This window comes from Lycium ferocissimum, chromosome 10 (genome assembly GCF_029784015.1).
Source record: "Lycium ferocissimum isolate CSIRO_LF1 chromosome 10, AGI_CSIRO_Lferr_CH_V1, whole genome shotgun sequence".
NCBI lineage: Eukaryota > Viridiplantae > Streptophyta > Magnoliopsida > Solanales > Solanaceae > Lycium > Lycium ferocissimum.
In genome coordinates, this window is record NC_081351.1 from 27,998,362 (window position 1) to 28,068,426 (window position 70,065).

The 70,065-nt window shown below is 33.1% G+C and overlaps 3 protein-coding genes across 3 annotated transcripts; all 3 read right to left on the reverse strand.

The window, feature by feature from the left end:
• Nucleotides 1-18,649: 18,649 nt before the first annotated feature.
• Nucleotides 18,650-20,349, reverse strand: LOC132033163 (B-box zinc finger protein 21). The gene is made up of 3 exons (XM_059423050.1): nucleotides 19,885-20,349; nucleotides 19,323-19,721; nucleotides 18,650-19,214 (listed from the first exon to the last, which is right to left on the reverse strand). The coding sequence occupies exons 1-3, from the start codon at nucleotides 20,068-20,070 to the stop codon at nucleotides 18,909-18,911; spliced, it is 891 nt and encodes a 296-aa protein (XP_059279033.1). The 5' UTR covers nucleotides 20,071-20,349; the 3' UTR covers nucleotides 18,650-18,908.
• A 26,290-nt stretch (nucleotides 20,350-46,639) lies between these two features.
• On the reverse strand, nucleotides 46,640-50,634 carry LOC132034770 (uncharacterized). Its single transcript, XM_059425131.1, has 5 exons — nucleotides 50,566-50,634; nucleotides 48,102-49,365; nucleotides 47,300-47,478; nucleotides 46,974-47,051; nucleotides 46,640-46,774 (listed from the first exon to the last, which is right to left on the reverse strand). The coding sequence occupies exons 1-5, from the start codon at nucleotides 50,632-50,634 to the stop codon at nucleotides 46,640-46,642; spliced, it is 1,725 nt and encodes a 574-aa protein (XP_059281114.1).
• A 4,590-nt stretch (nucleotides 50,635-55,224) lies between these two features.
• LOC132033164 (floral homeotic protein PMADS 1) lies at nucleotides 55,225-59,156 on the reverse strand. Its single transcript, XM_059423051.1, has 7 exons — nucleotides 58,688-59,156; nucleotides 58,527-58,593; nucleotides 58,041-58,102; nucleotides 57,801-57,900; nucleotides 56,770-56,811; nucleotides 56,571-56,615; nucleotides 55,225-55,689 (listed from the first exon to the last, which is right to left on the reverse strand). Exons 1-7 carry the CDS (start codon nucleotides 58,873-58,875, stop codon nucleotides 55,507-55,509), a joined length of 687 nt encoding a protein of 228 aa, XP_059279034.1. The 5' UTR covers nucleotides 58,876-59,156; the 3' UTR covers nucleotides 55,225-55,506.
• Between the last annotated feature and the right edge of the window lie 10,909 nt (nucleotides 59,157-70,065).

The window sequence follows — 70,065 nt, forward strand, 5'->3', positions numbered from 1 at the left end:
CGAAGTAGAGCATCCAATAAAAGTGAATAGGTTTGGAAACCCAACTGCAGCTTGTTGTGGTAATGTTCAGGGGTGTGACTAAAGGGGGGGCAATTCGAATTGCCCTTCTTTTGGGGTGTTCATTAAATTTTGCCCTCATATTTGAAATCTTTAAATTTTGCCCTTCGGCTAAAATCCATGAGTTCCAGGTTCGAACCCCCACACATCAAAATTTTAAAAAAAATTCATAAAGGCGAGTTTAAATTTTGCTATGCCTCACCTAAAGATACACTTGTGAAGGAATTACCAAAGTTATGCGGACTACGTATACTTATGCCTTATCGGCAGAGATTGGCATAAGTATGCAAAGAATTTCCGCGTGATAAAAGTTTGCCTATTAAAAGTATGCCCCCAACGCATAAACTTGTGAAGGAATTACCAAAGATTACTTATGCGAAGTCTCCACCCATGATGCATGAGTATGCGGTTGTCCGGTGATACACGTGACCCAAACCTTGCCTTGCATTTTTTTTTAATTTATGCTCGAGCGGGGGTTCGAACTCGAACCTCATGATTTACGCGTGAACGCTCGAGTTCGGAATGCGAAGGGTAAAAAATTAAAGACCAACAATATGAGAGAAAGATAATTTAAAGATCGCTAATATGAGGGGAAATGAAAATTTAAAAGACCAGTAATCTGATAAGAAGGGCAATCGCGCAAAAAAATGACTAAAGGGAGAGGCAAGTGAAGTCTTTGTTTTAGGCTCCGAACAATTTGAGGCCCCAATTTTTTTTAATTAATTATCAATCTTTTTATTTAATTTTCGCTTAAACAATATTGTAAAATAAAAACACTAGTCATTTCCCATAGCTTATGTTAATGTAATTTTAGTGCTTGAGTTGAATGTACTTTTTTCACCACCAACCCAACCCCTTGAGAGCAGCTTGGCCCAAATTTGGGAAAAATGGGGCTCATTCTTAAGGCGTCAGGTTGTGGCATACTGGCATGTAAACATTATTCTTCAACATCTAAAGATTGATTCTATAAAGTTGTATGGTTTAGTTTTTCTTTTGTGATTGTCGATGAATCCGACTTGCCTTCCGTTCCAATGCAGTAGCATATTTTGATTGCAATTTTTATACCACAAGTAACATTCCGTATCTGCTTGTAAAAATAATAGAATTAGCATATTAAGTTGTGCATATTTTTTTTACCATTGTTATTTTAAGTTGTTAAAAATATTATTTTAGGTGAACTCTTTCTTTCTTTTGGCAAATGAATCTTTATGTTATACTATGACGTTTTAGTTAAATATTAGTATCTAAATTGAGAGTATCTAAGTAGGAGCTGCACTTATATAATTTATTTGTCGTCTCTTGAGACAGTAATGAGATTCTTATGTCGTCAAGATGAGCATTCTTTCATGCCTTTATATATTATGAGAAGTGACTTTTGCTGTTTTGCCGTTTCTTCTTGTTTCAGCATCCTGTTCAACAAGATTACTCGTGAACCAAAAAAAAAGTGTGACGGTGATATGTTTAAATAGTATTGGAAAATTGAAGAATCCACAAGATGTTGAGGCTGCAGTCTGCACAACCTTTAGAAGCAGTAGAAGGTATTGGGCGTCTACAAGCAGTAGAATGTGTTGGGCCTCAACAAGCAGAAGAAGGTATAAGGCCTCTACAAACAGAAGAAGTTGTTGGGCCTCCAAAAGCGGTAGAAACTGTTGGACAACCATCAACTTTATTAACTGACTATATATGCCGATGCGATGCGCATTAACCTACGAAATGTTTATTCACTTTAATTAACCGTCTTTTAAGGTTTGTATTTTTAATAATTTTTAAAAAAATTTCATAGTCATGACAATGAAAGTTGTTCATCAATGTGAAAAAAAAAATTAGTAAGAAGGTGAGGGAAAATTAATATTTTGATTTTAAATTTTTTCTTTTAAATTGTTTAATATCTTATATGTATACCGACAAGTTGATATCCATCTCAATCAATTAACTATTCAAATCCAAACATAAGAACCATTGCTGTATATATTGGATTTTTTAAAAGCAAAACTAATAAAATGTTTTTATTAAATTAATTAAAATATGAGGAAATAAATGTGTCGGATAATTAAAATTGAAGTGCATACGTCTATGGAATGAATATTAAGTATTATGACATATTAGAAATGTGATATGTTGTATTGTAAATCACCAAATTTTAATTCCGAAATGAAAATATAAAGTAATACATTTTATAAATGTAAAGAAACAATAATCGAGATTGCAAAGGAGAATAAGATAAGTAAAGTATTGACAAAGAAGGAAAACGGGGTTTCCCTCTTTCTTAATACTTTAAACGTGAAAAGGGGACGAATAAAAGCAATGCAAATTTGTACCAAAAAGTTATATAAATTGCACACTTTAACCAACTATTTTTTTATCCCACTTAGACATTTGTCATAGTCTCTCCCCAATAGACTATTTCGAAGAATATTTATTAGAAAGGGTTAATTTTATTGGTTTTATAAATGAACAAGTAATTTGGACACACACATATTATATTTTTCAAGAACGCGAAAAGTCAAGAGTGAACAAGTAAAAGTGCACGAAGGAAATAAATGTGTCGGAGAATTAAAATTGAAGTGCATACATCTATGGAATAAATATTAAGTACTATGACATATTAGAAATGTCCACGTGGGATTAAAAAATAGTTGGGTAAAGTGTACAATTTATATAGCTTATGGTACAAGCATTCATTGCGTGTACAATTTGTTAAGCTTTTGGTACAAGTTTGGGCAGCTGTGTTCGTACCCCTAAGCCACTTATATATATTAGATTAGAAATATGGGAAGAAAATAAATATTCAGCAAAAACGTGAAAAGTCAAAAGTGAACAAGTAAAAGTGCACGGAAGAAATAAATGTGTCGGAGAATTAAAATAAAAGTGCACACGTGTATACATGAGAAGAGAATAAATATTAAGTACTATGACATATATCCATGTGGAATTTATTAATTCTTAAAGAATGTGAAAAGTCAAAAGTGAACATATTAAAGTGCACGGACGAAATAAATTTGTGTAGGAGAATTAAAATTTGAAGTGCATACGTCTATACATGAGAAGTGAATAAATATTAAGTACTATGACATATGTCTACGTGGGATATAAAAATAGTTGGATAAAGTGTACAAGTTATATCGCTCATGATACAAACATTCATTGCGTGTACAAATTGTGAAGCTCATGGGAAGAAAATAAATATTCAGCAAAAGCGTAAAAAGTCAAAAGTGAACAAGTAAAAGTGCACGGAGGAAATAAATATTTCGGAGAATTAAAATAGAAGTGCACACGTGTACACATGAGAAGAGAATAAATATTCAGTACTATAACATCTATCCACGTGGGATTTATTAATTCTTAAAGAATGTGAAAAGTCAAAAGTGTACAATTTGTGAAGCTTTTGGTACAAGTTTGAGCAGTTGTGTTCGTACCCCCAAGTCACTTATGTATATTACAAACATGGGAAGAAAATAAATATTCTGCAAAAACGTGAAAAGTCAAAAGTAAACAAGTAAAAGTGCACGGACGAAATAAATATGTGTCGGAGAATTAAAATAGAAGTGCACACGTGTAAACATAAGAAAGAGAATAAATATTCGATTACGCATATATCCACATGGGATTTATTAATTTTTAAAGAATGTGAAAAGTCAAAAGTGAACATATTAAAGTGCACGGACGAAATAAATTTGTGTAGGAGAATTAAAACTTGAAGTGCATAAGTCTATATATGAGAAGGGAATAAATATTAAGTACTATGACATATGTCTACGTGGGATATAAAAATAGTTGGATAAAGTGTACAAGTTATATAGCTCATGGTACAAGCATTCATTGCGTGTACAATTTGTGAAGCTCATGGGAAGAAAATAAATATTCAAAGAAAAACGTGAAAAGTCAAAAGTGAACAAGTAAAAGTGCATGAGGAAATAAATATGTGTGGAGAATTAAAATAGAAGTGCACACGTGTATATATGAGAAGAGAATAAATATTCAAAATATGACATATATCCACGTGGGATTTATTAATTCTTAAAGAATGTGAAAAGTCAAAAGTAAACATATTAAATTGCACGGATTTAAATAAATTTGTGTAGGAGAATTAAAATTGATTTGCATATGTCTATACATGAGAAGAGAATAAATATTCAACTAGAATACGAAAAGTCAAAAGTGAACACGTAAAAGTGCACGGAGAAAATAAATGTGTCGAATAAATTAAATTTGAAATGCATACGTCTATACATGGGAAAGGAATAAAAATATTAAGTACTATGATATATGTCTACGTGGGATATAAAAAAGGGCCAAATTTACCCTTGAACTTTGAAAAATAGTTCATTCATACCCTTCGTTATACTTTAGGGCCAATTATACCCTTACGGTTATACTATGGGGTCAATTATACCCTCGTCTTGTTGCCACGTGGCATCATCCTAGCCTTCAAAATTATTTTACCCTCAAATAATTTTTTACTCACTAAAATAACTCAATCTGGCATTCGAATTTTTTTTTTTCGGCAAAAATAATACGGATAATTTTTCAAAAAAAAAATATAAAAATAATTCCGTATTATTTTTATTTAAAAAAAAAAATTCGGGTCGGATTGAGTTATTTTAGTGAGTAAAAAATTATTTGAGGGTAAAATAATTTGAAGGGCTAGATGATGCCACGTGGCAACTTTGATTAGATGTAAGGTATAATTGACCCCATAGTATAATTGTAAGGGTATAATTGGCCCTAAAGTATAACGAAGGGTATGGATGAACTATTTTTCAAAGTTCAGGGGTAATTTTGGTCCTTTTCCGTAAAAATAGTTGGATAAAGTGTACAAGTTATATAGCTCATGGTACAAGCATTCATTGCGTGTACAATTTGTGAAGCTTATTGTACAAGTGAGGACAGCTGTGTTCGTACCCCACCGCACTTATATATAATGAAATATGTATTCAAATCTCAATCCTGATCTGACAGATGTTAAATATTTGAATTTAAGTTTATTGCCTTTTGTATCCTTTTATAATTTATTAATATTTTATTTATAGGGTTATAACACTAAGGTTTTGATGTATGGAGTAAAGTCTTGAGAACCAAAAGTGAATGTTACATTTAATATGTGAGAAATGAGATAAATTCCAAATGTTCTACTGAATGTAGGATGCCCGTCGTTGATTTCGTTCTTCTTTACTTCTCATTAAATAGTCAAGATAACTTTGACAGTGTCATGCCCATAGTAAATTTTTCTATTTTTTTTTTTTTTTGTACATTTCTCATATTATGATTTCGGTTATTCTGCTTGAAAAAATTATATATTTAGCATATTAAATCGTGATTTTTATTGCCACTGCTTTTTTATGTTGTTAAACAATATTGTTCTCGATGAACTCTTTCTTTCTTTTTGACAAAGGGATTTTCATGTTATATTATGACATTTTAATTATATGTTAGCATCTAAATTCAGAGTATGTCTATTTGACCGCGTTATGTCAACTACAAAACTTTTTAGGTTACAATATGAAATGATTAAAATTGAGGAAGCCAACACTTTGACTAGACCTTTGCATAGAGACTTACAAATTAGTCATTTTTGTAATTTGTACCAAAAGTAAAAACAGAGAGATAATCATCGCAATCCACAAAGGCAAGACAGAAAAACAAAACTAATAAAATAAAACTCATTGTATAACTAGATTAGAATATTTTCTTTTCTTAAATAAATTATTGATATGAAAATTGTTTTTGGACTACAGCCATTCATTTCATATTATTTTAATATTTTAACCTAGTAGTCATGCGTTTCTATCTCGGTTTAGTTTTGTTTTAAAATCTTCTCAATATATTTCATTTTTATTATTTAATAGAGTTTCAAAACTTAAATGTGAGTGTTCTTTTCTTGACAATTACATTAAACGTGGTTCCAGCCAAAGTGGAAGTAAAATTATTTAAATTGGATGTTGTTTGCTCACCTCACGTGAAACCTAAGAACGCCTCGAACGGGTTCAAATAGGGCCAACAATGGCACTAGTAGTCGAATCTTTACAAATTAAAACAATAAATGGTGAGTGATCCATTCATATTTCACCACTTAATAGGTATAAAACAATAGTCACAAACTTTACTTTAACTCAAAATAGATGTGTTAGTTAAATACTTCTACAAAATTAAGACTATAAAGCAAATAACAAACACTTGGCATGCAAGAAATTAAATTAGAAGTTTATTAATAAAAGTAAAGCCTAGGTAAGTTGTCCCCGCCTAGGTGTAAAATCATCGGGTAATATCTATTTATGATGCAGATTGAGGTGGGAGAGAAGAAAGAAGAAGAAATCAATGTTTCAGTAATTGTACCTCAGGCTAGCGAGGTTGGACGTGGCGGTTAAGTTAGATTTTCCTCTGTTTTGTATTTGCTTCATTCAGTCTGCATCAATTTAGCATGCTTGATCGATTGGATTTATTATGATAATCACAACAAATTACTCGCTAATATTTCTTTTATAATGAATAGACTAACCCTAATTACTTTCTCAAGTTAATTTGGGTTGCATTAAGATTATGTTATCTAATTGTATGACTTTTAAGTTCAAGATAATAATAATAATTAAAAAAAGGACCTAGCTATCTATTTATAGAGCCTACAGATTTCAGACAAAATTCCCCCGCGGGGTGCACTCATGGAGCCGAACTACCTTCGTCTCCACGAATGATGACCAAAGTTTCTTGTCGAACGTTTTAGCTTCAGGTTGGAATCATGTTGACTTCGGTTCCCCGAAAGTAGTTCCTGGCCTTAGGCATGGAGTGAACAAAATGCATAAAACTTCAGGACACCTCGACCTCGTGGAGACGATCAAAGTTGGTCTCCACATTTTACTGCAAAGCTTGGGAGATCGTGAGTCTGAGTCGTGGAGCCGAATATGCTTCATGAGTGCAGACTGCAGACATAAGTTAACTCTCTTAGGCATTTCTCCACGTCTTTTCTTGCCCTTCTTGCTCAATACTTAGGCACTTTTAATATCATTTTCTCCCTGTAAATGGCTCTACGAGAGGTCTTCGTTTAGCCAAATTTCCTGTCTTCTTCACATGAGTCTCCTTCTACTTTTATGCTTCCAACTTCATTTTCTTCCATCTAATTTCCTAGCTTTCTTCATTGAATACTTCAAGTTCATTTACTTAAAAATAATCAGATTAAGTTAGTTTTTGACTATTAAATCATCATTAAGCAAGCGTAAAATACAAAAAATTATGCAAATAATTAAATTGGTGATTTACCAACCCATTAGTGAGCCACAAGGGCCCAGTAAGATCACCGACCAACGCCCTTATTATACCTTTTGTTGCAAGTTTCTAAAGTAATGCATATGTTACAGATACAATAAATATATCTCAATAGCAAAGACGTATAAATGAGTCAGTAGCAAATATACATGTCACTCTCCGTTATGTTTAACCAAGTGATGCCATCTATGCATTTCAATAGATGACCAACCACAGGTATAGGGTACAACATACTTTCCTCGATGGACGATGCGTTAGGATAAACCGTCCATTGTTATAAATACTCACCTTAATGATAGCCAAACCAGTTGTATGTGAAGCCAAACTGTCCACTGTCAACATGATGCTAGCATCACCTCATATCATCATTCATAAGCACAGAGATAGTAGTACATATCAATAATATAATACTTCCTCCGTCTCAATTTATGTGATATATTTTGACTAGACATAAAGTTTAAGAAAGAACATAAGACTTTTGAAACTTGTGGTCTAAAATAAGCCATGGATATTTGTGTGACTGTAGATCATTTTCTTAAGGGTAAAAAGGGAAGTTTCTAGTTAAATTATTTCTAAATATATAAATGTATCATTCTTCTTGAGACAGATTAAAAAAAAAAGTGTATCACCTAAATTGGGAGAAAAGAAGTAACTGACAATGCATATAAACTGTCAATACATTTTATAAGTTATTTAGATAATCGACATATATAACATATCAAGCATCCTACAAATTTAATCTAGCTAGTATGCCATGGTAGATTTAGCAATTCAGGCATAAATAATGTCACGAATCTCAAGGTCTCACATTACGCTCATAAAGAAAGATAACATGATCACGTGAATGTTCCATGCATATAAGCGAAAATTCGCACGCATATCTTAAACTACATCTCGCGTCACAAAATACTGCAATATTTGGCTTTTTCTTTCTAGTCAAACACCTAAAGTCTCAATGAAATGTGTCTTTTTATTTGAGAAGATATGCTTTTGAATTTTTAAAAGTTTGGCCAATTCACTAATGGCGATCATTTCATTAATTCATAAATAGAGAACTCTACGCTACAGAAAATAAATAATCCATGTTAAAAGTTGATATATATGTAAGGAGAGGGTGACCAATCGAACATTACATGCCCAAAATGTTTGTTGCATAGTGAAATAACAGATTGGCAAAACCATATAAATTGGAATCAAGCAAGGCCAATGCGTAACTATTCGAGTTGTAAAGACACAATATGATACATACTTCTATAGGACTTTGACAAAAAATCTCTAGATATTTTTACTAATTAAAAGGTGATGAATCAAGAAAAGATGAAAGACGACAAAAATAGAGATTGATCCCACTATTTTACGATAGTGTAAAATAATGTTAAGTAAAAACAAAAAATATATTTTAGATCGCACGAGGGGGGGAAAATAAATAAAAAATGAGACTCAAGATCTGAGACTACTAAGATTGAGTATCCAATAAGAGAATTTAAAATCATACAAGAGGAAATATATAATACTTTGTAGCTTTCTATCGAAGATCGTTGTCCTTTTAGCTTATTAGTTACTACTCGAGATGCTAGAACTAACTTAATTTCGATAGGAGTAATATAATAGGTTTCGGAGTTGGAACTTTAGGTGTTAATTATGTTGCTGGCTTGTAGTCATTTTCATCATCCCAAACTCAAGCCGAAAATTTTAATATTTTAATATATTTTAATTTAGTATATAAAATATATTATACATAAATAAATTTATTCGGTTCGGTATTTTTTCGGTTTAATTTATACAATTAAAAACCTACCTAATTATTTAGTATGGTCATAAATTTATATAAAAACCGTTGGTTTTATTAAAAGAAACCTAAAAATCGGTTCGATACGGTACGGTTCGGTCGGTTAACTCGATTTTTTGAAAACCATTGACACCCCTTTTAAATTTCATCCACGGAAGCAAATAATATCTAGTGGAAACAAAGTAGATGCATAGTAATTGATTATCAAAAGCTTCGATTGACACTTATTCCTTTTTTCCCCCAAATAATATACTAGTAATATTTCTCACTAACAAAACTGCAACCGTAAGCAACTGAAAGAAGGAAACTAATACTAAAAGTTTAACTTTGTAAATTAATCGTCAAAGGGATTTTAACCTCATGGCTCATACAGTACAGAAAACAGATCAATTTTGAATTACTTGCATCGGGTGTCTACACCAAATCAATAGATGTATTACATGTATTTTTACATACACTACTACTAAACTATAATTAAATTAGTTGATTTATTTGATATAAACACCTCTTGCGGGTAAGTATTTACCCGATCAAAATGGGATAATTTTTCCTTCCATTTCAATATTGGCCTAAAGATGCCCGTACCTATAAATTCTAATCACAAGTAGCTCAAAAAATGCTCTTTCTAGCTCTGATGGAAAATGAGCAATTTTTTCCCTAAACTATTTGAAATTGGAGAACTTTTGCCGTTGACCCCTATGAGTCTCAGACCTAAAGGTAATTTTAAACCACAACTAAAAGTAGATATGAAATTTTTTAGACTTTCTCGAAGTATTTTGACACGTGAAGTTCACATATTTCACGTAAGAGCTCTATAATAAAAAGGCTAATACGAGACAATTTATCGATAAAGGATGAACTGACTCAAAATGTAATTGAAGATAGAATTTAGCAATTACGGATGTCACGGGGAATTTATTGGACCTTTTTCAAAAACGAAATTGGCTTTCTCTTAGATCTTCTCTTGGATCGTAGTAATTAATAAAACGAGAGCGATGGCATACTCGACAAATAAGAAGGATACAGACGTGGTAATGATAATTGGGAATGAAATTGCAAGTTGAAATGGTCCAAGCACTAGTACAATATAATTGACATTGCTCTATAGACTCATGTTGTAGTATTTCGTTCAGAGCTGGCTTTACTAGTGGCCTTAAATGTTCCTGTTTACACCAAAAAGTTTTGCCATGTTGGCTGAACATTTGATGCACTTTTGCTGGCTTTTGGTCCCTCTCTGTTCAATAATACAACTATATATACGTATATGTAATATGTCCTTATTTTGCCAATTGTGATTTGGGCTCCACCTTCTCCCTACTTCAAATGTCTGGTCGGAGTCCTCAGGGTGGTTGTTACTATTCATTTTGGTCCATTACTTCACCAAGTCTTTTAGTTCTTGAAAATTGATTGGGAGAGTAACTTTTTGGCCCCATCTTGACATGTCCACTTTTCAACATTGTAACTGTTCTTTGCTCCTGTTGAGATAATTTAGTTAAGAACGGAGTAAGAAAATATTAACGATAATCGTGGTATAGAAGTCATCAGATTTCGTGTCGCGATACTACAATTTGAATTGTTATGTGTTAACACAATTATCTTCTTGACGACATATAATATGTAACTCTTCTAGTTCCACATTGCAACGTTGAAGACCTACTCATAGTATTGTGTTACACCTCGGAAATTTCTGTTTTTGTTGCCTTGTGAGTAGGCTAACATGAGTTTAAGGTGATTATGAAACCCTTACGAGATTAAGGAAGGTATTAGATAGCTTAAGGTGCGTACCATAAGATTTTGAAGTTGTACGAATATATGAGCTTTAGTTTGTTGAAGAAAGTGAAATATAAGTCGTGTTCGGAAAGGTTTTCGCTATAATTGAGCTAATATTTATTTGGTAATGTCTTGAGGGGCCGGCTATAGGGCCTATTGTATGGTTAATGAAGTATTATGTAAGTGCCAAGAAGGTTCCGAAATTGAACGGGAGTTATACGAAAAAGTTTCGTATAACTTTATACGGTCCGTATAAGGGGGTCCGTATAACTTGACATTTACAGAAAGGGTCTTTTTCTTGGAGGTGTTATACGGTCCACTTATACGGACCGTATAATATTATACGGACCGTATAAGTGGTCTGTATAAGTCCATCGGGCTGATTTTTATATTTTTGTATAAATAGATGGCTCTTGTTCTTTTATTTCATTTTTCATTTTCCACAAGTCTTGAGAGCTCCAAACCCTTCTCCAAGCATATTCCACTCAAACTCAAGAGAAAACAAATATCAAGAGGCAAGAATCAAGGTACCCATGTGTTAGAAGTCTTGCTAGGGTTAGTAGACTATAAGAGATTCTTGAGTATTGAAGCTAGGGTTTTCACATAAGTTGATAGCTGCTCCAAAGCTCATTCCCTTGAGATAAAATGTTAGTTTTCATGCTTATTTTATGTTATCATGAATGTTTGGTTGTGGAACAACTTGGGTAGAAGAGGAAAGTAGAAAACGAGGTTTAAATGTAGCTTTTATGATGTTTTTGAGTAGTAAGCTAACTTGAGTCATGATTCTTAGTATGATATGGGTATGATCTTATTATGGGAAGGTAGTAATAGTGACGAGGAAGCATTGTATGAAAATGTGCTAAGGATGGGAGTGAAGTTGTTAGTATAAGTTGAGCATGAGAATGAATTTTGAAGGCTTAATGGAATGTGATTACTTGATTATGATATTGTGGATGTTATTGTGGTTGTTGGGAGTTGTTTTGTAATATGATGGAAGTTGACGAAATAGGGGAAATATTGCCCAATTTTCATTAGATCATTCTAAATGTAGTTGTTGTGGATGTTATTGTGGTTGTTGGGAGTTGTTTTCTAAATGTAGATTCTCCAAGCTTCGACGAGGAACGTTAAGTAGTTAAGAAGACCAAGAGGTATGTAAGGCTAACCGCTTCTTTCATTAAGGCATGATTCCATTCTATATACCTTCTCGCGAGTTCCATAATGTGTCCCAAATGACTCCATCCCTAGAATTACTAAAGCTCATGATTCTCGATATTTTCACGATGCTATTATCTCCTTTATATGATAGTTGATTCTCTAAGGATAGATGTAACGAAAGCGATGATGGTAATGATGTTGATGATACTCATGGACTCTTATGTATACGTGTCTAAGTATGTATGACTATTATGTAGCACCGAGCTTATATGGCCGGGTATGATACTTATCGCGCGCGCGCCTCGATTGGGTACGGATAACCCCGAGCCTTGGTATTGTGTATGTATAACACCAAGCCTTGTCAGCGTACGTGAAGCACATCGAACCTTCATGGTCAGGTATGATACTATATATATATATATATATATATATATATATACGTACGAGTAAGCATTAGAAATGGAAGGTCCCTATGAGAGACAAGTTATGATGATGGCCACTAGAGGTACAAATGGTTCTATTACCTCCCGATTCTTCTATCTTATGCTATTTCTTATGCTCCTACTATGATGTTGCTTATGCTTTACATTCTCAGTACATCATTCATACTGACATCCTTTTGTTTGTGGACGCTGCGTCATGCCCGCAGGTGGACAGGGAGACAAACTTGATCCATAGATTTCTTGTTCGGGGGCTTTGCAGAGGAGCTCCGTTTCATCGAGCTATAGTTGTTGGTATTATTCTTTTGTGTACATACATATGGGCATGGCGGGGTCCTGTCCCGTCTATATGATGTTACATACTCTTATTAGAGGCTCGTAGACAGTTGTGTATGGTTAGATGTCTTGTAGCCTTGTCGGCTCATATTTTGTATATTATTTTGTTAGCCTCGTCGGCTTGTGTACATGGACATAGGCATTGTTATTGATGATGATAGAAATGTGTCGTTGCCAGATGTGATTAGTATTGTTGATGTATGGAAAATCATGAGTAGGCCGTGGCTACTTTAGATGTGAATATGAATGTACGATAGGGAAGTTCCCGGTGGGGTAGCAGAGTGGCCGTCATGGCCCTCCGGTTGGGTTGTGATAAAAGTGGTATCGGAAACGATTCTGTCTGCGCGTGTGTCTACGAGTCGTGTCCGGTAGAGTCTTGTTTATGGGTGTGTTGCGCGCGCGCTTATAAACGGGAGGCTGCGCGGGCATTTAGGAATGGATGACCTTCTTTCTTCGTAAGATCGTGCGATAGAGCCATGATATAAGGATTTCTCTTTCCTTAGTGTATTATGTATTTCGAAATATCTATAAAGAGAAAGATACGGCGACCTAAAAGAGCGAAGGCAGTGGCGGGTGAAAGAATCGCCGATGGATATAGAGAGGTGAGTCCCGAATGCGGCTCGATCTCGGTCCTCTCTCGGTGCCTATTTTTTGAGGAGCGTGAGGGAGCCTCGGCCCCCGGTTCGGCGCCCCCGGCTCCTCTTCACCGGATGCCTGGCCAAGATGTGAAAGAGGCCATTCATTTACTTACTCGGTTGGTTGCGCTCGGACCCGGCGGCAAGGTACGAGTCAAAGTGATAGGGCCGTTAGTGCAAGAGCCTGTGATTTTATTAGCTTGAACCTTCTGGAATTCTCCGGGTCAAAGTCAAATGAGGACCCTCAAAACTTTATTGATGGGATGTTGAGGACACTTCGGTTGGTGCATGCTTCAGACGTTGAATTGGTAGAGTTAGCGTCCTATAGATTGCGGGAAGTTGTGGTTCATTGGTACACGGTTTGGACGGCTTCACTGGGAGTCAATGCACCTCCTCCGGTATGGCAAGAATTTGTGGATGCCTTCCTTCGACATTACTTACCTCCAGAGGTTCGGCGGGCTAGAGCCGACAAGTTCCTGAATCTTAGGCACGGCAAGAATTTGAGATGCCTTTCCGAGTATAGTTCCTCTTTAATTCTTTGGCTAGGTATGTTCGAATCTTAGGCAAGGAAGTATGAGTGCTTTAGAGTATAGTCGCACCAATTCTTTGGCTGATGAGGCCTAGCGGATATGGGTTTGATGAATAGGCTAGGGCCGTACTTGATGGATAGGTGCTTCGCGTCCCTTCAGACAACATGGATATTTCACGCATTCAAGCCCATGCCCGAATTTAGGAAATCCAAAAACAAAGCAAAGAAGTGAGCGTGAGCATGATATAGGGTATAGCAAGGCTAGATCTTCGGTCCGACAAGTGAGTTTAGAAGAGGGTAAAGACAACAGTTTCTAGGCATTCGGGCCGTTTCTATGACTAGTGCGCCTCCATGGTTTACGAGCCGCAGATTTGATGATGTATATGCTTTGATAGATCCGGCCGTGTCACATTGTCATATGTTACTCCATATAACGTCGGTTTGGGATCAAACCGGAGTCGATCAAACCTTTTGAGGTATCTACACCCGTGCCACGATGTTCCCGCCGTGTATATAGGAATTGTGTAGTTGTGATTTGTGACCATCATCGTACTATGGTTGATTTACATGAGTTAAAGATGGTGGACTTTGATGTTATCATGGGCATGGACTGGTTGGATTCTTGCTATGGCAATATTGATTGTAGAATGAAAATGGTTCGCTTTCAGTTCCCGGGAGAACCAGTTTTGGAATGGAAAGGAAATATTGCGTCCCTGAAAGGTAGGTTTATCTCCTATCTCAAGGCAAGAAAAATGATTGCTATGGGTTGTATTTACCATCTAGTTCGAGTTCAAGATGTAGAAGCGGAATCGCCAACCCTTCAGTCTGTCCCCGTGGTGAATGAGTTTCCTGATGTATTCCCGGAAGAGCTTCCAGGCTTCCCTCCAGAGCGGGAGATTGATTTCGCTATAGATGTGCTACCGGATACCAAGCCCATATCTATTCCTCCCTATCGGATGGCTCCCGCAGAGTTGAAAGAGCAATTGAAGGACTTGCTTGAAAAAGGTTTTATTAGGCCTAGTTCTTCCTCGTGGAGAGCACCCGTGTTGTTTGTGCGAAAGAAAGATGGCTCCTTACGAATGTGCATTGATTACAGACAACTGAATAAAGTGACGATCAAGAATAAATATCCGCTCCCAAGGATTGACGACTTATTTGATCAATTACAAGGCGCCAAATGATTTTCAAAGATAGATTTGAGATCCGGGTATCATCAACTGAGAGTTAAGGAGAAAGATATTCCTAAAATAACATTCAGAACCAGATACAGCCAATTTGAGTTTCAGGTAATTTCGTTCGGGTTAACTAATGCACCGACAATATTCATGGATCTGATGAACAATGTGTTCAGGCCTTTCCTAGATTTGTTTGCGATCGTGTTTATTGACGATATCCTGGTATATTCTCGATCCGAAGCAGAACATGCGGATCATTTGCGTACTGTCCTTAAGGTTCTCCAGACTCGAGAGTTATTTGCCAAATTTTCTAAGTGTGAATTTTGGTTGAACTCAGTGACCTTTTTGGGGCATATTATTTCAGCTGATGGCATTTAGGTAGATACCCAGAAGATTGAGGCCGTGAAGACTTGGCCAAGGCCCACAAAACCTATGGAGGTTCGTAGTTTCCTGGGCTTAGCAGGTTATTACAGGAGATTTGTAGAAGGCTTCTCTTCTATTTCTGCACCATTCATGAAACTGACCCAGAAATCAGCTAAATTTCAGTGGATAGATGCTGTGAACTTAGTTTCCAAGAGCTAAAGGATAGATTAACGGGTCCACGACACTTCCCGGAGGATCGGAAGGTTATGTTTTCTATTGTGATGCTTCGGGCGTTGGATTAGCCGTGTGTTAATGCAACATGGTAAGGTGATTGCGTATGCTTCAAGACGATTGCGGAACCATGAAAAAAATTATCCGACCCATGATCTTGAATTGTAACGCAGTGATTCATGCATTGAAGATGTGGAGACATTATTTGTATGGCGTCCACGTTGATATTTATACGGATCATAAGAGCCTTCGATATATCTTGACGAAAAGAAGCTGAATTTGCGGCAAAGGCAATGGTTGGAGCTATTGAAAGATTATGATATTAATATCCTATATCATCCCGGAAAAGCAAATGTTGTGGCTGATGCTCTTAGCCGTAGATCCATGGGAAGTTTATGTAATGTTCAGCCAGAGAAAAGAGGGATAGCTCGTGAGCTCCAGCAGTTAGCTAGCCTAGGAGTTCGAGTAGTGGACTCAGGTAGTATGGGAGCTATCATTCAAAATTCAGCGGTCTCATCGCTAGTAGTGGAAGTGAAAGAGCGCCAATACGAAGATCCCATGCTAGTTCATTACAGAAATACACTTCCTCAGAAGAAAAAGTCATCCTTTGATATTTCTGGAGATGGAGCTCTCCGATGTCGAGGCAGGTTATGTGTTCTTGATGTTACAGGATTACGCCACCAAATATTGAAAGAAGCCTATTGTTCCCGCTATTCCGTTCACCCCGGAGCAACGAAGATGTATCATGATCTTAAATCCATATATTGGTGGAATGGAATGAAGAAGGACATAGCGGAATTCGTGGCCCAATGTCCTAATTGCCGACTCCATTTTGAAAATCGAGCACCAAAAGCCCGACGGATTGTTACAAGCTATAGAAATTCCGACTTGGAAATGGGAAGTGATTAATATGGACTTCATTGCAGGCTTGCCTCGTTCTATAGATTTATGTAGATTCTCCAAGCTTCGACGGGGAACGTTAAGTAGTTAAGAAGACCAAGAGGTATGTAAGGCTAACCCTTCTTTCATTAAGGCATGATTCCATTGCTATATACCTTCTCATGAGTTCCATAATGTCTCCCAAATGACTCCATCCCTAGAATTACTAAAGCTCATGATTCTCGATATTTTCACGATGCTATTACCTCATTTATATGATAGTTGATTTTCTAAGGATAGATGTAACGAAAGCGATGATGGAAATGATGTTGATGATATTCATGGACTCTTATGTATACGTGTCTAAGTATGTATGACTATTATGTAGCACCGAGCTTATATGGACGGGTATGATACTTATCGCGCGCGAATTCTCTGATTGGGTACGATAACTGAGCCTTGGTAGGGCTAGGTATGTATAACACCAAGCCTTGTCATGGCCGGGTACGTGAAGCACCGAACCTTCATGGTCGGGTATGATACTAATATATATATGTATATGTACATGAGTAAGCATTAGAAATGGAAGGTCCCTATGAGAGACAAGTAAGTAAATACGATGATGGCCGAATAAAAGGTATATACAAATGGTTCTATTACCTCCCATTCTTCTATCTTATCTAGTGCTTGTAGATGCTCTCTATTGATGTTGCTTATGCTTTACATTCTCGATGTGAATCATTCATCGACATCCTTTTGTTTGTGGATTGATGGCGTCGTCTTGCGCTAAAGTGGATGGGGAGACAAACTTGATCCATAGATTTCTTGTTCGGGGATGCTAAATAGTAGATAGCTCCGACATTCATATTTCCACTATAGTACGAGTTGTTATTATTCTTTTGTGTACATACATATGGGCATGGCGGGGTCTGTCCCGTCTATATAATGTTACATACTCTTATTAGAGAGGCTCGTAAACGATTGTGTATGGTTAGATGTCTTGTAGCCTTGTCGGCTCATATTTTGTATATTATTTTGTTAAAAAAAATCCGTCTTGTGTACATGGACATGGGCATTGTTATTGATGATGATAGAAATGTGTCGTTGCCGATGTGATTAGTATTGTTGATGTATGGAAAATCATGAGTAAAAATGTGGATCACACAGATGTGAATATGAATGTACGATAGGAGGTGGGTGGGAGGTAAGTCTTTGGGGGTGCCCGTCATGGCCTCCAGTGATTTGACATAAAGGTCGTGACATCTTGAGATCACCCTCGTTTCTAATTTTTAATTTCCAAGTTGAATTGTATTTGTCTAGATTACTTACCTTAAATTGTGTAGATTTTGCTCGAGTTTACTACTCCTAATTAGAATTTAGACAATACTTGAATTTGTGACCTCTCTATAAAATTTTGACATGCAAGTTGTAGGTAAAACTGATTAAGATTTAGCAGTAGTATAAACAGATTTTATTTACAAAATTTTAACATTTGGCAGTTGCATTTTCAACTTTTTGAACTTGCTCTAAATGCTCCACACAGAGACACACACACACCCCTAATTAAGATGCAGCCAGTAACCGGACTAACAATGAAGTCCAATATTGAGAATGGATTTGGGTCCAAAGTCGAAAAAGGGATCTAAATATTGGGACCAAAGTTACTAATTTTACTGAATTCCAATATTATTAGTCCCTACATGACTGCTACATCCATCCGAATTTGCCAGTCTGGCCTTCTTATCTGATAACAATCATTTTGCAGTACACTATCACCCTCTTGTTGGTCTTATTCCCAGACCAAAAGGGATAACTAAAAGTTCTTTAAGTGCCTTTCTTAACTGTCACTTCTTTGACTCATTCATATAAACATATTAGACTTTCATGATTGTCCTGGTGGAGATCAGTTAGTCCATTGTAAAAGGCTTTTCAAACGAGATCGATAAAATATTAACACAAGATTGCGATTTTTGTAGCTTATAACTAATCATAGGAAGATCATTGAAATACGACATGACATGTGATTGTGTCTGTAGGTCCAATCCAACGTTGATACATATTTTATGGTTCCACTTCATGGGATTCAACAAAACATAAAAGATATTTACAACGCAAAAGAGGCCCTTTGCACTAGCACAATAATTCAAGAACACAACAAACCAAGTTGTATTGAGAACAAAAGAGAAGTGGTGTTCAATTTTTTTTCTTTTCATTTTTTTTTTTTTTTTGCTCAAACTAAATCAACAAAAGGCAAAAATACCCAAAATTAAAGAAAAAGATAATTAGATCTAACTACCAAAGAGTTCTTGATCTTTTGAAGGAAGTGGAAGATGATGGGCTGATCTGTGGAACAGCAAAAGAGTTGTCAAGATCTCTCCACTTTCTACTAGACTTGTTACTTGTAACATCCTTTGAATTCTTGAATTCAATTTGCCCCCCAAAGTTTATATTTTGAGGAAAAATTTGTGTCTGATTTTGCTGAGGAGTAGGAGCTGGAGGGGCTTGAGGGACCCAAATACCTATACTTTCTGGTGAGAATGAACTTAGATTGCTCTCAATTTCAGTATCCCAAATTGGAAACACATCATTATCACCAATCTACAAAACAAAAAACAAAAAACAAAAAACAAAAAATAGATCAGACAATTGGACTACAAAGTTTCACACAATTGAGCAATAGAAATGAAAGATGAATAAAATGCAAACCTTACAAAAACCATTAGTAGGAATATTAGAGGAATTAAGAAATTCTTCAACATGCCATCCAGGTAACATCTCTAAATACTCTGATATACTACTTGTTAAACTATCTTCCCCAATATTAGCTGCCACTGCCATTTCTTGATGAACAGTACTAGAGGAAACAGAACCAGAAATAGGCAAAGGCTTAGGCTTTTTTGTTGAATCTTGATTTTTTGTAGTCAAAGAATTGGTAGATGGAGTTTCTGATGAAGAGTAAAGTGCAGAATTTGCTGATATCTTGACACCAGTTAGAAGAAATCTGTTATGCTTCTGTGTATGTTCATTAGCTTTGTGTATTGAAACATCACACTCTCTGCATAAAATTGCCCTATCTTGTTGACAAAATAAAAAAGCCCTCCTTTCCTGTAAATAAACACCAAAATAATAATAATTAATCTCCAGACCAAAGCTGTAAATTGAGTTGAACTTATTTTTGACACGGAACATAGATATAAAGATTCAAAAAAATAAAAATAAAATAGAATTAACTTTAAATTCTGAATCCGGCTCTGATTATATACTATACCTGACAGATATCGCAGACTGGGACTTGTTTAGGTGAAGGTTGAAGAAGAGAGAAACGTTGGTGTTTGCTAGCAAGTTTATTGGCATGATGAACACGATGGTCACAAGTATCACAAAGGGCTGCTTCATCAGCAACACAAAAAAAAGAGGCTTCATTTTTGTTACACACATCACACTGGATCTTCATTAGATATGATATATTCTTTGTTATGGATCAAGAATGAAAAATTGTATAAGTTTTAAGAAGAAAGAAGAATAGAGAAAAGGTCCAGAAATGGAGGAGTTTTAATAAAGGAAAGATTGGGGGTTTGTGACGAAGGGGTGCGTTGAAAATTGGTAATAAAGAGATTGAGAAGAATGGTGGTGGGATTATTTTATTATATGGTACTATTATAATTAGAAATGATAAATCTCGAAATCTTGACTGTGAAATTATATACTGTAGAAAAAAGGGCTCAGGTGCGTCAAGAATAGAAAGGTTGATTTTGTTTTATGAAGTGTGAACTCTTATATATTCTGTCTCGGTATCTTTTGTTTAATTTTTGTATCGAACATATAAATGCTTACAAAACAAAAAACAAAAATAAATCAGACAAAAGCATCAAATTGAGCAATAGAAAAGAATAAAATCAAATCGAGAAAAAAAATTCATTAGTGGTTTGATTGGACTTAATTTAGTCTTCGGAAAAAAAACCCATCCATAATTATTTTGGTTTGGTTTTAGCTAAAAAACTATCTTCCCCAATAGACATTACATGTATTCAATTTTTAAAATATTTTATACATAAACATATTTATTTGTAACGTAATTTATAAATATTTCTTAAATTTTTTAGTAACTTTTTATCTATTATCATATTCGAAATCTTGACACCAGTCTTAGAATTTTGAATGTCGATAAGTTTTATATTGTGATATTACATACACTCTCTAAATATAAAACAAAATAAACCCAACACTAATACTAAAAAGAAATTAATTTACCACTAGGAATGTCAATAATGTTGGATATCAATTTTTTAGTTTTGCATAATTGGTTTAGAAGTGAAAATACATAACTTAAGTTTTTTTCTTGTCATGTAATTAATACTTATTAGCCGTACTTATTTTGAAGGTATGACTTAGTATTTTTAGATTATAGTCATTTTCTTTATGACTTATTAATTAGCAATATTTATTTTAACCGATTTTGCTTTCTTTTGTTGAATATTTTAATACAATATCATTACTCTTCTCACATTTTGTGTTATTTTCTTATGAAACACCTTAATTATATAGTTGTATCTTAGTAGGACTAAAGAATATTTGAAGTAAAAGTTATATGTTGTGTATTAAAACTATTGGTAAAAAACCGATGGAGAAAAGCTGGTGGGTTGAAAAACTTATAATTTTATTGGTTTGATTTGGTGTATAAATTTAAAAAGCCGTGCGTCAAGAATTGGTTTGATTTGGTGTCTAAAAAATCCGATACTCGGTAGCTTTTGTTTCATATACACCTAGCTTACATAATGATTTACCAAACCACTCGCAATCAAGAAAAATAAGAAATTAACAAAGCTTGTATATCTTCTTTTTTTTTTATGTGATATTTTTTCTTGTTGATTTCGTTTAAAAAAGACATATGATGACATGTCAAATACTATAACTTTCAAAAATATTTCTCATTTTTTATGCTCTGTATTCAGTCAATAATCGCCACTTAAATTGAGATAAAAAGAGTATTAAATTGCATTTTAATTTTATTTTTTGTCAGCTTAAGATAAGATGGTAATATTCCGTTGATGCATGTTGAAGCTGTAATGTAAAAAAGATATTTTCTTAAAATAATATTAGTGGGAGCCTCCACTATGTTTAAACAAATCAAAATCTTCTTAAGATTTGTAGCCAAATAGTAGTTACCAATAATTATGTCAACTAGCGTCGTCCTCCTAGTAAAAGTGTAACAGTAATTACTTAAATTAGCTAGATTCCTTGGCTAAACGTTGCTTAATATTGCCAAGAGGCCACTGAGCTAATGGTTTCTGTTGCAACACAGTTACAGGCATAAACTATAATTAATTAATTAATTTCCATTACGAGGCGTCCTAGAAAAGTAAATGTCGGAGTGTTCTATACAATTGAACACCCTTTTTCAGATGCACTTGCCACCACTTTTCGTACTTTTTAGTTTAGCATTATTATGATGAAAAAGCAAAAATAAGTACTGCAAAAGTATTTTCTTTGATTTTTGTTATAGTATACATTATGTGTAACACATATTATGTTATTTAGCACAGTTAAGTGATGAAACATAGATATAAATGATATTATGTCTTATGTATTTATTTATTTATTTAATCCATACATCAAATGTAAATAAATATTTTCACAACTAGATGAGAATATACAGACTCACTCTTGCTTTGTGTATTATAAAATTTTACAACTCCAACATTAATTTGCGTGCCTTGATCTTTTTTCACTTTTAGTCCACACACAACACTTGCAATCAACTAGCGAGACTTTATCAATACGCCTTCTCAATAATAAATATTCCTTTTAATTTAATTTCAATTGCCCCCACCCACGCCAACATAATACTTCTAGCATTTGAATATTTCATTTCCTGGTGTAAGGTTTTCTGGATATATGCATTTTCAGTTTTTCACCACTGGCTAGAAAATAACAGTTTGACTGGGCTTTTGAAAATCGAAGTGCCATTTATTATAGTGAAACTTACATAAATAGCTACTTTTTATTGGCTTCTAACTAGATATAACTATAAAATGCAAGATTACCAAGCATAGCTACTTTTCTTTAAAAATGCGTGTATTTTGTTTTTTTGAAATATAGAAATACAATGAATAAGAACACGCTCCAGTGAAATCAGAAGCTATTTATGGAACAGATTTTTTGAAATACAATGAAATACACGGAAATACAAAATCGGGTTGAGTAAAAATAGGCTATATTTTTGAAATAGATTCTTCTTTTTCTTTTTAAATGGTAAGTTAAATTAAATCAACCATATTTCACGCATTCCATAACAGCTCAGGAATCTCTCTCGACTTTTATCACAATCAAAACTTTTTGAATTCAAAAATCACTAAAGATCTGAAAACTTCCAAATATAGAAAAATATACGCTGGAATATAGTAAAATATGGTTGATTGTTTAAGAAATATAAAGTTGTAGTATGCGTATATACAATGGAATACAATGAAATATATCAGAAACTATTTCATAAATTACAAATACAAAATGCAAAAATATATTAAAATACAGCGAAATACAAAAATCGTGAAAACAAAGTGGAGTAAAAATAGGCTCTACACCAAAAAAATAAAAGATAAATACATTTAAATACAGTGAAATAATATCTTGAAATATCTTGAAAAATTAGATATCTATTTGTTGATATACGAAATACTGCTTGAAATATTAAAACATTTTATCAAACACTTGGTAAGGCATGAAGCTCCACAACTCTCATCAATTGTGCTTCTACAACAACAACATATTCTCTTGCTCCTAGATGATGCTACGGTATCATATTGCTATAATCAATACTATTCTTCATCACTCATAAGATAAACAACACCACATGATTAGCAAACATAAGAAGAATTTTTCTCTTATTTCGGCCTATCCATGGAGATTTAGCAATTGAATTGTTATGGCTGAGCTTCGGCCATTGGCTGGAGATCCTCCACTGCTTTTCTTGTTGCCACTGGTGTATTTTTGCTTAGAGTATCAATATCCACCATTAAAATGGAGAGTTAGAGCTTGTTGAAGATACTCTAACAATGACTGAAAATATATAAAAAAAAAATTGAATGAAAAGTGAAGGTAAGACGATGAAATTTATGAACAATTGAAGAGAAATACAACAAATAACATAACGGAAATTAGTTACCTGTAGAGATTGGATAACTGGTAAGGAAGAAGAAGAAATCGTGCTAATTATGGTGAAGAATAATGGGAGTAAAATACGGTTGTGAATTGAAGATGTGAGAGAAAAATGAAAAAAAAAAGAAAGAGAGATTGTGGGTAAGAGGGAGAGAGGTACCTTATTTTTAGGAAAATACACTGCAGTTACAAAAACAAGTTATAGATGGTAATTTAATAAATAATTAAGCTATCAAAAATAATTAAAAGAAAAAGTAACTATTACTAATAAATAAGTTTTAGAGGTAGTTATGGACAGCAAATTTTCCTATATTATACAGTACTCGTTTGTCCGATATTATAGACTATAGAGTAATAGTTTATTTGATAGGCGACAACACCGAATTCAAAGACAAAATATCTCGTACTACATGGTAACCGAGAATATGAAATTTTTTGATCTAACTTGCATACAATTACAAATGTAATTTTTTTTTATATATATATTAATTCATATGGCGTATTTTTATCAGTTAGATCAGATTTGTGAGGCTCATGATGGTGGGAGGGCAGGCGAGCGTTGGTTACAAAGAAGGACCGACAAACTTCTATGCTGCCAAACTTGTAAAGAAGGAGAGCATATAATACGTACCTTGGACAAATAGTACCAAATCGGAATGCATAAGGAAAGTGAAGAGTTTTATTACACATGCTTAACACAAGTTCAAATGATATGCTTGTTGGGCTTAAACGATCCAAAGATACTCTTAACATGATGTGATGTTGTCCACTTTGGATCTGCCCTCAAAAGGCCTCACATTTTTAAGAGTATCAACTCTTATAAGTAGGCTCATTTTTTCTTTTCGACTACTAACGGTACTTTGTTCGCACACCTAACAATCTTCCCCTCTAACTAAGTTCCATTCAACGTGTCAATGTGCCACCCACATCGTCAGAGTATTTATGGTCACCGTAGCCCAAATGTTGTGTATGCGTCTTCAAAGCTAGGGGTAATGGTTTACAACCGCCTAGGCAGACGGGCAAAGGCGGGCCGCGGCTCCACGCCACACTCCGCCATCACATACTCGTCCGCCAAACCATTGGCTTGATACCGATTGTTGGGCTAAAACGGCCCAAAGATACTTTAGATGATGTGATATTGTCCATTTGGGCCAAACATACCAGTTTTCCCCAAAAAGGCCTCACACCATTAAGAGTATCCAACTCCTTATAAGTAGCTCCTTTTTCTTTTCAGCTACCAATGTGGTACTTTGTTCGCACACCCAATAATGCGCGCTTTCGGGCTCGATAATGGTGTAGCCCAAGGGACAAATTCTACGGGTCTACTGACGATAATACGTGTCATAGACTTAGATTGGGACAATATTATTTACTACGGTATTTTAGGTTACTAAAATTGGATTTCTATAGACCTGTTATAATACTCAACTTTATTTAAAACAAAATTATACACAATCGGGTGCACAAATATTGAACTTACTGTATTCTCGTTTAACGCATCTGACTACCGATGGGAAGCATGGAATGCTGTAAAAAGCAAGCACTATGTGTAAGAATAAAACATATTTTGAAAAATAGCAAATACAATAGATGATTCTAAAAGGGCTTGTGGGGTGTGGGGTGGGTGGGGGGGGGGGAGTGTCAGGGCATGGGCAACCAATAACTCAGGTAATAAATTAGTATGGAAGAAGAAAAAGTTTTAAGTCATATAAATGTGGAAAAAAAGAAATTTACAAAATTAATGCAATTTAACTCGAATAGTAGGTTTTTATTTTTGGTATATAACTACTCTAATAGTAGGTTATTATCCTATTTTTCAAGTTATCATATTAGGTTTTCTACCTAAACTTACTTATTATAAAGATCAACTTAATATGATAAATATAAAAAATCTATACAAATGTAGGTCACGCACTTAAAACTCATAAGAAAAAGATGTAGATATACTCGGTTCTGATTAAGCCAATGGACATGTAATCCTAGTAGTCGAATGAGAATGCGTGGATTCTGTTTGTACTAAATTATTATTTGATGATTTTAACAGGATCAGGGAGAGTGTTTTAGTTGATTCTTTGTCGAGTTTCAGATTTAAAAAAGAAGAATTAATCTCACATATAAGATTTGTTTATTTGGTATATTGAAAAAAAACTAACGAGGTTTACAATCTTTCAAAAGCAACCCGTTTAAGTCTGCAAGGAGAAGAAACTTCATATCCTTGAACGCATTTTTTCAGATTATAAAATCTCCATCATGCTTTGTGTCCTTCATACCCAGAAAATCGGCACATTGGTTGCCTCTCTCTAGGTCTGTTTAATAGTGGCCTGATGATATTCAACAAGTATCTACAATCTTCAATGATAGCCTTGATATGATGATGTTAAATGTTCTCATCCTTAATAAGCTTGACACCAAGAAGACAGTCAGTTTCTACCTCTACTTCTTGGCAGCCCATTATCGTAGCTACGTTTAGCCCTTTCTTTATGCTCCACAATTTTGTAGTAAGGTTGGACGTAGGTATCACCTTACCTGAGTATCCCAACAGCCATTTCCCTTGATCATCTCTAAAGATTTCTCCAAAAATAGCATCTTCAGGACGTGTCTTGACACTACCATCAATATTCAACTTTATCTTTCCTGCACAAGGAAAAACCAAGCGATTAGTTTGGCTTCTTCTAGAAGTAGGAGCATATGAGTTAATAGATTTAGATTGAAAGCCAAACCAAAAAAAAGATTTAGATTGAGATGAAATCTCTGAAAACTTTATTTAATTTCATCTTCCCCGCCTTGCTATATATTCCTCAAATAATATTACCTTATAATTATATGCATCACCATGTGGATCCTTGCTCGTTGCTTCCTAGCTACTAGTTTGTTATGTTCTTGATTTCTTCGTACAATATATAATGGGGTAAAATAATATTTTCTATAATGAGGTGATTATGTCATGCATGACATATTCAACGACAAATATTAGTAGGATCCTTTCGTTTTACATCTTTCAATTATTTATAATGTTATTTCACAAGTACTGAGTAGAATATTATTGTTATTATTATTTTATTTGGCTTTTGGTTTTAGTTACAATAATGTTCCTCTCCTTCAGTACACAAAGTTCAGAAGCTCCCTTAACCTTTTAAGACAGGATTATTGGCACCTAAGACATTTTTTTTATGTCACTCTCTAAACTTTGTCTATGTTAACTTAGTGGGCTAAATATTGCCTTTAGAATGATGTCTTCTTGTACATTAGATAAATTTAACCCACTGAACTAATATAAACATATAATTTCGATCCTATAGTAGCTCTTTCTTCATTGATTTGTTGCGGGTATTATGATCGTCTTTTAGAATTAAATCAGGTAATATTAATTTATTTTTAAGGAAAATTTAGATATTTCAAATTATAGGATAATACTATAAGTGTCATTAATTAGCTCACATCAAAATGATGCGAGAATACATTTAGGTGCCGTTTGGCCATAAATATAAAAAAATATTTCACTTCTTTTTGGAATTTTGGAGTTGGAGTTGTGTTTGGTCATAGTTTTTGAAATTGTAGTTTTTGGTGAAATGTAGTTGTAAAAAAGTGAAAAAAGTGATTTTTTTTTTAAAAAACAAGTTTTTTGAGTTTTTGATATTCCGGAATACAACTTCAAGTTGTATTCGGAATTTTCATATTGAACGCTAATTCCGGAAAAAAGTGAAAAAAATTCTGGAAAAAAGTAAATAATTTTTATGGCCAAACGGCACCTTATAGATGTTAATCAATTGTTCTCTTCAAATTTGGGAAGAGAAGGTGAATAATATATGAGGACCAGATGGTAATTAGGTCTTCTTCATTGATTTTAAGCCATATACATTAATAGTGTAAAAAAATTGCGCAATTAATGCAATTTAATCGTCTATGACAAGTTATTTCTCCAGGTTTTTATATCAAGCCTAATGTGAAAAGTACTCCATAGACCATGTGTTTCAGCTTTATTTTCTTTTAGACATAAGTTCCTGGGGTTGGTGGCTGGGTGGCCGGTGGGTTTGATCTTTTCGACACATATGAGAAAAGTATCATAGACCAGGTAGCACATGTTAAAAAAAATTTGGCTAATAATGAGGATTCACTTATTAATATCCTTATAGTTACTAATATAATTATAGAGTAAAGCTTCAATATTAACCTGCGGTAGAACATGTTATGGGATTCATATTTTCCATTTTGGATCATTGCAACATACCCCGTGTATTTTCCACCTTCATATTTATCAACTCTAAAACTTTAATTTGTCTTGCCAAAGAGAGAGAAACACGTTAAAAAATTGCCATACATATATATATATATATATGCATAGAAGAATGAATTTTGAAAGCTAAAGTTGTATATTTCAATTGAATAAAAAGTTGAAATTTTGTGAGTGAAAAAATTTATTGATTTGCAAACTTGAAAAACTCATATTCAAGTCTCAAGCTAAAAATCATTTCGTTATATAATTAAATAATGTTTTGAAGAAAACAATTCTATTACCAAACGGCTACTTAATGTCCCTTAATTAGAATGGTTGAAAAGCAAATATTTCGACGCATTGGCGAATGTTTGTGGGATCCAGATATGTTTCTTTAAGCGCAAGAAATTAATTAAAAAGGTTCAGAAATAATTGGCCAATTGGTATATGTATCAAATTAATGTAATTAATTAAGAAGGAGATAATGCGAGAAAACTTTGATCGTATAATAAACTTTTATTTATTTATTTTAATTAATAAAAGCAAAAGGTGGACAGCTCACAGAAGAAGACAAATAACACTTTTTGGAGGAAAGATTGAGCTAGATTTTTGCCTACTTTTATGCTAAATAAATTAAATACACTACTCCTCCGTAGTGGGCAATAGAATATGGTGGAACATGACTTATCACTCGTGAGATGTCGGCATTTATTTACGGTCCATTTAGTTAGAAATTTCTCAAAAAAGAAATCAAATAAATATCAAAGATAGATTTATAAAAAAAAAATGTATCATAAATATTCTTTAAAAACATAATTACTAGTGTAGACACTCAAACTTTTTTTCACTTAAAGCTTCTTGAAAAGATATAATTTTAAGATCATGATTCAAAGATTATTTTGATACATTACATTTTTAGTTTAAGATCACAAGATTTAATTTTTATTTTTATTTTCCTGAACTTCATATTTAGTAAAACTAATACACTTAAATTAAAACATAGAAAGTAATTAACGAGAAATAGAAAAAACGAAAATTAAAGATATAAAAAACCTCTACAAATATACAAGAAGACTGGCTTCCCTAACAATAATCAACACATGGAACTAGAAACTAGGAAATACCAATTACCAAATAATCTATAAGAAGAACGTAGATTTGCAACAAGCGACATAGAAAATTTGTACCGACTAATTCAACCACCGAATGAAAAATATGAAAAATTATAAAAAGAAAAATCGCATTTTTCTTGTAGTCTAATGCCCTTTCCATCTCCAATCTACAACCCATTAAGGCGCATAGAAATGTAGAGGGAAAAGTGGTTGTAAAGAAGAAATAATAGAATAGACGATCTGACAAAGTATAGGAACTTGCTGCGAGCCTGCGATTATTAATGCACTTGTGGAGAAAAGACTCACAGCAGCCAAAAAAGCCATTGTACCTTGAAAAACGTCGCCGTTTGTTCTACAATAGGAAGAGTCCACCTCGTTCGTCTGATCCTCCAGCCCCATGCTTACTTTAATTTGACCATATGAGTACTAATCAATGGATATATAAAAGGAGTGTCCCGGTCCTAGTTGAATACTTACGATATCTTGAAAAATATTTAGTACTTGTCTTTAGAGGGTTCTTTGCATTTTGCACCTTTTGTATATTTTATTTTGCAATTTGCACCCTATCTTTTTTTTCTTAACGTTAAGCATTTTACTTTCTTTATTTTCTAATAAAATAATAAAAGACGTGTTTGTTTTAAATATTTACAAGGGTAAAATAGATAAAACACATCAAAATTTTCCTAAAATCAATTACGAAATGTACAGAATGTTGAGTGGATAGTTTTAAGTCTTTTGTCCGTCTTCTCCATATGCTTGTGTGAATTTATTTCCAGAGGAACCGCTCCAAGTTCGAATTTTATGTGCTTTTAAAAAGATAAAAGTCCAAAAGTGAAGTTTTGGCATTGCCTCAAATACTATTTTCTTTTTGAAAAAATTACTGCTAATATAAGAATTTAAGCCCACTAATTGATTTGAACTCGTGAAAATTAATTATCTTGGTAATTCACAAATGTAGTGGAATAGGACTTCTATAGTTCTATTCAGTGATGGACTCCAACATACGCAAGTTTCTGAGATATTATCCGGGTGGATTGTTTCTAATTAGTGTTAGCGACTTACCTGTGGCCATTAATTTAAATGTTTGACGTGTAGTTTATTGTTATTTTCTACATCTTAAAATTATTATATCATTCTGGCTTAAATTTTAATGTGATATTTAATTTATAAAATTAATTTGTGGTTTAGCCAAATGTCCAAGTTACATTTGATTTCATTTATCATTTTACTATAGTTGAATAATTTATCACAAGGTATTAAAACCACTTGATTCTGGAATAGTAATACTTTTGATTTCTGAAAACAAGATTTTGGTACGTATATAGATGCCACAAGAGAAAATATATAATCAGGCACAAAATAAACGAAACACTTTCATTTCAAAATCTCTAGATTAATACATTAAAAATTTGGCGTCCTTAGCAATAATCAACACAAGGAACTGAGAAATACTAATTACCAAATAATCAAAGCAAATTTGTACCAACGACTAATTCGAACACTGAGCGAAAAATAAAAAAAAAAAAAAAAAAAACGGTTTTTTGTAGTCTAATTTTCTTGTGTCTTTTCCATCCACAATCTACGACCATTAAGTAGCATAGAACTGTAGAGGGAAAAATGATTGTGAAGAAAAAATAACAGAATAGACAACCTGATAAATTATACTAGGAAATTACTGCAATCGTTAATGCCTCCTAGAGAACATAAAATAAAAAATAAATAAAAATAAATAAAAAACCCACTGTACCCTGATAAACGTCGTTGTTTGTTCTACAATAGGAAGGTCGACCTCGTCTGTCTGATCCTCTAGCCCCATTATTACTTTAATTTGGACGTGTCAATGGTTTCCAACAAATCGACTTAGCGGATCAAATCGTACCGAACCGATTTTTAGGTTTTTTTTAATAAAACAGATAATTTTTATAAAAAATTATAACCGTACCGAATAATTGGGTTGGTTTTTAATTTTATAAAAATAAACAAAAATACCGAACCGTACCGAATAAATTTATAAGTGTAACATATATTCTATATATTAGATTTAAATATAATAAAGTATTAAAATTTTCGTCTTCGGTTCGGGATGTGTGATGAAATAATTAACACCGAAAGTTCCAACTCTGAAACTAATTATACTACTCCTATTGATATTAAATTAGTTCTAGCGTCTCGAGTAGTAACTATAGTTCTAGCGTCTCGAGTAGTAACTATCCAAAGGTATTCCAACGATCTTGGATAGAAAGCTACAAAGTATTAGATATTTTTCCTCTCATGTGATTTTTAAATTTCTCTTATTGGATAAGTAGTCTCAGCTCTTGAGTCTCATCTTGATTGATTTTTGCCCCCCTCGTGCAATATGAATTATACTTTTTGTCTTTGCTTAACATTGTTTTACACTACCGTAAAATAGTGGGATCAATCTTTATTCTTGTCGTCTTTTATGTTTTATTGATTCATCACCTTTTAAAAAGTAAAAATATCTAGCATTTTTGCCAAAGTCCTATAGAGGTATGCATGATACCGTATCTTTAACTTTTACTAATGACTATGACATAATGATGTTCTGTTAAAAAAAATCAAAATTATTTAGAAGGAAAACCAATATGATGGGACGGTTTTGGAAAGTCTAATATTGGTTCTACAAAATGAGATAACTACAAAAATTAAAATGATAAATTCTTTAAAATAACCTCTCGAATTTCTCAACTTGGGGTGTACATATATAAAATCACAAATCATGAAAAAGGATGAGCGCGATGGAAGGTGTTATCTTTTCATTCTGCTGTAATTTTGGGCCATCTCTTGCTTCCTTAAAAATAATCAACACAAGGAACTGAGATATCATTGCCAAATAATCTTAGAAGAACAAACGTTTGCAATATTATAAAAGTTTTAAATTATGAAGTGTGGCGTGGATGCTACACTTTTTGTTTCTTTGCTTTAAAGTACATTGCTTTTTGATCATACTAATAATATTGCATCTATTTAATTTAATAAATGAGATATATGATTCAATGGAAATTCTATTCGAGGGGATTTTTTTGGGTGTGCGAACAAATCAAATTGGTTTTACAAATGAATTCTAAAGCTTTTTGATAATCATTATTGATGTGCCTTTTAGGGAAAATAGAGATAAACTATCAAGTGATAATATGATGACTTTAATTTCACGATTAGGTTTAATTTGACCATATGAATATTAATCAATGGGTATATAAAAGGGAAATTAAAGGAGTGCGCTAGTCCTAGTTGAATACTACAGTATCTAAAAAACAAAAAAAACTTAGTACTTATCTTTTTAGAGGGTTCTTTGCATGTTGCACCCTGAACATATACTTTATTTCGTAATTCGCACCTTATCTTATTTTTCTTAATGATATGCATCCTACTTTCTTTATTTTCTTATAAAATCATAAAAAACGTGTTTGTTTAAATATTTACAAGGGTAAAATAGAAAAAACACATTAAAATTTTCCTAAAACCAATTACGAAATGTACAGAATGTTGAGTGGATACTTTTAAGTCTTTTGTCCGTCTTCTCCATATGCGTGTGTGAATTACGTGAACTTCCAAGGCAAAAAAATACAGCAGAAAATTGTAACTAACTCAAAATACTTCTCAAACACTACTACCACCCTATAAAATTTGATAGATAAATTTCAGCATCTTTGAATAAAAGCATGAATGCAGAATCATGGAGGAACATAACTAAACAACATGCACATTTTATAGATTTGTAAGAAAATGAAGAGATTAGGGTGCATCTTGCTAAAAAAAAAATTGAGTACAAATTTTTAAAAAATCAATGAGTATACGTTGGCGGTACAAAATGAAATGAACTCTCTTTAGATAAGAACTATTTTCTCAACTTTCGGTACATATATAAATGTCACAAGTGAACTTTCGTCATGAGGATGACTGCGATGGAGAAACTATATCTTTTTCATTCTGCTGTAATTCTTGGGCCATCTCTTGCTTCCTTAAAAATAATCAACACAAGGAACTGAGAAATACCAATTACCAAATAATCTACTAGAAGAACAAACGTTTGCAATATTATAAAAGTGAAACTAAATTATAGGAGTACCCTAGTCCTAGTTGGATGCTACACAATATCTAGAAGTTTACGTGGTACTTATCTTTAAGTACTGTTCCCCCACCAACCCAATTTTGATCATAAGTAAAATATTGCATCTATTTAATTTAATAAATGAGATATATGATTCAATTGAAATTCTATTAATTTTTTCCATTGTTCCATACAATCAAATTGGTTTTACAGATGAATTCTAACGGCTTTTTGGAAATCATTGATTGCCATTGGTCATAAGACATAGAGATAAACTATCACGTGATAATATGATGACTTTAATTTCACGATTAGGTGTTTGTTTGGCGGAAACATAACGACTAAGAGATTACAATTTGAACAATAGTGTTATGAGTTTGAATCCAATAGTGAGTATGTTCTCTATGAGAAAAAAGTAATTACGCCCTCAATTCGTATTTTAGTTGGTTGGCTCGTGTAAAGGTGCCCTTAGAACAAAAAAATGTTAATTCATGAAGTAACATGACTTCTCTTTAATTTCATATTGGCCAAATATATAAATGGGCTTATATCTTTGGGCTGAACACAGCTCAAGATCTTATAGGCTGAAACTTCTTACAATCCAAACCCAATAAAGGGAAATGACATAATAATACTAATTAAAACTCTATATTACAAAATATAAAAATACTTTTTCTTATTTAGAAAACATACCAACAAAATTATAAAACATAACGGATCTGAAACAATTAAAAGCCCACCCTTCCCTCCCCTTCTGTTCACGCAACAGATCTAGAAAAGAAAATATAGAGGCTGAAACATCTCTCTCAATCTTCCCCTTTTTCCTGAGCGGAAGAGGTCGACGACGGAAGTGCGGCGGCCGAGAGAAGAAGCGATGGTGGAGATTAGCAGCGAGAATTCAGAACCACTGAGATTCTCCATTAGATCTATTGAATTCATCAGAGTTGAGTGACAATGATGATTGCAGTGACGAAAGCAAATTTGTTGCTTTATCCATTTTTACTATCATTCTAGATTAGATCTACATTTTCAGTTGAATAGATATAGGAATTTTAATTCAAAGTTATTCAGTTTGGATCTTTCTTTCACCAGAATATGAATAAAACTCAAAAAGCTGAAACCATAAGCCCCAATTTGGCCTTTCGATTGCAATTCCAGCCACCATTGACCAAATCAATATCGTTATTTGTTGCGGATTTACAACAATCAATTGCACGTTTTCAACCAAACTCTTTCTATTTTAATTTTTTACTCTTAATTTGATCTATCACACAATATTGTATGAAAGTTGTATACAATATTGTTGTAGTGGTATTAATTCAACCGAATTTTGAAGCGAGATTCAAATTTGTATGAAAGTTGTCTACAATGTGGTTGTAGTTGTATTAATTTCCAAAAACCTACCATAAACTTTATACAAATTTTATACAGTTATATACATATTTCATACCATTTTTATACAGTTTTCATACAAGAAAAATGTGAGAATTCTAAGCCTTGAGCTAGATATACAATTTTCATACACAAAAATTTGAGCGAAAATTTTAAACCTTGAGCGAGAAATACATATTTCATACACAAAATTTTGAGCGAAAATTTAAATTTTTGAGCGAGATATACATACATACACAAAATTTTGAGCGAAAATTTTCGTATACGTTTTGTGAGAAATCTATTGGTATGTTTTGTAAACTGAAAAGTATCGTTATATTTTGTAAATATACATTATTCTTATGTATATATAAGTCATTCTCCTAACAATAAATGAAAAGGCCCACCAACACACTGGCCTAAATCTTTGGCCTTTGATCATGTAGTATAACATGACTAATCAATTACATGCCTAAGCACGGGACAAAGGCACACACTGACAATAAGAATAATAGACATTAATTGATGAATAGACTTGAATGAAAACATGAAACTGCTCCAACTCCAAATAATGATTAGACAAGAAAGACCAAAGAAAAAAAAAAGTACAATTAAGGAACTGAGGAATCGTTAGCTCGAGGCAGAGGCGGATCCAGGATTTTGAGGTTCCGGGTGCCACATATTAGTTTACTTTGATTTGATCTATTTTGAGTTTCGGTCCGGATTATTCATCTTTCGGTTTATATAGCAAATCGATTGCCACACTATTTTGGGCTTCGACTCGATTTATTTTGAGCTTCGGCTCGGGTTATTCATCTTTTGATTTATATAATTAAATCGATTGCCACACTATTTTAGGGTTTGACTTGATATTTTTTAAGCTCGATTCAGGTTATTTGTCTTTTCGGTTTATATAGACAAATAAATATATTAAACAAAATAATTTAATAATTATGATAATTTTAAATAAGCATAAAACTTCAATTGTACTACTAATATCATCAAAAATATATTGTTCATTTATAATTATGCTCGACGAGTTTGCATATTATGAAACTATAATCTGACTCAAGAATAGTTAACTAGAACTAGATTCTTTGTAAATGCATATTTAAATACTCAAAATTGATAAATACTATGAACTATAAAGCAGAAGCAAGAATTAATAAAATTTAAAAGCTCAATAATAACTCCACAAGAAAAAAAGAATCGACAACAAATAAAGGGGACAAAACAAGGAAGAGAAAGTAGCAAGGAAATGGAAAAAGGAGAACGCTGTAAGTTCTTAAATGTGGAAAGCATAATAAAAAAGTGGAGTGAGCTGAGCTATTTAAAAAGTCAACTGTAACTCCATAAGAAAAAAAAAAAAAAAAGAGTTAACAGCAAATAAAGGGGAAAAAGAAAACAAGGAAATAAAAAACTGAGAACGCTCCTGTAAGGTCTTAAATGTGGAAAACGGAATAGCTAAAAAGATGGAGTAAGCTAGGCTCGATCTCACGATCAATGGGAAGGAAATTCGGTCCATCACCAGTGGCACCAACCAGTTATTTGTTAGTCCGGGTGCCACTTAACGTAAAGATTTTCCGTATATACTCACATACATATACAAGATTTCGATCGAGGTGTGCGGGTGGCGTGGCTCCTCCCGCCCTTAGTAGATCCGCCCCTGGGCCTCGAGGATAATTTGTTGCTGGATGTATCTGCGATGGTTCGCCATACCGAAAAATACGTCTCATAAATCTAGATAACCACGGGAAGTCATACTCACAAACTATGATTAGGATCAAAGCAAATAAACTAGAAGATAAAAAACAGACAGATAGCATAAAAGTGATATCATCCGTAAGAGAAACCCTTGAACCAGTATCATAAACGATACAAACATGAGCACCCCTAAGATTCCAAAGAAGAAGCCTCCAGAGGAGACAACAACCAAATCGTCATTTGGATTGTCAACACAACATTGAAGTGCAGCCTCCTCTTCTGCCATGAGAACAGCTTGTAGAAGTACTAACCAATATATACAATATAATGCAGTGGGAGATTAAAAAGGAGAAAGGACTTGTAGTCCTATCAGGACTTCAACTGATCGTGTAAGTGTATAAGGTTAATAATTAATTGCCTTTTACTTGCTTGTCTAGAAGACTAGGAGGGTGTTTGGATTCACTTAGAGCCTGTTTGGATGGGCTCAGCTTATAAGCTGTTTTTTTTTTAAGCTACGCCAAATGGACCAACTTATTTTTTTGAGCTTATTTTAAGCACAAAATGGCTCATAAGTTGACCAGCCAAACACTCAAAAAAGCTGAAAACAGTTTATAAGTTGTTTTCAGCAACCTATAAGCTAAGACAAACGGGCTCTTATTTTATACCCCCTGTTTGGATGGTGGTTTCCCGTGGTTCATTAATGTATGGTTTTTTATAAAATCATGTTTGCTTCCATTGTTCTTAAAATTATGCGGTATGGTGTTGTAAACTCGTGGTTCATTCCACGGTTATATAACCATGAAAAGTCCCAATTTTTGAAACCACGGATTTGGTGGTTTTTCCGTGGTTACGTATTTCATTTCTCCATAATACCCCCACCATCCACCGTCCACCCCACCCCCTACCACACACCCCCACCCACTACCCCCACTCTCATGCCACAACCACCCACCTCACACCACCCACCCCTCCCCCACCCACTACCTATTTATTTTTTAAAGTTCCTATTTTATTCTTTACCTGAGTTTTATTAATATATATACATTAATTTCTAATTAAGAGTTAAGGATATTTTAGTAAACTTACAAGTTATTATACAGTACCATACAGTCAAACCAAACAATACAAATGTTATTAAACCACAACAAACGATACAATCTATCCAAACATTGTGTTCATTAATACAGTACAATACAATACAACACCATACTGTATCGTACCATACCATACTGTATATTAATGAACCACGGGAAACAATCGTCCAAACAGAGGGTAAGTGCATATTGGCTTTTAAGCTTTTTTCTACGTGTTGGGAAAGAAAAAAAATGCTTTTAAGCACTTATTTTTAAGCAAAAAAAATACAAAAAAAGTCAAAAGTCAATTTCAACTTATGGCTTTTAGCTTATAAGTCATTTTTCAAAGGTCAATCCAAACACCCACTAGAATTGATGATCACTATTTTCTGAAGAATTTAAGTTAAGAGTTTAACTAATATACATCGATAGTGTAAGCTTTTTTTACACGGTCAGGTAATATTAATTAGTAATAGCCAGTTACCATCCTAATTAATACTATTCATTTTCTGTTTCTTTTTTTAACACTGCCTCATTAATTGCTTCTTCTCTTACCAGTGGTGTACGCAGGATTTTTTGAAAGCGGTGTCGACATTTGAATAGAGGAGATACATCGTTGTCCCACCGATTCTTTTGAACTCATTACTTTCGATGTGGACATAAATTTATATGTAAAAATCTTCTAAAATTATAACAATATAGGTTTTGCTAATCCAGTACATGAATATAGTAGATTAGCATCCTCTCCATTTTTTCCTTAAAGATCAAACCATAATTTTTTCCATGGATCCGCATGTGCAGTTTTAAGGAGATAAAAAGAAATGAACAGATCATTAAAATCACATCGTATTTAAAAACCACAATTCAAATTATATTGATTAAGCATAATGCAAATATATTAATAAATCATCTAACCAAATCCTCATTTTAGGTCTAAGTTTTAAAGAAAAAAAGGAAGCAATTGTGGTTCGAACTCAAGACCGCGCATACAGAATTGCAACGCTCGCTGAACTAGAAAGTGAATACTGCTAAGAGGGGTCTCTGTAAGATAAGTATTGTTATTTCATTTTTGCATATTCTTTATATATATATATTTACTAAAAATATTCAACCAAGCAGTGTCAGATGACACCCCTTGGCCCTTCCTAAATCCGCCCGAGTCTCTTACTCCCTCTTTCCCATTCTAATTCTTCGACCTCCTCCATCCTAGTCCTCTCTCCGCTGCCACCTAAGTTCATAACAAATTCAAGTTATTTTTAAACTCTATAAGCTTAGTGTTGAATTTAAGAAATTCGGAGGCAATTTTAACGGCAATTAAGAAAATCAGAAGTTTTGCATTGAGAAATTATAATTTAATATTTTTCAATTTGAAGAAAACTGTATCACTTAGATAATGAAATTTGATCCATATTTGCCTGGAAGTTTTGATATAATTTTAATGGCTATCGAGTTGATCATCTGACCATCAATTTCAAAATTGAGATGAAATATATCTTTTTGGTCTAGTTATCAAAATAAAGAATCATTATTGATACTTTTATTACTTCTCCATCTCTAAAATTTGGAGAAAGAAAAACTTAAACATAAAAAGGGTTTTCACACGTAACATAGCTTTGGATTAGTTCAATGGTGTATATATGTTGTTATTGCTTCAATGATGTTGAAGAAATAGATAAAATATGTCCAACAGAAGAATGGGTAAAGCCAAGAAAACGGGAATCCTTTGTATTTTTGTTAAACAAGCACATAATTTGGGTAGAATAATAATTGAAGATTGTAGAGTCCAAATTACCTTCTACGACTATTTTGTCTTATTTATAACTGAAACAGTAAAAAAACAAAAATAATTGAGAGCTTACCTGTAATATAGGCTTTAAAATTATCCGACAATGTAAGAAAAAGTTTACACCGTCATTGTATATTAGTTAAACTCTTAAGAATTTATACATTGTCAGTGCAAAATTTTTTTTACAAACAACATGTCATCGTTACCTTTACATATAGCGTGTAATCTATTTTATTTTTAAGAATACAAATCCTACATTCTAAGGTGTAGGTATCCGTCGACTTGATAATGTAAAAAAAAAAAAAAAAAAAAAAAAAAAGTTCCATAATGCATTATAATATTTGAAAAAATTTGCTCAGATCAAAATACTTATTTTTATTTTCTGAAAAAGTGTTCAAGTGATTGGTGCTACAGTTAGGTGTTCGTTTGGCAATTTAGATCAGAATTCGAACGTTAGTATTACGAGTTTGAATCCAACAACGAAAACCCGCTATTAACTCAGTTGGGTCTCATTTTTTTCAACGTATATTCTCTACAAGAAAAAATAATTACACCCTTAATTCATATATTAGCACCAACTATAGGTTCACGTAAGGACACTCATATTTCTACTATACCCATGCTTCGTCGCCAGGCACTAAAAAAGAAAAAAAAAAGGTGGGCCCCAATCTTCTTTAACAGTAGAAAAATTAGAAGAAAAAACAAAATTAAAATGGGGCCACTCTTCTATAATAGTAGAGATGAAAAAAAAAAAATTTAAGGTGGGCCCACTTACATAATAAGAGAGATTCGCGTGGAGAATTAGGAGACAAAAAAAAAAAAAAAAAGTTAAGATGGGGTCCACGTGAGAAGAAGTAGGAGACAATTGTGATTAAAAAATGGATATTTAAATAATGATAATAAGTTCAGAAAATGATAAAAATATGCTTAGAGAAAATGTAAAGAAGAGAAGTTCGAAAAAAAAGAAATAACGATTTAAATTGAACACAAAAACTACTAAAGAAGTCATAACACCAAAAGATTTAAAACTTATACCATACGTCTAACACTAATAATGAGGAATAACATCAAGAAGGCGTAATATAAACGGTCTTCTATAATAGCAAATTAAAAAAATAAAATAAGGTGGGGCCCACTCCTCTATAATAGTAAAAAAAAAAAAAAAAATTAAGTTGGGGCCCACTTTTCTTAAAACAAATTTAAGGTGGGGCCCACTCTTCCATAATAGTAGAGATAAAAAAAAATGAAGGTCGGATCCACGTGAAGAATTAGGAGATAATTGCAAAAAAAAAAAAAAAAAATATATATATATATATATATATATATAAAGTGGGATCCACTTGCAGAAGAAAAAAAAAGGACATTTAAATAATGATAATAAGTAGAGTAAAATGGTAAAGGTGCGATTAATTTAAAATTTAAAGAAGAGAAATTCAGAAAAAAAAAAAATAACGACTTAAATTGAACACAAAACCGGCTAAAGAAGTCATAAAACCAAAAGATTTAAATAAGTATAAGTTTAGACACATACGTGTCACACAAATAATGAGGAATAACATCGAGAAGACGAAATATAAATGGTCAAAAAATGTATACTCATATTTTCTTAAAATTATGAAGTTGGTCTATACTTAAAAATTTAAGACTACAGCAGATGCTAACACATGAAAGCGCGTTTCAATGTTGTTGATTAGAAAGAGATAATGGCATGAAACTCGGTAGGAGAAAGTGTATTTCAAATCTTTCAATTGGAGAACCAAACAAGGAAAGTCATTTATGAGAGAAGCAGACTAAGTAAAATAATTTGTTGATATTTTCAATTAATTGAATTATAATACTTTCTATAATAAAAATTTCATAATTATATTACTAAAAGGTATTCTCTCTGTCCTAATTTATGTGACATAATTTGAGTAGGTATAAAGTTTAAAAAAGAAAAGAAAGATCTTTGAAACTTGTGGTCTAAAACAAGTCATAAATATTTGTGTAAATTTAAATCAAGTTAAATGATTTGCAAACATAAAAATATATCATTCTTTTTTAGACAGTCTAAAAAAAGGTGGTACTATTTTTTACCTCCAACTCATATAAAAAAAAAAAAAAAAAAAGTAGACCCCATATTAAAAAATAAGCAATATCAAAAAAAAAAAAATGTGGACCCCCTTTGTTGGTAGATCAAAGTATTCACTTTCTCTTATTGCGTTGTTTTTCTAACGGTTTTATTAGATATTCCATCTTTTATTTTGTGCTGTAGGTCCTACCAAAACTTTCTTCACATTTTTTAGGCTCATTGTCACTTATGCCCTTATTTTGTATTGCTGTTTAATTTTTGTCCCTAAAAAGAAAAAAAAATGATGGAGTATAAATTATATTTCTGTATCATAATATCTCACAAGTTATGTTCCGCAACATTAAAAACTTATGGCCACTAGGCATAAAATTTAGGAAAAATAACAGCCTATGTCTATTTGTTATACAGATGTAAATTAAAAATATAACTACGTGGATATAATATTTTATGCTGGATTGTATATTATTGAAATTATTCCTAAAGGCAAAAATGAAATACCAACCCATTTGAAGGACAATTCGTGCAATTTAATTTGTAATAGACAAATTCTCTTTTTTAAAACTAAACTATATAAAAGCATGAGTTGAAGAAGTGGATCATCAACCAAGGGCAATTTGGTCAAAGCACTTGCCATTGAATAATTCCATTAGTTAAAAGTAGAATCTTACTATAGCTTGGTATTAAATATATTCGTACTTTCCCTATTTTGCCCCTCGCTCATAAAAATTGCATCGTAAGCGGATGATGTCATTTCAAATGGCAGATATTAATTATGTTTTTGGCCACATGTCACTTTTACACTCCTTTTACTTTTCACTGTTTTATCATGGTCACATAATTCCGCTTAATAAACAAATAACATTTGTGTATATGTATTAATGTTCATCTATATATATGCATCGACGATGCAAATTCGGGTATGTTTATTGTATAAAATATATATATATATATATATATATATATATATATATATACTATCACTACCTAATACATAAATCTTTATAATTGTACACAATTACATACACATAGATACACTATATAATCTAAAGTGCTACGCACGGGCATACATTGTCCAGTAATACAAAATAGAGTTAGTTATTCATATTCAGGCAAGTTCCAATAATAGCATTGCCACTGTTACAAATGTACACCATCGGATAGTTTCTTGGTCCTCTACTTGGAAGAGGATCATTGTTTGCCGGTCAAACAATAGAAGTAAACCTCATGCTACAAAATTTGAAATCAAAAGATAAAACTTACAAACCACTTTCCCTATAATAATAATTTTAAAAAAAGCCACAAAATTAACATACACTATGAGCCTGTTTGGATGGACTTATTTTAAAAATTATAAGTTCGAAAAAAATAAGTTGCAGAAATTAACTTTTTTTTTTTTTTTTTTTTTGCTTATAAGTTCGCTTTAGATAAAAATTTAAAGTCAACGGGCCTATAATTATTTTTTTGAGCTTATTTTAAGCACAAATGACTTTAAGTTGGTAGCCTACCCAAACACTCAAAAAAAAAAACAAATTTATCAAAGAATTTATAAGCCAATCCAAACGGGCTCTATATTATGTTTTATAATAAAAAGAACTCCGTTATTCCATCTAATTAAGCTGTAAAGTATACCTAAATCCTAAAACATTAAGCTCAAGAAATCATAGGCTCAAACTTTTTACAATCCAAGAAAGATTTCTGATTCCCACCATGACAAACATACAACTTATCTGGACACATATACAAACAGTTATCCACCAAGCTAACATTAATAGAACCGGGTTTTAGGCCCAATAAAGGCCGCCCAAACAAATAATTCCCGCCGAGCAATAATCTCTCAAACGATGCCGTTTCCTTCCTTGTAACCACAACTTTAACCGCAAGAACTATCGGTATTTCGCCGGAAAACTAGTTATGCTCCAAATTCAAAGCAGATAACTCTGGCATCACCGCCATAAACACCGGAAACAATCCATGCAACTTATTATAACTCAAATCAATAGCTATAACTTTACTTCGAATAAACCCCAAATTTACTAGAACTTCCAAAAAAGTGAAATTATTGTAAGAAAGTGTGATTTGTTGAAAGTGATTAAATAGCACTGACGGTATTATTCCAGATAATAAATTATGACTTAGATCTAAAACTTGTAGAAATCTCAACTCCGTTATATTTAACGGAAACTCACCGTATAAATAATTGTTACGTACTGAGAGTTCGATAATAGAATTAGGTAAACTTGAAGTAATGAGATTTCCGGCGAGTTTATTATCGCTTAAATCTAAGAAGATAAGATTTCTAAGTTGATTTAAATCAGATATCTCACCTGAAATGTTGTTTTGTTGAAGCTCGAGCCGGTTTAGGTTAATTAATTGTTAAGATTTACTGGGATTGAACCGGTGAGTTTGTTGTTATCAAGAAATAAATCTTGTAAACGTGATAGAGAATTAATTGAAGAAGGGATTGAACCGGTGAGTGAGTTCTTAGAAAGACTGAGTCGTCGTAGACGAGTTAGATTTGAGATAGAATTTGGGATTGAACCGGAGAGGGTATTATAGGAAATATCTAATATCTCGAGATGAGGGAGGTAATAATGAACCGGAGTAACTGGCTTGGACTAGGGTTATTTCAGTGACTCGGTAAAAATCGGATATAATGAGATCACATCGAAAACCGCAAGTGAACCGGTCTGTGAAAATATGGTCGCATGGGTCTACTGAGATATTCCATGAACTCAAATGAACAGTGAACCTGGTGAAGTCCATTTTTGAGATGTTTAAGTCCTTGTATATCAGTAGGATGAGTTTTGCATTGTGCTAGTGATATAAAGACCATGAAATATGAAAAAAGATGAAGAAAAGAGTGCACTTTCATCTTTTATTTTTGGGTTTATGAGTTTTTTTGTGTAGGGTTTAGGAGCTTTTGGATCTGTTCTTGGTGTGGTATAGAAACTAGAAGTGATTGTGGACAGAGATAACATGAAGCAATTAATTCATCATGAGATATTTAATCGATATTGATGACACTAACTAGTTAAAAATATGTAGTAGTCTTGATAGTACGTTTACGTAAGGTACTTGCATAATACTAGCTTCGGATTGAATTGTTGAGATTTATACATTAATCAGCGATGAAAGATTAAAATGAATGAATAGAAGCTTCTTTTTGGGATAATATGATCACAAGTGAGCTTGCAAAACAAACATGGCAAATGACCTGCGGGATTAGCATTACTGGCTCAACAGTCCAAACAGTTCGATTGGTGGAGACAAAAACGAGAATATTGTTCACAAATTCCTCCTACTTATCACTCCAATGATAGTATACTGGGAAATTTGGAGAGCAAGGTGCACTAAGAAATTGAATTGCTTCTAATATATGCTTCCAATCTTTTGATGAATTATCAGAAAAGAAATTCAAATCCATAGACTACACACAGGCTCGGAGCAAAGTTTGTTTACAAGCGGAAAATTTCAAAGCAGTGATAACAAGTAAGATGATCGAGGTGGAGCATTAATGGCGACTACATGGAAAATCAAAACAATTAGGTATTGTTAGGAACGAGAAATGGGGATATGGTCATGGCCTTTGCACATCCAAGATTAAAAAGAATGATCATCCCTTCGAAGAAGTAGAATTGGATTCCAAGATGGTTGTACAAATGATTGGGTTCCCTTAAATCTGGCATCATAGAAAGCATTAAGTCAAAGATGCCTGCATGATCTATAGAGAATGTGGGTGCAGATATGCCTAGCTAAATGCAACAAGAATACAATGTGTTTTTGAATATAGTGGAAGCCAGACGAGGACTAATGAATAAGCTCAACTTTTGTTTTAGAAGGAGAGTTAAAAAGAACGCAAAGTTGGTACTTTAAAGCGATATGCATTAAGACTTAAAGTTTCAATGCATTAGTATATCTTTTGTATAGTTTTTGAATGTAATCTTGTGCTTCTGTCCCCCTCCAATATATTTGCAGAATCAATCATGGTTGGGGTCCTGCCAAACCCCCCCATCACTACGAAAGAAAAACATTTGACTAATAGTCAGACTTGGCATATTTGTTTTATAATAAAGGAAGATTTTGTGAAGATTATTCTTCTTTGAAGTCAAAATAGGATAAAGAAAACATTTTAATATTATCCACATATAGCTTCGATCTCCTGTAGAGTTCATAGTAATGATAAATATTACTCCTATGAAACACTTGAAAAGCTATTCAATGACTCTCAGGACATTCACTTATAAATAGGCTACTCATATTTAAAGTTGGGGGATGGTGGTGGGGAAAGGTATAAATAGATAAGCCTAAGCACTTATAAATAGGTTATTCATATATATTTACAAGCAGGATAGCATATTTTAGTTGCCTTCTTGAGAGTCGTCGAAAAGCTTATTTCGCGCTTTACTTCGCCTTTGGCTTCTATTCAACTCTTCTAAAATATGCCTTATTTGACTTGGATTCCTCTCGAAGGTTAATGTAATGTCCCCGACCTACAAGTTCCTCAATCATATTAGTCATCGACAGACATCATAAGAAAGCACAGCAATATAATGGAGCACAAAAGCATAATGTTAGAACCTATAGTTTTATCAAAAGCATAGTGCTGGTGGTTCCAGCTTGGCTTGTTGACTAGCTCAAAAGAAATAATTAGATACACATGAGTTCTATTCTACTTGCTTGCACCTCGACTATTCTAGTGGACAGCCTGCTACAACATGCAAGCACGTGTCGGGTAATCCATGAGTCCTTGCGGGAAGTGAAGGATATTGGCAAGGGAAGGGTCTATATATGAAAATAATTCCCCTATCTACTGAGAAGACCAAATAATTGCCTCGTCATTGCTTTCGATATTCCTCAATAAATTCACTACCCTAAATTCTTTAATGAGAATAGTTACTAAGTAGTGCAATTCACGGATATCTGATAAACTAAAGTTAAGAACAAGTGACATCTATCAACTACGCGTTAAATCCAAATTAGTTTGGTTGGCTACATGATTTTGGTTTAATTTAGTTTACTCTTGAGAGTTGGAAAGAATATACAATTTGTTCCAACCATATGCAAAACAAGGCAAGAGCTTATGTCCAAAGTTAATGTGATGTTAGTTGAACTAGTAATGGCTTATTTTACTAACAACAACAACATTGCCAATGTAATCCCACAAGTGGGGTTTGGGGAGGGGTGAAGTGTACGCAGACCTTACCCCTACCTTGGGAGGTCGAGAGGTTATTTTCAATAGACTCTCGGCTCAAAGAAAAGCAAACAAAAGGGCTCTAGAAAAAAAAAATAACACAAGTAAAGAAATAACAGATAGTAACGGAATTAGCTGCCATCAACATTTAGGAGGAGCAGCTCTGTGTGTGTGTGTGTGTTTGCTGGGGGGGGGAGGGGGGGAGGCAACATTATTATTCAATTATAAAAGTAGATGTTGTCAGCAGCAGATAAAAAAATTCCTGTGCAAAATTAGAATTATACCGTAATTAAGGAACCGGAAGTGATGGTTAGACTCTGGTTAGGAAGCAACTCGAAGCCGTTCACATGACCTGGATTTTTACCAATGTTCAGAAAGTAAAAAACTCCATGCAAATCCATCTTTATGATTGCCTACACCAAGAAAAGTAATACATAAATGTATGAGTGTTATGGAAAACAATGAAGTGCATTTTTGTAAGCACAGAATCATGTAGATCAATGATGTTCCGTCGTCTATTTTCCTTTTTATGATGAATGGAGATAAGTTAAGGAAACAAGTGAAAATTAAATGTTAATACTGATCAATGCCAATCAAATTCAAAGTGGTTACCTGCCGTCGATTATCAGGACCTTCTTCGCTCAAGTCAATGTCAACTTTAACATGTTCACCTGCTCTTCCCAGGAAAACCTGAATCCGTAAATAAAATATTTGAATCCTTATGAATTTGGAAGGAACAAAAATAAATGCAACATTAGTTGCAAAAGCCAGATCATATGAAGCATTTAATGATGGTATCCCGTAATTGGGTAATACGAGGTCAAGGGTTCGAGCTGTGGAAATAGCCTCTTGCAGAAATGCAGTGTAAAACTACATATAATATACCCTCGTGGTCCAGCCTTTTCCCGGACCCAGCGCGTGGCGGGAGCTTAGTGCACTGGACTGCCCTTATCACGTAACTGAGTAACAGTAGATAAGTTTACACGAGTTTTTTTAATCAAATATTTCAAGTGACGGCCACGCAGAACAGCAATAGCTATTTGCGTACAAGCATCAGGAGCCCACTCTATCTTGTTAATTGTCCTCTTACTACGCTCTTGAAGCTGGTACATCATGCCTGCAATAAAAGAATGATACCGACCAAATAAAGAAAAAGAAAATTGACAGTAAGAGGATATGCATGAAGAAAATACTTTCTTGTGTTAACTTTGGTGAGTGGAAAATATTTTCCAGAAAAAAAGGATTGAATGACAATATTAGCAACTAAAAGAGTGTTTGATGAAATTAGTGAGTACTAGAGATTAATAATTAATGTCCAAGTGTTAGTGGAAGCAAGTAATATGAAGTTAAAAGTTAAGATAGATGCTAGAAAAATGATTTACGTCCATAAGTAAAATCCTTTCCTTTCCTTTCATTTGATGGAATTAAAATCCTTTATTTGATGGAAAATGTTTACATGAAAAATGACTTCCATCATACCAAATATTAAAAAACAACTTATCATGTAAAACATTTTCCTGAAAAATGACAAACATTTTCCTCAAAAATGACTTCCCCGCAAATCGAACAATATCAAAATTCACCAGAAGGGTACAAAAGTAAGAATAGATTGTTTAATTAATGAGGCTACTGAATACAGATCTTTTGCATTTGAGATCAAATTCATATCAAGGATCAGAAGCAATAAAAGGAACTAATAAAGGTCAACAGATAACTTTGGGGAAAATACAAATCATATACCAGAATTTCGTTCATCACTGGCCTTCTGTTTGTTTGAGAAGCCATTGACAGAGGAGAGTCGATGTTGAGTCTTAAGATATTGCTTATGCGCCTCCAGCGCAGAAGATGTTGACAATGTTCTAATTGGAAGAAAAACGTCGTCATTGTTAGGAACCTCTTTGACCTCGGTGTTTAACGTGCAATTTATTTCATTGGTAGGAACCTCTTGCACCTCGGTGTTTAACGTGCAATTTATTTCATTGTTAGGAACTTCTTGGACCTCGGTGTTTAACGTGCAATTTATAACTCCACCAGGCATTTCAGGAAAAGCAAGATCGACAGCCAATGCAGACGATAGCATTTGGACATCTTGAGCTTTTGAAATTCCAGATACACCTTTATCAGTCTCATCAGGAGTATCCAATAAGAGTGAGCTCATGAAATCATCAAAAGAAGACGCATCAATCATCTCATTTCCATCAAGTCCCGTAAAAACTAGCTCGCCATCATTGTTAACGCCATATTCAAAATCAGGCAGACTTGGGACAGAAGCATCCGGAATTATACCCCAATCTGGCAGTTGGGGTGGCATAGCTGAATAACCGAAGTTGTCAAATGACGAGGAACTTACAGTACCACTGAAGAACTGGCTTTCATACACAGAAGAAGCATTTGTCATATCACCATCAAACTGACCAGCCATAGCTGGCAATTCATTAGGTTGAAACGATCCCCCAAAAGTGGCAATCGTTTCATGATTCTCAGTAGGGAGAAGAGTTTCTTCAATTCCGTAGGCGAAATCTTGAATGCTAAAGCTTTCTAGGGAAACATCTCCGTTATAATTTTGCCCAATTGGGAAAGTTGAAGAAGCAGTTATACAGTCATCATCACCATATTCCAGAATGTCATTAGGCATCACATGAAAATCAGACTGTGTATTACAAAAATTATCTATTACAGGATCTACAAACATGCAATCCTCTCCAGCTCCACCAAGAACATTGACATTTACAGAGTCAAATGAGTCGTTAGAGATTCTCTTACACATGTTATCGTAACTTGACTGGATGCTTCTTTCAGCTTTTCTCTTCTTGGGGACACATTTTTTACTTTCTTTTGCACGCTTCAACGTATTACATTTAGATTGTGTTGTCCAAGCAGAATGCTCAAACTCATGTTTGAGAGTTTGCCATCGATCTTGCATTTCTGGAACAGTAAATATCCGGGAAAATTGAACAGTACCATTGGCAAGTGATTCCACAAGTAATTCCAAAGAATCACCAGCCTGGAAAAGAAGGATGCAAAAAATATATTATCATGAAATATTAGATCATATAGCTATTCCATCTTTGTTTTTCACAACTTAGTCAAAAGATTGATAGCATGCCAATAAAATTAAAACCCTGCGCCTTTAATTGAAAAGTTTCAAGAAAATGATCTATCGGCTAACAAATTATGTAAAATTTATAATTATTAATCTTTAATTCTACAAAATAAATAACAATCTTAGGAGAAATTAGAGTAAGGTTACACAAATATGCAAAAAAAGAAAATAAAAATTATTATTATTATTATTCCTTTTCTAAGCATAAGCTTTTAATTTTAAGAAAAATGAGAATAAAATTAGTATTGAAATTTTTAGTTTAAATACTTTTCATTATTCAAAATAAATACTAGAAATAAGACATATTAATTAATAAGTAAGAAATGATTAACTAGACAGTTAAGTATTAAATTTAACGAAATTTCCCATTTGATTGATCTAATACATGTATCTTGTTTCACATTGAACTCATAAATAGAAACCAACACAGTGTATTATTATAGAATTTAATATAAATAAATTGCAGTACTTAATTACCCTTTTCTCAAAAAAAGAAAAATTAATTCAAATTGCATTTCTAATTTTTTTTGTCCGATATCCACATTTAGGCCCGATTAAATCCAAATCGCTTCAGGAATAACCGCATTTCTAATATATACATTTCACCAATTTATACCAAGAAAAAACACATTCAAAGTTATCTCTTTCTTGATGAATCCAATTTCATCTCTATGTACCCGAAAAAACATAAATTAAATTTCATACACATTGTCTCTTAATTATTCCAGCATAAACGATTAAACGTCACCATCTCATTCACCACCCGCAGTGTAAAACACCCCCAAATAAAAAAGTCCAGACCTTTGGAACGGTACTCAAAATAAAAATCACAAAAATCATTTTGAATCATAGAGAAAACAGCAAAATCATGGGAACAAAATGTAACCTTGTAAAGAAGCAAAACATTCAATTGCACGTGAAATCATTCAATTTATATGATCAAAAAAATTTGTTCCAAATAGACTCATCGAAAATCATACGGAAAAAAAAAATCAGAACAAATTACTTTTTTTTAAGAGAGAACCAATAAACAGAGCTAAACACTAAAAAAGTTTATAAATTCAAGAAAAATAAAACAAAAAAAAAAAATCCTTTTAGTACCTTAACAGTGTTTAAAAGCAAAAGGTCGTCTTGAAAACTCCAAGTACAATCAGTAGGAAGAGCTCCCATTGTTGTGCTAATTTGAGAACTCAAAAAAAAAATATCAATAAAATGGCGTTTACAAGAAAGAGTATATATACTAGTTGGAGATTGTCTCAAAGTATTAGAGATATTTGTTGATGAAGTTAAATTTATGAATTATGATTTTGTGAATCTGAACCCTATGGATAGAAGAAAACTAAAGTTAAATTTAAAAAAAGTCTTCAACATAATTTAATTAAGTTATTTCCAGATATGTTCAGGTGATTTCCCTTTTTTGTTTTTCATCGTCACGTATCATTTTTGTTCATATTTAATTAGTTTCACTTTATCTGTATTAAAGTAACCAAGGATATAAAAGGCAGAGTCATAAAAATATTTACTTCTATAATATAATCAAGAAATGTACAAGTATTAAGTAACAAATCCAACATTTTTAAAAAAAAATTTAGAGAGAAGTTTAAGTCATATACATTGTTAACCATAATTAAATTTACACCGCCACACGTTTACCTGTAGAAGGTAATCTGTCTTAATTATTTTAAGATTATGAATTTTGATTTTAAAGTGGGTTACTTGTAAATATCCTTTGTGTGACATAATAATGTAAGAAGAAATTTTATACCGACGGTGTTATAACTTAAATTCGAAATAACCGAGTCACACGATTGGATTTGTTGAAATATACTCTAGCTTAATTTAGCCTCTCTCTTTTTTTCTTTTTTTCCCTTTCTTTCTTTCTATAATAGTCAAATAGATATTCATTTTTACTGAATATAAGTTTAGACTCCTCATTAGTTACTTGATTACTTCAAATAAGAGTATTTAGAACAAGAATTAGGAATATCACTAAATGGTCAATTTATCTCGTCAGAGAAGGCGAAAATCTTCAAAATAAAATGTGTGGAATTCATTATCTTGCCATGAGCAAATAAAATGAAGTTTCCTTTATCTAATATTGCTGATAAAACAAATGTTTGTAACTTATTTGAGTTTTTGCCCACACCAAATATATAGTATCCTCCTGACTGAGACTTGATGATATTTATAAAAATAATTGCTAATATACTAACATATTTAAACTTTTTCTAGTTATATTAAGCAGTTTCCTGAGATTTAATCAAGCTTCCAATTCCATCAAATTTGTTTAGATTCTCCCTACGTGATCATTTTAAATATATATATATATATATATATATATATATATATATATATAGCAAGATGCAAATGGTGAAGGGAGCCTTGAACTAAAACATCAAAAACAAAAAAATCGTGATCGGGTATATGAACTCTTAAGATGTATGTTGCTTCGTGTATTCATAAGTTTAATGTTATCTACAATAAAATTAAAATTATCAATATATATATTTTTTTATAGAAGTTCATTATATGTTTACTAGCATATATTAGCAAGATGCAAGTGGTGAAAAGGGAGCCTTGTACTACAGCCAAAAAAGAAAAAGAAAAAAAAAAAACCAACATCTGTAAGCGGCTAGATAAATCCTTATGTTTATGTTGCTTCATGAAGTTCATCATTTCAATGTTATTTAAAAAGAGTTATAGAAGTTTTCTATATTTTTTACCAGCATATATGAATCTCTAACTGTTGAATGACTGAGTTGTTTTCCTGTTCCATTGTCATTCTGGGCTTTCATTCTTTTGTTTCAATCTTTAATAGTGGTGAAGGGCCTCCGACTTTTTAATTAACATTAGAATGAGCTCACTCATCTCCATGTAATTCTATAGGTAAAGGTTTATGTCGTTCTCCGTGTATATTTTTTTATTAAACTAGTCTTGGGAATGTGCGGACGTTGCACTTTTATCCCAAAATACTTAATACAAAATTTGCATTGCAAATGAGAAATTGTAAATGGTACATATATTTTGAACCTTCGTTTGAGCTATAAAATATATCTAACTTGATGTTACTTTAATGACATATATAGTACTTTAATTTAAAGACAAATACATACTCAAAAATATATAAATATATGCATATAATAAAAATAACTACCTCATAAAATAAACTATTATGCATGAAAAACAAAACCAAGCTGATAAATATATTCAATCCCATCATGATCAATCAAACGCGATAAGAAATCACATGAATCTTGCTTCGACTCAAACACATGAATATTAAAAAAAATGAAAAAGTTAAAAAAGGAGGGGGTGGGGGTGGGGTTGGGGGGAGATGATTGTATTATAATTATTGCAGAGCATTAAAAGGAATAATAAAATAAAAGCTGCATTATGTTTATGTGAATAGTACAATTAAAAAGCCTGCATTTTATTTCCTACAAACTACAATATATTTATGTGAATAATCTATATTATTAAAAAAGCATGAATACAAATGTTGGTGGACCAAAATATCCTTAAAATATTGAATGACTTTTATACCCTTTTAAGTTTAAATTTTCTCTAAGCAAAAAGTCATATTGGATAAAATTGTAATTTATAATTTCCCCTAATATGTAGGACTTCAAATTCAACTGAAACTAAAATCATTCCTAAAACCAACATAAGAAGGACTCCTACTAACTCATTATCAGGAACTGATTTCAACCAAAATAATTATTTCTTTGAGTTTTAAACAATTAGCAAGTTCAAGCAAAATAAAACTAAGATAAAAGCTTTTCCCTAGCTATATTTATTATTGTCGTTCTTTTTTTTTTTCTTTTTTTTTTCCTTTAAATTTACGTGAATTCGTTTTCTTCTTTGAAGACCTCCTTGTTTGAGTAAACAATTTAACGGAGAATCAATATAAACCTATCCCTTTTTCTTTTTATTAGCCAATTATGATCTTTAGGCTCGTATTTCAACACTTTCTTTAGACCTATTTGCTATTTTAGTCAATCATAGCAGTATACAAATTAAAAAGTAGCCAGTGCTAACAAATGATATTATAAAGCGACTGATTTTAACGTCATTGGCTTTATAAGTAGCATTCATAATGGAAAGATTGTAATTACTATTACTATGAATATTAAAAGATAAAAAAATCCACACTTATAAAGAACTAAACATTCTTTTCAAATGGATAATAGACTTTTTAATTGAATATCTTTTTTTTATAATTATTTTTATTACATAGGGGGTAGGGGAAGAGAAAATGGGGGAGGGATTACAATGTGGGGATTCAACCATTTTCACCAATAAGTGTGAAAGTGAAAATCAAGTAGCCAACCAATAATCAAGTTTTCCATATTTTTACTAAGTCCCTACTTTTAATTGAATATCAAGTATTGGCTTATTGAAGAAAAAAATATTATTGCAAGAGTCAAAGTTTGGGGTTTACGATATAAACTAAAGTGACCTACATTTACAAGTATATATTTTAGGTATCTGGATGGGTCATTCCCACGTAATTATCTATTTATCCAGTTAATAATACTAAATAAAACCTAGAAGTTGTTAGCAAAGATACTAGTGAAATAAAATTTCGAAGGAAAAGTTGAAGTGGAAGAAGGCACCGGGTGAGAAAAAAATATAAACGCCCGAATAACAATGTTGAAAGACAAAAATATTCAATAAATATTGATGGACTTATATGCCTTTTTAATCTAAATCTACCATATTCCTATTGGATATTTTGATAAATATAAAAAATATCACATTGTCTACTTAATTAATTGAATTTCAGTCCATCACCATAAATTTGATTCCAATTCAAATTGAATACGGTAACACCTCTATTAGAAAAACATGACTACTCTAACGTCTATTAATTAAACAAAAGCATGCACGTACCATATTTAAATTTTCTTAAATAAATTACTAAAATATATATCCTTAAAACTGATAATGTACTTTAGTTTAGTAACGATTTTCAACACTTTCGTATTTGTAAATAAATGATTATATAGTCAAGAATCTCTAATATTGAATTTTCTTAGTCATAACATGTTTTGTATATAGGGAAAAAGAAGAAGAAAATTAAATAAAAACATCAATTTCAAAGAAGTATTAAGTAGATACAATCCTGTACTATAGCAACAATTTTGTAACTCATAAAATAAATGTATATATTTACAAATAATATTATCTACTATTTTTTACTATTATTGAGACTGACTGGGAATAACGTGCAACTGCACGTTTATAGAAACTAGTAAAATTAAAAATAGTTATAGACACCATGCATATTTGTCGTGTACCTTATGATGTAATTGAGAAGTGAAGAGTGGACTTCCTAGTATTAGGATTAGATATGATAAGGCTAATTTTTTTGTAAGCTAATTAGTCTTCTACATGGTCCCAGGGCCTGTCCTGGACTAACTTTTGTGGGAGCTCCATTGAATTGATGGTGCATCATCTTGTAACTTTTTGCTGAAAAGATACACATAAAAATTTCATGCCAAACACGTAGAGTTTTTTTTTGAATCCTTACGGTTTATGTCGCTCCATGTATGTTCATCAATTCAATTTTATCTAAAATTTAAAAAAAAAAAAAAAAAAGGTGCAGGAGCTCTCTTATATTTATAGAATTAAAAGATTCCTAAAAACATTGCGACTTAAATCAAACATGCTAACATGACAAACCTATTGACATGTGAAAAAAGTTAAGTTATTCTACTAATTGGCATCGCTTATATAAACATTGTAACCAAACAACCAAACTAAGAAATTAAAATAGTTCACAAACTTTCACTGTTTCACAACTTTATAAGAAAGTAAGATTACATTACACATTAAAAGATACATAACACTTCCATCCAAAAACCATAGAGTTTGAAACCCTTATAGTAGCTTTTAAGGATTTAACACTGAAAGCAGAAGTAGGAGAATAGTCTGAAGAGTCAGTCTCATGCACGTCCAAGAAACATAGCATGTGATTATTTAGAAAACATTAATATACTAATAGGGAAACATATAATATTACAATAAGGCTACTACTACTCAAGCTAGACCAAAAGTAGTAATATCAGAGCCTCCTCCACTGTGAAGATGGTGATGATGATGATTGTTTGGTTGAAGGCGTAAGCTTAACATACGAGGACCTACATTTGAGAATCCAAGTATAGTATTGTAGTCTCCTTCTTGTTCAACCAACCCACCATACGGATCCTCTTGTCTTGCATCCTGCACCACTCAAAATTAATCCATTAATAACATAGCTAGGGGCGGAGCTACAGGGACGGAATATATAATCACATTGTATATAAGATCAAAAGTCTTTTTATGTATGTATGTATAGACGTAGATGTTGAAGTTGTGAAAATTCTGACTCCGCCATAGTATATATATATATATATATATATATTAACTTGGGATTGAGGATAGTTGATGACATATCGTAAATTAGGCAAAAGTATTGTTGCATGTCTATTACAAAAATAAATAGGTGGAAACATTTAGGAGAAAAGGTGGTGACTTACATCTTCCTTCCTTGCAAGTGGAGGACCAACTCCAATACAGTTTTCTACTGAATACATTTTGTGCCGCAAGCTTAAGTCATTATTGAGAGATTTTTTACGAGGGCAGTCGAGCTAGTTTGCCTGTACTTTGTTTATCGAGTATCTGCTACCTCCCATCAACGTAGATACAATGTAACTATGTCTACCAAAACTTAGGCATATTGCAAGAAATCATCTACGAGTATTTATAGTATTTAAGTCTAAGAGGAGGACATTTCATCCTATCTAATCTATGGCCTCTAGTGACTGTGGAAGGTCACTAAAAATTGCAAAAATCTAGGGCAGGATAGACCATTCTCAAGATGAAACATATCATTTTCATCATTCTTCCACAAAGAAACACCAACTGTATCTCAATGGTCTCACATGCCCCTATTCAGCTTTAAAAAATATTATACTAAATCCCTAGGCAAATGCTTTTGCTTCTAAGAATACAACATCAAGCAATATGGGAAAATGTGGTTGTGAATGATTGGAAAAATATAACTTAATTTCTATGCAAAAACATAAACAGGCTGGAATTATTTAATAAGTTTAAGCACTTACAAATTCAAGCAAGAGATTCCTATGTATTTCTTCCACATTCCTGACCTGCAACCAACCAAAATAATAAATTCACTCAATTTTTTTTATTTTTTTTTGAAATATGAATTATGATTTTTTAGGGAAGTATGAATTCACCCTCATGAAGAAACTCAACAGAAAACAAGCTCAATAGAAGAAGATGACCAATAGTTGTAATTACCTTCTTCTTGAATGTTTCTATCTGGTTGCCAATCACCTTATACTGTTCTTTCACAAGTGAAACCAAGTTAGGAATTGCTTACAGAAAGATACATTCTATAAATCTTCAAGGGACAAACAACACTGTACTAAAGGGTAAAAAGAAAAAGAAAAGTATAGGGGTGATATTCTTTTAATTATTACATCCACCTGCTTGATCTATCTTTAATAATCTATGGACTAGCTCAAGTTCTTGAATGATAGGTCTACTTAAATATGAGAAGCTCAGTTCCTTAGGACTAGTGAAGTATAGTCCAAGATGAAAGAAAAAATTGTCATTAAGTAGGATTTCGGATATTAACTGAGTGGAAAACAATAGCATTTAAAGTTAAAGTTGAAAAATTATGTTCAGAAGTTGAAGTTGTGTTTGTACATTTCACATGAAAAATAGTTGAAATTTTGTGAATGAAAAAGAATTTCACTTGAAAAACTTATTTTGGAAAATGCATCTTCAAAATCTAACAAAAAAATCATCCTAATGAGTAACCAAACATTATTTTGTAAATATTTTTTTCAAAAAAGAAAAAAATCGTGTCTACACGAGCCCCAAGTACATGCCAGCCTTATCAATGAAATTGGATAAAAAAGGAAGAAGAAGAAGAGGAAAGCAAGAAAATGGTGATATTCTGACCTATGAAGCTAAATTGTCATAATAATCTGGGAGAACTCTGACAATAATTAAATAATTTAGCAAATCTTTCCTTCTCCAGTTTTAAGATAAGACATTTCCTAGTACCCCTTTTGCAGTTTCAAGATTTAAAGGTAATTTAACAAAGTAAAATGTGAGTTATTGATTGAAGCTCATTTATACTCACATGTTGTATCTAGGCTTTCTTATTGTGTATCTTTTTTTTTTCTTTTCTGAAAAAAAAAATTGTATCTTTTTTGTTTATCTGGATGAAGATTCAAGTAGATATTGACGACTATAAAGTGATTCTTTTACAGTTAAGTCAACTTTAGAAATTTTAGTTTGATGATTAGTTTGGAATTAACCTTTCTTTCACGAATAAGCTTGAGAGAATTGTCCACATTTTCCATGAGTTCTTCCAACTGTTCATAGTTCAGATCGTTTAGGCTTTCTCCCATCCGCTGCCTGTCCATCCATTAATATCAATAAAAATTAAAGAGGAGATAAATAAAACATTTTTATTTATTTATATCAATAAAAAAAAATCATAGATTCATTTTCATTGTATTAAATTAAAGATCTAGAACTGCTAGGTCAGTATCTACCTGATCTCTCTTCGGAGATTCCTATTAACATCCTTTAGCTTTCTCAATTGCTCTTGCATTTTCTGCACAATATTAACAAATAATAAATCTGAAAAACGCCTCGAAAGATGTTGAACATATAATTAAGTAAATAAAAAACGATTTTCTAACAAACAGTTTAAAATTTTCAATAAGATAATCACACAGCTCAATATGGTATCGGATCATCAGAGAGATCGAGATCCTAGGTTCATATGTCATGGCAACCCATTATTAAATTTTTTTTACCTTCTTGGTCCATGGAAAAAAAAAAACTGATCCGAAAGTGAAGAGGGCGTTGAAATAATATTTAAGAAAGTAATAGTGTGTTCACCCTAAAGTTTAATCTTTTAGATGAAATTTGTTACATAATTTATCTAAACTTTTAATCTTCTAAATGAGATCTGTTACATAATTTAACAGAAGAGGAGAAACTTTAAAGATTTTATAAGCGAAATTAAAGAAGACCTCATAGTGGAAGTTCCAAAGATCAACTCCAACAGTCTTTTGGTACAGATCGAACAACTGCTTGGTCCTAAGAACACAAAAAACAGCATAAAAAATAATTAATACAAACACAACTTTCAAAAGTATCCAAAAAACCAAAAGAAAAAAAAAAGGGTACTTACGTAATAGAGGGACTTATAAATTCATGAAGCTTGCCAGTACTAGAAATCATGATAATTGAAACTTTAGCATCGCAAAGAACAGTGAGCTCATTAGCCTTCTTGAAAAGCCCATTTCTTCTCTTTGAATAAGTCACTTGCCTGTTTGTTTGGTTCTCTATTCTCTTGATCTGGATCTTCCCACGAGCCATACTTCTTTTTTTCTTTCTTTCAAAGTTTCTACTAGCTAGGTTGAGATCTTATAAGTACTGAAACCCTAAAGGTCTTGTACTTATTTTTATGTGCAATTTTTTTTGGCTGTGGGTTTGGGGATAAGATATTGGAGGAGGAGAAGAGAGGAAAGAGTCTTAGAAAGAAGGGCTTACTAAAAATGGAAAGGGATGCCAAAACGGTGAAAGGTGTTGCAGAATTTGATAAAAGTAATTTAAGAATCAATCAAGTCACTTGTTGTTGTTGTCCCACCGTCACAACGTCTCAGTTATCAGTCACTTGTCACCACCAGCATTTCTTGTTTGCTTGGATGCCTTTCTTTCACTTGGGTTTAGAATTATTACACTCTTGTACTCCTATTTTCTACGATTTCAAAGTGTTAAAAGTATGTGATATGATCTCATTTTTAAGCTTAAATTGTTAAGAGAGATTAAACTTTTATTTAGGTAATTATGTCATCAATTATATCCTTAACATGTTCTCTTACATGCCGGTCTATTTTTCTTTTTTTTCTTTTTCATGAGGTACATAAAAAAATTGATAATGAATGGTGATTAGATTGGACTCGGGACCTTTGTTTACTCCGATATCATGTCGAAATGTACAACCACCACTACCGGAGATATTCTAATTTTTCTTGTTGTAAAAGTCATGGTGTCCCCGCAACCTTGCTTACAGCTCGGTCAATTAATCTAGGGGTACCTGGTATCACCAGTACAAGTATCGAGGAACCCTGTGCATTAAAGCTAGGACATATGAAAGAAATGGGTGAAAATTATTTACACCCCCAATTATGCTTTAAAAGTCAAACACCCCCCTCAACTTTGAATAATATACATTCTCCCCCCTTTATCCTAATTGACTTTTTTTTATATGCCTATTTTACCCTTACATTACCAACTTTTGTCTTCTTTTTTTACTTCTATAAAATCATGATATTTTTTCATTTTTCTAATTTATGTAACAAAATTCTTATAAAAAATAAGTATTATCTTTTAGGCAAAGAAAGAAGTGAGAAATACTAATTGAGTATATAAGTTAATGATGTTCTATAATAAACAAAAAATTAATTTTATTAAAAATAATCAAAACTTTAATATTTATTTATACAACAGAAAAATCACTGCTCATAATAAATTTATAAATATATTTATATGCTAATGCAAAAACAATTATAAAATAGAGGTAAATTTTTAAAAATGATTTATTTACACTGTAAATGAATTTTATTATAATTTAAGAAATATTCCATTAGTGACAACCAAAACTTGTTTATTTATATAAACAATAGAGAATAAGAGAGAAGTGAAACTTAAATATACGCACAGGCATGTACATACATATATACATAGTTAGTGCATATAATATTGAAATAACAATCATAAAAAATAGCATTACATTTTGTTACAAATTCATAAAAGTATTATTCTACTTGTAATGTTAATGAACTTAAACAAGAATCTATAAATACCTAGATTTAAAAAATAAATTATTATATAAAATATGAAATGTATTACATAAATTGAGGATTGAAAAAAAAAAAGGCGAAATAGTCATTGCATAGGATAAAGTGGAGAGAATGTTTATTGTTCAAAGTTAAGGGGGGAGTTTGATTTTTAAAGTAAAGTTGGGGGGTGAAAATCATTTCACCCTAAAAGAAATTACCTAGTTTTTTTTGCCTCCAATGGAGTTTAAACCTAAGAGCCCATTTGGATCGGCTTATAAGCTGTTTTCAGCTTTTTTGAGTGTTTGGCTTGCCAGCTTATAAGCCATTTTGTGCTTAAAATAAGCCCAAAAAACTAATTGGGCCTGTTTGGCTTAACTTATCTAAAGCAGCTTATAAGTTGAAAACAGCTTATAAGCCAAAAAAAAATTGCAAGGAAAAAAAAATAACCCAAACCTTGCCTTGCAATTTTTTTTTTTAATTTATGCTTGAGCGGGGGTTCGAACTCAGAACCTCATGATTTCTGCGTGAACGCTCAGAGTTGCAATGCGAAGGGCAAAAATTAAAGACCAGTAATATGAGGGGCATAATTTAAAGACCACAAATATGAGGGGCAAAATTTAAAGACCACCCCAAAAGAAGGGCAATCCGCGCAAAAAAATGAAAAAATAAGTTAGGCTACCCCAATTTTTTTTTTTATTATTATTTTCAGCTTATAAGCTGCTTTTTTTAAGCCCATCCAAACAGGCTTTAAGAATTTATGATTCTCAACCCATTCATTGACCACTAAGTCACACCCTTAGGTGTCTATAGATAATCTAATTGTTCAAAATTATTCAAACAAATATGCAGTAGACATAAAATAAATTAGGCCGCCTAAAAAATAACTGCAGCATAATTGTATAATTAGTGAGATCCGTAACCTGAAAATAAAGTAAGTAATTTATTACAACAACAAACAACAACAACAACAAACCCAGTATAATCCCACCATGTGGGGTCTGGGGAGGGTAGAGTGTACGCAGACCTAACCCCCACCTTGAAAGGTAGGGCGTCAAGTTTCGAAAGACCCTCGGCTCAAGAGAGGAAGAGAGAGGAAGACAAGAGGAAAACAAGACAAAAGGTCAGATAGGTCCAAGCATATCGAAAACAATATGATAACACGAATACCAAAAGCGAGAAAGTCATGGTAGAATAGTCCGGAAAGAAAGGAGCATTAACTACTATAGATAAATAAAATAATCAAAGTATAACGGCCCAACAAATATAAGCAGCAATCAAATGCATAAACCAAAAGGCAATAAACAAATGAGCAAAACTGCAACTACTATGGTGAAAGGGTAAGCCACCTAGCCTTCTATCCTAATCCGAGTCCTCCACAACCTCCTATCTAAGGTCATGTCCTCGGTGAGCCGAAACCGTGCCATATCCGTCTAATCACCTCTCCCCAATACTTCTTCGGCCTCTCCTTTACCTCTCCGAAACCATCCATAGCCAACCTCTCACACCTCCGCATCGGAGCATCCGTGTCTCTCCTCTTCACATGCCCAAACCATCCGCCTCGCTTCCCCGCATCTTGTCCTCCACCGATGCCACTCCCACCTTGTCTCGGATATCTTCATTCCTAATTCTATCCCTCCTAGTGTGTCCACACATCCACCGCAGCATTCGCATTTCCGCGACTTTCATCTTCTGAATGTGACATTTCTGACCGTCCAACACTCCGCTCCGTACAATAAAGTCGGCCTAACCACCACTTTGTAGAACTTGCCTTTAAGTTTTGGAGGCACTTTCTTATCACACAAAGACTCCGGGAGGCGAGTCTCCATTTCATCCACCTTGCACCAATACGATGTGAAACATCGTCGTCGATATCCCCATCTCCCCGTATAATGACCCAAGATACTTGAAACTTCCTTTCTTTTTGAATGACACGGGGTACCAAGCCTCACTTCCTCATCAATCGTCTTGGTACGCCACCGAACCTCGCACTCCAAGTATTCGTCTTGGTCCTACTCAATTTAAATCCTTTAGACTCCAACGTCTCCTCCACCTCCAGCTTATCGTTAACTCCGTTGCGAGTCTCGTCAATCAAAGACTATGTCGTCGCGAACAACATACACCAAGGCACCTCACTTTGTATTTGTCGCGTCAATTCATCCATCACCAAGGCGAATAGAAACGGGCTAAGAGCCGATCCCGATGCAACCCCATCAAAAACGGGGAAAGTGCTCCGAGTCTCCTCCTACCGTCCTTACCTCGGTCTTAGCTCCATCATACATGTCCTTTATCGCTCTCATGTACACCACAGGTACACCTTTAGCCTCCAAGCATCTCCATAGGACCTCTCTTGGTACCTTGTCGTAGGTAAGTAATTTATTACAATAAGTTAAAATTTACTAAGTACTACTTTAGTTGAGTTTTTCTACACTGTCACTAGAAAATTCGACCTATAATTGGCTTATGTGGCCCCGCTGAAGAACGGAACTATGGTCTTGTCATTCCCCTTGGTTACGTTACTTAATTGGACTCAACTTTTACAAAATTTTGCTGTTAGTTTGACTATCACAGCAATGAAAGATTTCTTTAGCACATCGATCTGCTTAAGATTCTGTATAGTATTAGACTATCAGTATAGCAGCAGGTTTGCATGAAGGCAATGCAAATAAAGGACCATTGTGTTAAACGAGTGATTGCGGTCTCTCCTTGTATATATGTTTTGTTGCTTGTACCAATACTTATAGCTATGGCATATGCTCTAGTTTTAGGGCACTGCTTTATTGGAAAGATGTAAAAACTACTTTTATGCGAATATTGATGGTTTCAGCTATTCTGTGATCCTCAAGCTTCAATGTATATATGGAATATCAGACATATATATATTACTCTTAATTATAGTTAAACTCTTGTACGTAAGTAGTAATTTATTAGCATCGAAGGGGACGATTTACTCCTTTAGTAGAGTTAAATGCACAGATAAATTTCAAATATCAAATTATGTAAAAATATAAAGGAATCTTTAGAGAGTTATTAAAACATGAATAAACTACATGCAACATGAATTTATGAATGAAGCGATAATGCTTGGTGGAACTATTCTTAGAGTTTAGGTAATGTATATTGGCAGTGTATAAAATTTTTGTGCTACTCCCTATCAGATTAAGTTACGTGCAATAATAAGTAACTTTTTATAACAAACCTAATTTAGTAACATGGAAATTTTATGGTCTCTACGTGCCGTTAGTTAGGAATCTTCAATGAACTTCATAGTTCTATCTTTACAAGCAAGATTTATTAATGATGACGCAGTATTTCACATGGATACATGCATATAGAGGTTTTTGTCTTGTCACAGATTAGTTGTAAATTATTTTTGCCCACCCAAAAAGAAACTTCTCCCCGAACCCAATTTCGTTATTTTGTACACTGGGAATATAAGCCGTTGGGCATTTGTTGTCTAGGGCGGAGTCATCTTTGTCGAAGGGGTTAATTGAAACTCTTAAGTAAAAAATTATACCACATAGGCACATAGGTAGGTTAAATATTTTACTCTTTTATATATATTTACCACATTTCAATTTCTTACAATTATTTCTTTGTATGTTTTTTTTATATATACTTTAATTCCTCTTGCTGAAAATTTTGACTGCGTCACTATTTTGTTGTATGAAAAGGGGGTTTACGTGTAAGTGACCTCGAACTAATACTAAACATAGGCATCCAGAAAACTAATCTTAGAATAGAATAATTCGAATGTCAAACCAATTACTAAACATAGACATTTCATAAAACTCACTATAGTTTCAGAATATAAGCAGTTTGGCAAGTTGTCAGGACTATGAATACATTGCAATAACGAGTATATATCTAAACGGGACAATGCAAGAACCAATGGTTTAACAGGAACCCCTAAAAAGTGATATTATTAAAGCCTAGGGGGAAAAAAGATACTAAAAGCCTAGAACTTTGTGATTACTTGCACGGCTAAGACAAGGAATTTGTAAATATTAACGTTGTTCATCCTCGATCGTAAATCCTTTCATATATCCATCAAAAGACCATTACGCTATTCACAGTCTCATTTTTATTAGATTCATTTGTTTAACGAAGCTTTTCTTGAACCAACCACTATAAAAAATAAAAATAAAAAGATTTTAAGAAGATAGCTGCGGTTTAAATTTTGCTTTACTGCGGTTCCCATCACTGCAAAAATAAGTTTATGATGTTCGGATCAATTTGCGGAGGTTATTTCAGTGATAATAATTGTCGCAAGTAGAAGAAATTTTAAACGGTTAAAACAATAGAAGAAATATTTTTACAAGTTTAAATGAAAGCAAAATACTCACTTTGTGGTACGTAATTAATTTCACTAGTGATATCTATTTCATTGATGGTACATGTCTTTATTTTGATTTAAATATAAAAAATAAAATAAATGTTCTTTTAACAGACATAATTTGTTGGAAATGTCTCATTTAAAAGAACAGACATTATGTTTATCTGAAAAGATATCATACACGGAATAACTTCCTCGTCTTTCAACAATTTCGCAATGAATTTTTTTGCTCTTAAGGAAAATCTGAGGAATTGTTGCTTAAGGAAAATCTGAGGAATTGTTGCTTGCAGAATTTGAAAACGTTGTTATATCCTGTGAGGCTCTGAGGTTTATTGCCGATCTCAACAACAGTCATTCCTAATGGGGGCAGTTAATACCTTAAACTAGTATTTAATTTTACGCGCCTCAAATACTAAAATGGGAATTTACCCCGCTATTTCGACAAATATATTATGTAATTTTCTATTCTCAACCTTCGGAACTCTATAAGTTGATCTGTTTAAACTTTCTTCTCTACAGGTTTTTTGTTTTTACTTTTTTTTGGATCCCAAAGGAAAGTTCAGGGCAAGGAGGCGAGGAATCAAACTTCAAAAGAGACGGAAAAAAAGTTTCCTTTTTATTTTTCTGGTCCTTTATTAATATGGAGACCTTTTTTTTTCCTTTTCTTAGAGAAGTCCTTCATTTAGTAAATTTATTTTTGTATTTGATTCATTGGCACCCAGCCACCTAACCTAAGTCAACAATATCAAATTTGTGTTCACTTAAGTGGTGATCTTCTTTTCTTAAACCACTCAACCAAGAATAGAGAAGATTAAAAAGATGGTCTTTAATATCACTGGAGTGATGAGAATCATTTGCATGGAGCATCTAGTATGCTTTTAAAGAACTTAGACTTGAATTTGTATTATATATCAAATTGAACAGAAAACTAATAAAACCTCCCTAGTTTTATCAAGATAAGTTGAATAATATCGCATTTCATGTATAAAGAAAAAGGATTTTGATTATTGAAGGGTTATCAAGCAAACGGGATTGGTCACAAGATCAAATCATTCAAGAGGGAAATAGTTTTCAGTCTTTTAATCTTATGAATTTATGATTTTAATTATTGAAGGGTTAATTCTTGACTGTTAGATGAAGAATGATCCAATCCAATGGTTGAAATATTTCACTGGAAGTAATGGACCAAACTTATTCGTTTGGAAAAAGGAAAAAAAAATCATACCTGTACAATATTGTAACAAATTTTACATAATGTAGCAGCATTTATTGTGGTGGCTTATTGATCTAAGGCTGAAGTCATTGACAAACCTTCGAACTTGTCCGTAAAATCCATTTAGACCTCCCAACTAAGAGTCCTATCATCTGAATCCTCCAAAACCACTTTTACTGTGCAACTTGGACATAATTGTTGAGCTGGCAAAGTGTGTGCATTTACACTACTCCATAAGGGCGTTAGATTCCAATTTTTTCCTTTTTAAAATATTTTTCGTTTAATCTTCTACTCTCTTGTTCACTGAACAAGACCCTTTCTTCTCCGGCGACCACCAATATTGAAAAACAAAACCCAAAAACCAGAAAACGGTTAAAATAATTCTAAAGAAGAGAACATAAAGAGGTATTCACGTTTTGAGAAGAGAAAAATTGTGCAAGTTTGAGTTGAAAGCTTTGGATAAAAATTGAATCTTTTTTTCTTTTTTCCTTTTCCATGAATGCTCGGGGAAGAAGAAAGGGTGGGGCTGGGTGGGATGGAGTTGCGGTGGCGGACGTCGGGCCGGTGGTGGCCTAGTGGTTCTAGGTGAAGTTGCCATTGGAAAAGAAATTTGTTGACGAATATGGAGGAGAGTTTTGGGTTTTCCGGTGAGAAGGTTTCCGCCGGCCATCACTGGCTGGTGGGATGGGGAAGAAGAAAGGGTGGGGTTGGGTGGGGATGGGGGTGGGGGTGTAAATAGGTTTTCACTTTTTTTTTTTCTTTTCTGAAATAATCTTTTTATTAGTTAAATTAGATTTATATATTAGTTTTCTTTTTCTTAATTCAAAATTTATTAATTATTTCAGGCCCACATGCCACATGTCATTGTTCCATTCGTCCTTCTGCCACATCATCCGCGTGTGAGTTACACACTTTGAATTTTTTTTTGATGGGTTATTATTTGTAAAATTTTCTTACAAATTACCTTTTTAGCCTTTCTAACAACTTATAACTACGTTTCTACATTTCTGATTAAGTAGGAATGGAGGACCTATATTTAGCTAAGTAGATCGTCGATTTAAATATAGGATAAATATGAAATACATTGCCGAGAAACTCGAAAAGTCTTTATATTTATAGAAACAAAAAGGGCTTTTAATGTTTCGATTCATAAATATCCTGGGGATCTCATTCAAACAACCTAACAAATTCAAAAAAATTCAAAAAAGTACATTCATATTTTTAAACAAAAAAAAAAAGGTTCAAAAACTAGTTCATCAAAAAACTTTGAAAAATAATGGGGAACAAAGCTCGTTTTAAACAACGAATATATATTTGAATTCATCTTTGTTGAAATATCGAATTCAAGTTGAGTTCATAATTGAAGTAACAACGTTTTCACCGCAACTTTTTTTTTTTTTTTATTTTACTGAAATTTTGAAAAAGATAGTCAAAATATATGAAAAATATATCGAAATATAGAAGCAGGAATAAGTAATATTGAACATAATAATCAAAAATACAATTAAAATACGGTAAAAAATATAGTCATTTTCATAATTGAGGTAACAACGTTTTCACCGCAACTTTTTTTATTTTTTTTTTTTTTTTAAAATTATATATAGTCAAAATATATGAAAAATATACGAAATATAGTTAACGAAACGTAATAAGTAATATTGAACATAATAATCAAAATACAATTAAAATGTAGCCAAAATATATATGAAAAATAACTATTAAAATATCAATCCAAAACATTAGGAATTGAAAATTCGAGTTCTATACCTCTAGTCCTCATCGGAGTAGAGTTAGCCATTTCACTTGAATCAACAAAAACAGTTAAGAACAAACGGTGATAATTAATTATTTTTTCGATTGAAAAAACGAAAATATAAGTTAAATACACTTATGAAACGTAAAAATCAAGTATAAAATCTTACCTTTTTTTGGGGGAATTAGATTTGAATTATGAGTGAAATTAATGAGTAGTTAATTAGAGATAAACAAGAAAGTTGAACTATTGTAAACCGATTTGAAATTGGAGGAAATTAAGGGATATTGGGCATAATGGCGTGTATTTAGGGGGATAGGAGAGAGAGACATTTTTTTTGGCTTAAATTTAGGGGTGTGAGAAGTTATCAAATGAGTGGTCAAAAAGTGGTAGCTATAGGAAGTAAATATGTTATATTTTAGCTATTAAATATAATTATTGTAAAGTTTAGTTATGTTTCATAAATAGGTAATAATGTAAGCTATACCAAGTAAATTTTACTTATTATTTTGTGTTAAATTGGTGCACATTTATGGGGCCTGGAGGGTTCAGATAATGCAGTTGGGGTATAAATGGATTTTGGGTCTAATAAGTCTTGATCTAATAACCGGTAAGATTTTGGAGTATCAAAATGGGCCATCATTTCGGCCAATGTGCTGGTGGGCTTGTTGGGTTGCTTGGATTGTAAGAAGTTTCGGTATATGATTCCTTGGGCTGTGTTCGGCCCAAAGACAAATGTGATCATCAGTTCTAGTCTTTGTAATGTAATTGGGAGTTTGAAGTATTTTGATGTGTTTTGTTTCTCAGTCTATTCATTAATTGTCAATTATTCTTATTGCCAATATTAAGTGTCTTCTTCTAATTATTTCTCGTGCTTAGGCATGTATATGAGAAGTTTTTTTTAAAGGCAAGGGTGTGAGGCGTGACATTTTACTTAATAACGGACGAGGTGTAAGTCTCGAGATATAGGGAAAAACCCGCACTTATGGATCTTTAATTTTTTAATCTATAACAACGACATATATGTCACGACCCAATTCACGAGTCGTGGTGGCACCTACACTATCCCTTCGAGTAGGCGAACCACATTACTAATAACAAGTTAAATAAGCGGAAAATTTATTTAAGAATAAGTTATCAAGTTTTAAATACTTATCATAACAAGAAATGTCACGACAATTCAAAAATGCGGTCGAAGGGTACAGAGCGCTAACATAGGACGGAATAGAAGTCCTAAAATACCCGAAGGCTACATATTGTACGTCGAATACAAACAGAAATAGATAGAGGAGGTTCTTCGTGGGCCACGGATGACAGTAGCTCACCCTGAATAACTAAAAGATGTCACCTCACGTGACGTCTACGGGTTTAGAACCGGAGCCCGGATCGTACTCGCACTCAAATAAAAGCGCAATAAGAGTAGTATCAAGACAACATGCAAATGTGAGGGCATCATAGGCCGACAATGATTAGATAACGCATGAAGAAGTCAAAACCAACAAGAAAGCACATAAATGAATATGGTCACATACAATACAAGTAAGGTGTAAAGGAATCATGAAATCAACCAAGAGAGATATAATTCACCAAATGATCGGTCAAATATATAAGTGGATGAATGCAATGCAATGCAATGCAATAGTCACCTCTCCACTCCACTCAGACACACATGCTATGGCAATGCCTCATAGTCATGACCCATGGGGGGACCGCGAAGTCCATGTACCACGCCTCGAATATAACCTCGGATCACGAGCACCCCTCTCACGATCCCGGCAAAGACCTCGGCATCGGACCTCCATTGTTCCCGCAAGAAACCTCAGTGCAACAAACACTCACAATCTCCGGCAGAAACCTCGGGTCTCTCCGTCATCTCAATCTCGGCGAAACCTCGGAGTCTCTCTCCGTCACTCTCGATCTCCCGACAAAGAATTTTAGTCTCTCGATCACTCACCTCACCAATCATCACAACAATAATATAAAAGACATGTCATGCATGATATCGGCCTCAACAATATCATCAATATATAGTCAACCAGGTACAAGTCATATTAATGTTACCATTCCTTTACACACGGTGAGTGAGCTAGTATGTGACAGAGATACGAACAGTGATAATCACGTAAAATAACACATATGGCGACAAGCCCACATAGCGACTAACAAAGCCAATCTAACTGAAATCACTCTCTACTTCATGCCCGATACCTATATGCTGTGTCCCCGGCCACTTTCTACAACTACATACGATTCTAATCAGAGTCTAACTAAAGTAGACCGTAACCTACCTCAATGCCGAGCGGATGCCACGAACAATCAAGCTAATGTCTTCCCTTTGCGTAGAGCCTCCGAACGATCAAAATCTATAAAAATGCCCATCTCGTTTTGAATACGACTTAAGGGCACCCCCAAAACTTTATTTATA

Bases quoted from the DNA above. Each gene is read 5' to 3' on its own strand.
- LOC132033163 (XM_059423050.1), bottom strand. From the start codon at position 20,070: ATGAAGATCCAGTGTGATGTGTGTAACAAAAATGAAGCCTCTTTTTTT. The intron at 19,722-19,884 runs GTATAGTATATA...GTTTATTTACAG, and splicing joins CAGTCTGCGATATCTGTCAG to GAAAGGAGGGCTTTTTTATT. The intron at 19,215-19,322 runs GTTTGCATTTTA...TTTGTTTTGTAG, and splicing joins CTACTAATGGTTTTTGTAAG to ATTGGTGATAATGATGTGTT.
- LOC132034770 (XM_059425131.1), bottom strand. From the start codon at position 50,634: ATGGGAGCTCTTCCTACTGATTGTACTTGGAGTTTTCAAGACGACCTT. The intron at 47,479-48,101 runs GTATATGATTTG...CTTTTATTGCAG, and splicing joins CAGTGATGAACGAAATTCTG to GCATGATGTACCAGCTTCAA. The intron at 47,052-47,299 runs GTGCACTAAGCT...TTACGGATTCAG, and splicing joins TACGTGATAAGGGCAGTCCA to GTTTTCCTGGGAAGAGCAGG.
- LOC132033164 (XM_059423051.1), bottom strand. From the start codon at position 58,875: ATGGCTCGTGGGAAGATCCAGATCAAGAGAATAGAGAACCAAACAAAC. The intron at 58,103-58,526 runs GTCTTCTTTAAT...AATATTGTGCAG, and splicing joins TTTGGAACTTCCACTATGAG to AAAATGCAAGAGCAATTGAG. The intron at 56,616-56,769 runs GTAATTACAACT...GGTTGGTTGCAG, and splicing joins TAGAAACATTCAAGAAGAAG to GTCAGGAATGTGGAAGAAAT.